The sequence below is a fragment of the Equus quagga genome, chromosome 19 (assembly GCF_021613505.1).
Source record: "Equus quagga isolate Etosha38 chromosome 19, UCLA_HA_Equagga_1.0, whole genome shotgun sequence".
NCBI classification, from domain to species: Eukaryota; Metazoa; Chordata; class Mammalia; order Perissodactyla; family Equidae; genus Equus; species Equus quagga.
The window spans coordinates 21,636,601-21,708,689 of NC_060285.1; the positions used below are offsets into that span (position 1 = coordinate 21,636,601).

General features: G+C 40.0%; 2 protein-coding genes across 5 annotated transcripts in view; both read right to left on the reverse strand.

Moving 5' to 3' along the window:
* Nucleotides 1-13,681: 13,681 nt before the first annotated feature.
* Nucleotides 13,682-53,199, reverse strand: SLC17A8 (solute carrier family 17 member 8). Its single transcript, XM_046646814.1, has 12 exons — nucleotides 53,099-53,199; nucleotides 41,482-41,734; nucleotides 34,255-34,373; nucleotides 32,312-32,426; nucleotides 30,600-30,687; nucleotides 26,661-26,747; nucleotides 26,165-26,304; nucleotides 25,883-26,032; nucleotides 24,627-24,759; nucleotides 20,262-20,372; nucleotides 15,414-15,541; nucleotides 13,682-14,026 (listed from the first exon to the last, which is right to left on the reverse strand). Exons 1-12 carry the CDS (start codon nucleotides 53,197-53,199, stop codon nucleotides 13,682-13,684), a joined length of 1,770 nt encoding a protein of 589 aa, XP_046502770.1.
* Nucleotides 53,200-68,010: 14,811 nt separating this feature from the next.
* SCYL2 (SCY1 like pseudokinase 2) overlaps nucleotides 68,011-72,089 on the reverse strand; it is a 67,444-nt gene continuing 63,365 nt past the window's right edge. For all 4 annotated transcript variants that reach the window (XM_046646324.1, XM_046646323.1, XM_046646322.1 and 1 more), the window contains one exon: nucleotides 68,011-71,494. In XM_046646324.1, the coding sequence (XP_046502280.1) occupies nucleotides 70,850-71,494 (645 nt within the window). In that variant the 3' untranslated portion in view covers nucleotides 68,011-70,849. The remainder of the gene's footprint in view (nucleotides 71,495-72,089) is intronic.

Below are 72,089 nucleotides of genomic sequence, written 5' to 3' on the forward strand. Positions count from 1 at the left end.
TGATGTTTGTTGCACAACCTTGTGAGTATAACAAAAGCCACTGAATTGTACACTTCAAAAGAGTGAACTTCATGGTATGTGAATTATATCTCAAAAAATAAAGCATTTAGCCTTTTGGAAACTGGTGCCAGGAAAATGGGTTTTTCTCTCTGCTCTCCGCCTTGTCACTCTCCTCCTCTCAGGTAATAGACAGCACTAAGTGACTGTTAATTTTCTGAAATTGATAAATATAAACACTTACCCAGAATAATTTAACCCAGGAGAGTAAGGCCACCCTTCTCTTCTAGCTCTGAGACTGCTGACTCATCATCATGGGTTGAGACGTGCATCTTCCCTCCAAATGCCTCTCACATCTTAACTTTATGCCCCCATCACCATGACCCTTATTCACTTCTCATGGATAAATGCACAAGCCTGACTGGGTACCTACAACTTTCTCTTTCTTGTCTCTAATCTCCAATCTGTTCTAACAGAACGATCATAAGATACCACTTTCATCACTCCTGTGCTCCACTTAAGAATCTAAAGTGGCGTGCTCAAGGCATTTGCCATATCAGAGAATATATTTTTTGAAGAAATAAAAAGATCTGCCAGGGGCCAGCCCCATGGTGGAGTGGTTAAGTTGGCGTACTCCATTTTGGAGGCCCAGGGTTCAGATCCTAGGCATGGACCTAGCACTGCTCATCAAGCCATGCTGGGGCAGCGTCCCACATGCCACAAATAGAAGGACCCACAACTGAAAAAAGTATACAACTATGTACTGGGGGGCTTTGGGGAGAATAAGGAAAAATAAAATCTTTAAAAAAAAAAAGGTCTGCCATTTAACTATGGTTTTTGTGTTGTTTCTGCTTTAGAAATGCAGTTTGAATCCCGAAATTTTAAAAGATGCTTTGTTTGTTTATGTGGAAAATAGAATAAAATATTTCAAATCAGAGCTAGCTTGGAAAATTCGTTGCACAACCTTGTGAGTATAATAAAAGCCACTGAATTGTACACTTCAAAAGAGTGAACTTCATGGTATGTGAATTATATCTCAAAAAATAAAGCCATAAATAAATACCAATTGCTATTGAGTCAGGTTTACGAGCTGATTCCTGGCATTGCTCATTCTGCAACGCCCATTTCCTTTCCTTTTCTCCTTTGTCCCTCCTATGTCCACTCTGACAGGGAGATCTCCTTTCCACCACTTCTCTAAATCTCGCCTTCTCTTTAAGACCCAGCCCTGTTCCAGCTCTTCTATGAAGTTTTCAGGCTAAGCCACCGGTCCTTAACTTTACCTGCTCTTTGGGATCCCTTGGCATGACCAGTTGTCTGGAGTGCAGCCTGGGCATTACCCCACACCCTCCAGGTGATTCTAAAGTGTAGCCTAGGGTGAGAATCCTTACAGAAAATATATTTTCCTCCCTGTGCATATGAAAATAAACAAGACAGACAAATCCTAGCTCTCATGGAACTTATATTCCAGCTGGAAAATAAATAATAAGCATATTTTTTAAAAAATAAGGTAACTTCAGAGAGTGATAAATAAAATAGATAAAAGCATATATAGTAATAAAATAAAGTACAGCTAAGAAAGTCAAAGAGGCAACTTTAAACATTCTGAGGATTCTCTCTTATACGCAGAATCTAAAATAGTCAAACTCATAGAAGCAGAGAGTATAATGGTGGTTACTAAGGGGTGGGAGGAAGGAGGAAATGAGCAGATGATGGTCAAAGGGACAAAGTTTCAGTCATGCAAGATAAACAAGTTCTGGAGATGTAGTAATACAGCACAGTGCCTAGTGTAGAGTTAGCAATATTGTGTTGTATACTTAAAATTTGCTAAGAGGGTAAATCTTATGTTAAGTGTTCTTATCATATATTACTACTAATAATAATAATAATAAGGTTGGGAGGTGAAGGACATTTCCATAGCCTTGATGATGGTGATGGTTTCACGGTTGTATACTTGTCCCCAAACTCATCAAGTTGTATACATTAAATATGTACAACTTTTTACATGTCAATAATACCTCAGGAAAGTGTTTTTAAAAAATTCTGAGGAAGTGACATTTAACTGAGCCCTGAGTGATGAGAAGGAGCCAAGATATGAGGAAGAAACACTTCAGACAGAAAGAACAACCGAGTGGGGGAGTTTGAGTGATAGAAAGAGGGTAACGAACAAAGAGAAGAGTGTAACAGTACAAGATTCAAAAGGAAGGCACATGATGTAGGGACTTGTAGCCCATGGTAAAAATTTGTTTTTTATTGTAATTGTAATGAGAAGCTATGTTAGATTATTTGCAAAGACGACCACTATTATTCTCATATCCCTATCTGGATGTCCCTAAGCAGTGTGACTTTGAGGCTCCATCAAGATGTGAAGTCTATTTTCCCTCTCCTTGAACTGGGGCTGGCCCTGGAACCAAAGAATGTGGAAGAAGTGAAATTTGAGGACACCTGAGACTTGGCCTCAAGAGACCCTGCAGCTTCCACTCTCCCTTCCTTATAATGCTTCCCTGAGTCCACCATGCATAGAAGCCCAGTCTAGCCAACTGGAGGATGAGAGGTCACATGGAACAGAACCAGGCCACCACAGTCAACAGCTAGTGCCAACTGCCACTGAGGCCATGTAGACCATCCAAACCCAGTTAAGCATAACGTGACTGCAGTCACAAGAGTGACTCCAGCAGAAGAACCACCTGGCTGGGCCCAACCCAAATTGCTGACCCATAGAATTATGAGCCAATAAATAGTTTTATGTTTTAAAAACATAAAAATTTAATGACGGTTTGTTATATAGTGATAGACAAGTAATACAGAAATCTTTGGAATTTTAAATAAGGAGTGGAATAACATTTTTACTTTTTAAAGACCAATTTCATCCCAAATACATGGATGAATCCATCCATAAAAACCATCGTCTTCGATCTTTCTAAAAAAGATAAAAATATGATGGCCTTCATCAGAGGGTGCAGCTCACAGGGCTACGTTGGACCACTAGGGCTTTAAACCCTTCTCTTCAAAATGAAATCTTATCCTCTAGCATATTAAAACCGTGTGAAACCGCAAACACTAGACAAAAAAGAGCCAAAAGTCATTTGACTCTTTACCCCATTTCAGCTAAAAATAGAATGAGAAAAATTCTGATGAAAACCAGGATCACGTTTTAGACCAGGACTCATTATGAAATGTGTTCCAAAAGAAGATTAAAAAGGAAGTGTCTGTGAACTCTAAACTGTGGAGTTTCAATTCTGCATTATGCTGAAATGATCAAAGAAGCTTACATCATTCTCAAAAATGTGAGAGATTGAAGGGATGATCTTTGAACATGCAGTGTCGGAAACAACTTGAAAACAATTTGCACTCTTAAAATATAAAAAGCTAATTTGTGAAAAAATTCTGTAATTAGTAAAAGCCAAGATGCATGCTCTTGCTGTGTATAATTATTTGATCTGCAGAGAAATGGGATTCACTTTGGTTATATAAATAGCATTTTTTTTAATGGTTCTTTCAGTGATAATATTTAACCAGGCTTTACGGCTATTTATTCACAGTATCTCATAGTATTTTCCATTAATTTCTCAAGGATGTTAACATTATCTTCCTGGGGTGTACATTATCATGCTTTATTACGTATTATGGTTAGATATTATATGCCTTGAAAGGAAACTATGCAAGTACTTTCAAAATGGGTTTATCTGTTTAATTCTAAGATCTTGTAGTCACTACCAGGAACAGTGGGAAAAGATAGTAGAGAAATAAATTGGAGAAGTTCTCGCCTGTCTAACTACCCCACCACTCCAAGCCAAGCTACCTCAGTCAGTCTATTACAACGGAGAAAGAAGAAGAAAGGAGGTATGGAAAAGAACAAGAAAGAAGAGAGTAGAATCCAGATGAAGAAAGGAGACAGAGGAAATAAGATAGAGAATAAACTAAGGAAGTTAGATAAGAAAACAAGGAGAAGAGGAGATGAGAAGGCCAGATGGTTGAACCAGAGAATCAGGCTTCCCCAAAGGGCATTTCAGGCAGTGACTCTGTAGCTACTGCATAATTATTCGGTTTTCTTCAATTTAGCACACAATCTGTAGCTCATTCTAGGCAAATCTTAGCCTCTTTTGGATCATGGACAACTTTGAGAATATGACAAAAGCAAAGCACAAGAGTATAGACAGAGCCTCTGTCCAGGCAAAAGTGACCACATACACTTATCATTTAGTTCACATTTTCTGGGGGTGTTCTATGGACCCCAAATTGAGAAGTCTGAAGGTCTCACCTCAAGGCACTTGGGTAGCTACTCCCACCTCAACATTATCCAGAACAACAGTGGCTTTACCCAGCTTCAGGATCTGACTATAATCGCTCCTCCTTCCCTGTGATATTCTCTCCGTATGAAGTTTGTGGCAAAGTTAGAGCTTCACCAAACAATCTCGGCCTCCTCACCCAGTTTTGATAAGGAAGGTTAGTTCTGCTCTGCCACAAGCCCTGGCTGAAGGGTGATTCCATCTACCGCCACTGGAGAAAGTCGCAGAGGAAATAAGTGGATCCACCTGGCAGCTACTCTCAATCCGGTCTGTCACGATTCTACAAATGCTGCCATACAAATGGCTGAAAGGGTCGAAGGTCTCTCAACTTAGTGGTATGTCTTAGTTATTTGACTTAACTCAAACTTTATTTTAGAATCCAGACTTTATGAGTGGATATGTCTATGTGGAGTGATACAGTTAATTCGTATATCAGGACCCACAAAATTGAGGCCACCCCAACCTAAGTCAGCCTGCACTTAGAGGAAACATTTGTCAAGGAAACCTAACATACACCCATCACAGTGCTCCAACTCAGCTTTAGCTAACTCCCGGCTACACTGATAAGGAAATCCCCGACCTTCTAGCCAGTCGTGCCCTGTTTCCACGTTGCCTCTTCTGATGTTCTACAAAACTCCCTCTTGCCCAAGTCCCTCGGGAAGAGAGCTCCTCTGCTGGTGAGGCACAGGACTCCCCCAATCCGTAGACTGTTTTCCCTTGAGTAAAGGCAGCAAACTTTTTACCAAATTGTTTTAGTTTTATCATTTGACAGGAGAGAGCGAGCGAAAGACAAGAGGAGAGGGGAGGGGAGAGAAAAGAGAGAGATACTATCACCTTGTGCTATTCCTGTGTTTGAAGTGCTTTCAAGCCCCGGGATTTTAGTCGTCTATCCACTTCAAATGTAACTGTTAAAGAAATGCATTTCAAAGCCATCTTGAAATTGTTTTTCAGACAGCCACAGTTTTGCATTGTCTGTAATTGTTGCTAATAAATTTAAATAACAAGTTACTTATTGAACGATAAACAATGCAGAAATGGAAAGTTGGGTTAATTTTCCCTTGAAAATATCTCTTACAGATGAAGTTAAGGATTCATAATCAAGAACTATTATTTATAATAGCGAAAATTTAGAAACTGCCTAAAACATCTAATAACTGGTCTAGGTATGTAATATGAAATTAAAGCATTCAGTCATTTAAAAAATCATGTTCTCATGGGTGAGAATGTGGAGCAATGGGAACTCATATTCCTAGATGGTGGGAAGGTAAAATGACACACCACTGTGGAAAAGGGTTTGGCAGCTTCTTACAAAGTTACACATCTACCTACCCTACGACCCAGCAATTCTACTTATAGAGAAATAAAAACACATGTCCACAAAAGGACAGGAATGTTTATTGCAGCTTTATTCTTAATAGCCCCTTCCCTAATCCAAAAAAGTTGGAAACAATCCAAATGGCCATCAATAGGAGAATGGATAAGCACATTTTGGTATGTTCACACAATGTAACATTATACACCAATAAAAAAGGAACTACTGACAAACACAATAACATAGATGAATTTTTAAAATAGTATACTGAGGGAAATAAGTAGGATTCAAAAGAGTTGATTCTGTATGATTCCATTTATATGAAGTTCAAGACAAGCAAAATTAAACAACAATAATAGAAATCAGAATAGTGGTTACGACTAGGGAGTTGTTATGAAGTGTATGTATGCATAGGTAAACATCAATTGATCTGTAAACCTGAGATATGTGCATTTTACTATATGTAAATTATCTCAGTTATTTTTTTAGAATCATGTTCTCAAAGAATAATTAAAGAGATGGGAATTTATTATATAAGATTAAGTGCAAAAAAGCAAGATATAATACTGTATGTATAGTATGATCCCAAATTGTTCAAAACTACATATGTGTAGAGAAAAGACTGGAGACGTGTGCCCGAATGTTAAGAGTAATTAAAGTTTCTCTAATATTGGGCTAATTTTTATTTCCTTCAATACGTTTTTCTACATTTTGAAACTTTTCTACAAGGAGCATATATTACATTTTTTAGAAAAAAAAAATTTTTGTTTAAGTTTTCTGTAACTACCCTCTCTTCCCCATTTCCATGCTTCAATTCTGACCTCAGCCCTCATTTCCAAATTATTATAATAGACTCCTAACTTACTTCCCAGACTCAAGATTCTCTCCATCTAGCCCAATCTGCTTCTCTGGATATTTATTCCTTTTCTAAAAATAGAATTCTATTTTAGTTATGTATGCAGTATCTTCTCTTATTTTTTAGATTAAAGTTTGTTCTATTCTCTGCATTTTCTGGTTTCCTCCAAGCACTTTCCTTCCTGTCTGTGTTGATCTCTGTCTTTCGTGTTGGAAACTCCTGAGCTCTCAGCAATCCTTGGCTGTCTATTCGTATGTAAGAGGAAGACAATAATAAGCCCACTCTTTATTGAACACACTCCATGCAGGGTTTTGTCATCACTACTACATTGAAACTGTTCTTGTCGAGGTCACCAGTGACCTTCATGTTGCCAAATCCAATGGTCCATTCTCAGTTGTCCTCTTACTTGACCTACAAGCAGCTTTGACATAACTGATAATGTCTCTTCTGCTGATTTCTTCTCATCTTCCTAATATCTTTATAGTAGAAAGCCCCCTGGGGCTCAATCATATTCAAATCTTGATGATCTCATCTAGTCCCATGGCTTTAACTACCGTCTGTGTGATGTGATGCTGACTCACCGATGTACAGCTTCAGCTCTGACCTCTGCCCGGAATCCCCGACTGTACTTCCACACCCACCTGATATTGTAGATTTCATTAGGCAAGTAAAACTCCAAAATTAAAAGTGTCCAAAACTTCTAATTCCTTCTCCTACATATCTTGATCTTTCCCAATCTTCTACCTCTCAGTAAATGTTCCATCTTCCTTTGAAATAGGTCCAGAACCTGACTGCTTTAAGGGACTTGGTGTTCTTTAAATATATCAAGGGTGTTCACACGCACAGCCTTTGTATTTGCTTTTTCCTATTCCTGGAATCCTTTACCTAAATATGCTCCTGACTTGCTCCGTCACTGCCTTCAGTTCTCTGCTCAAAGTTCACTTTATCCCTGAACACTCAACATAAAACTCCAGCCTCATACTCCCTATCCCCCTTACCCCGTTTTATGTTTTCTCGGCACTTATCACCCTCCAACATACTATGTACTGGGTTTACTCATCAACCTGCTTGTTTTTTGCATCACTTTCTGGAATGTAAGCTCCATGAGAGCAGAGACTTATTTTGTTCACTTATTTTCTATCCTAATGCCTAGACCTTTATAAGTCCTCAATAATTGAGTTGCTCATTATAGGTACTAAATAATTGTAGAGTGAATGAATAACAGAACTTCTATTCCCACAGGCAAGGCTTGGTAGGTGGCCTCCACAGGGAGTGACTGAGCAGGGATCCACTTATTTTGATGGAGAAACTACCAAATGTCAATAGCTGTAAACCTTTCTATTAGTAAGTAAGTTCCCACCTCTGACCCTGTGAATCCTCCAATATCTTGCCTAGGGGACATGAGACTGACTGCCAGCATTTTGGAAGCTCAGCCCATGAAGGCGACTGAAAGGTTTTAGTGTTCAGTATGCAAATTTTTAATTAATTTCCCTGTTTAGTAATGTTCATTCATTCATTCATTCATTCAACAAATATTTACCAAGGAGAAATTCAGTCCTCTGGCAAACCCCTCCACTCCCCAACACACACACACAGAGTAAGCATTGGGTTCAGCCTTCCTATCTTCCTATCTGTATAACAAGGGAAATAGGGAAACTACAGGGGCCCTGGTTCTTCTCACTCCAGTGCATCAGCTGGTGAGAAGAGGGATCTCACCAATCTGGTTTTTCAGCTGTCCTTGCGCTGGTGTCTGGACTAAACCACCAGGGCACATTCCATCAGTCTGCTGACACATTACTGAAATTACTGGGACATTCTCTTGACTCTGAGAATCACCATTGTCTGGAATTACTGCAGCCAAGAGAAGCAGTGGAGAACAGATTAAAAATTAAGAAATAAGATCAAGCTTTAATTAAGAATTAAAATTAAAATATGGCCATTAGAGTCTTGATTTTAAATTCTGCTCTGAAGCACCATTTATTTATTAATAAATACTTGAGACTAAATAGTTGAAACTTGCTCACTGGGTTGCCATGAGAATTAAGTGAAATCGTCTATGGAAAGGGCTTAGCATTAGGTATGGGATGCAGTAATACATGAAATCTAAAGAAAGGTTCAGCTCTCCTGGCCCTTCTAATTGGTCCGTGTGGTTATCAACTGAAGTCTGAATCAGGCCAGAATCTATGCTACTCTAATGAATTGATATCTTTGTGGTATCTCCTGGAGGGGACTCAAAGCTCCCTCCCATATGAGATTTGCTCCCTGTAACCTAGTTCAGATCCCCCAGAACGCCACATAGCACAGTCGTGTCATTTATGGCATGTGGAGTTAGGAGAGGATTTCAACATGTCAAGTAAGAGTTCATAAGACATTCAACCTAGGCTAGAGCTGAGTGGCAGACATAATTAGTGCTCACTCAGTAATCCACGCGCTCCCCTTTATTCCCCAGCCACCTCTGCAGTTAGGTTGGGGTTATATGGCTAGTGTAGGTCGATGGACTAGGAGCAAAAATGACAAATGTCATTTCCAAGTGAGGCAGTGAAAAGCCAATGTGCCTCCTCCCTCCTCCTTCCATGGTGATATCAAAGGTTATGTTTCAAATTGTGAGTGAAGAAAAAATAAATCCTGGACACCTGAGTGACTGTCAGGAACAAGCCTCCACTCTACTCAACTCAGTCCACACTTGACCAGTAACATAAGAGAGAAATAAGCATTTGTTGTACTAAGCCACTGAGATTTGGGGGTTACTTTATTACCACACTATTTCTAGAGAAATAAATCAGTTTTAGAGAACTTGTGAAGATAAAATTGAAAGGAATTTCAGCATCCTTTAATGGCAGACTAGGTAATTCAGACCAACCTTCATGCCAGAAAAGCCAAACAAATTTTTTTCTTTTAAATGTCTGCTCAAAAGCATTGAGAGCCAGCATGGCAGTGACAAATTACTTGGCTACCATCTGGCCATCTGGGAAAAGATGAAAATCCAGAGAAGTGAGACTGACATTTGAGGCCACTTTTCTCCTGGGAGTACTTGTTAATTATAACAAAGCCAGCGTTTGATAGCCGAGCAATTTGATGGCCTGGTATAGAGACAAAGGTTGGATGCTGGTAAAAACACAGTATTGTGGGTTGATACCAGGAAGTGCTGTACATAGGAATAAGGGGGAATTGAAAGCAAAAGAGCCTTCACACTGCCTGTAGCCCAGCTTCAAATCACCTGGGTGACCCAGAATATCTCAGACCTTACAATTGGGTTAAAGAGATCCCAGATTGCTTATGCCTTCAGGGTCCTGGAAGAAGCAAACAAAAATCCTCTCTGGAGAGAGAAAAATTCATTATTTTAAGCCTAAAACCATTTCAACAAACAATTTCTCAAATACAATTTGGGACACAATCAAAGAAAACCAAGCACAGACTGAGAAAAGATAATATGAACAAAAATCAGCAAAACCAACAGAAAATAGAAACAGAATTACATGGTCTTCAGATACTGGCACCGACTAGACATTAAAATAATTAGCTTACTATGTTCCAGGAAATAAAGTATAAGACTGAAAATTTCAGCAGAGAACTGGAAATATGTTTAAAAGACATAGCAGAATTGAAAAAAAAAACAAAAGTTCTAAAATACAATAACTGAAATTAAGAACACAATGGATGGATTTTCACCAGATTAGACCTTGCTGAAGAGAGAAATAAAGAACTTAAAAATAAATCAGAAGAAGATATCCAGAATGACACAGAAAGAGGTAAGGCTGGAAAATACAGAAGAGATGGTCCGAGATCTAGTCCAACATCCACTTAACTCGACTCCTAGCAAGAACATAGAGAAGGGGAGGAGCAAGAGCGATATTGTAGGAGATAATGGCTGAGAATTTTCCAAAACTGACATAAGACATTGAGCCACAGATTGAAAATAAAGTTAAATGGACTTGGCAGGGAAGAGAGAGAGGGCTACTGTTTTTAAAAGTAAAAGATGGCTCCAAGATTTCTAGCTCCAAATGAAAACCCAATGGCAAATACTTAAAAAAAAAAAAAAAAGATTTCTAGCTCCAGCAAAAGGGTGTGGTAATTAACAGAAATAAGAAACAGAGAAGGAAGAACAGGTTTGTTGGGGTTAGGAGGAGACGGTGTGAAATAGAAATAGTAGGTTCCAATTTTCACCTGTTAAATTTAACATCCAGGCAGGGATAATAAGTGTGTCATTATTTCTTGAGTAATTATTTTTTTTCTTGTCATATTCAGGAGTCTCCAAAACTTTCATTCCTTGGAAAGAACCAGTCAAACCTTTCTTGTCTCAAGAATCCAGCACCCTCAGGCCTCTTTCCCTTTCTGCTAGAATCCACAGTTTGCCTCCAAGAGTTGATCTTCAAATGGATATTTGCAGCAAAATGTACAATGACTTGCAAACTACATCTGCCTGGCGTTCAAATGTAATTATGTGTTCACTGGAACCTTCACAGAGCAAAACCTGTCACAACAAAATAAAGTGTTTTCTAGTTTTTAATACCATGATCCAGGGTTCTACTTTTTTTCTTTTCTTTTTTTGCAAGGAAGATTCGCTCTGAGGTAACATCCATTGCCAATCTTCCTCTCTTTTTCTTTTCTTTTTTTTTTTGCTTGAGGAAGATTAGCCCTGAGCTAACATTCATGCCAGTCTTCCTCTACTTTGTATGTGGGATGCCTCCACAGCATAGATGATGAGTGGAGTAGGTCCGCAACCAGGATCTGAACCCCCAAACCCAGGCTGCCAAAGCGGGGAGCACAGAACCTTAACCATTCAGCCACAGGCCAGGCCCCCTATTTTTTCTTTTTAATACTATAATGGCAATTTACAGACATCCTAAATGCTTTGATTTATCAAAATGTGGAGTTTCAGCATATGATTCTGACTTTAAACAATGGAGTAAATACAACTTTGCGCCACAATCTACAATATTACCTTAAGGATTATCATGAGTTTATTTTTTATAGTTATTTGACTTATTAACACAAGAAAAAATAAAATACTGGCTCCCATAAATTTCTCATTTTTTTTTTTTACTTAGAAAACAGCACAACTTTCACAATAATTGACTAATGCATGAAAATGACATAGCATGCTTTCTTTTCAACTGAAAAGTTCTCCAAAAGGTTGAAAGATGATAAAGGTTGAAAGATAATAAACATAGCTAATGTTTACTAAGCCCTTTCTACATGCCAGGAACTGTTCTAAGGGACTTATATGGATTCACTCATTAAGGAAATTTAAAGATATATGATAACATAAGTTATATAGCAATGACATAAAGAATATCATTTAATGGAGAGTCAGGCAATTCTTTTTTTCTCAAAATTCTTTTTATAAAATACACTACAGCTATGCTGGTACAATAAGGGACCATATATGTATATATGGGAGAAATTATTTTAAAAAACACTTTACAGTAATAAACTACAAGTAAATCTATAATTCCTTTCAGCAATATTATATTTTTCTTCTGAAAGTAGAAATAAAATTTTCAAAAACAATGAACAGGAAAATAATTTTACTTTCAAACAACCTTAGATTTTAAAATGCCAATATTTTAAACATGCCAACATTAAATTTTAAAATGTATCTAGAGAGTATCCATGTTATTGCCTTATGCAATCGAAGATGAATTTTTCAACACTATGGGTCTAGTTGTCCCAGATGTTTTCATTCTAGTATTTCTCTGTATAACTACTGCTATATTATTGTGGTTTCCCTGAATATCGTTCCAAATACAGTCATTAGGAATACTTCAATCATAATTTTGTATGATTTGTTCAAACTTCCTAACGTCACCAGCAGAAATGGCTAATACATACTCTTTATTAACAGAAGGCTCTTTCAGGAGAATTTTCCCTAATAAAACACATGAACTGATTTCTTAAATTACTAAGTGTCCTAAAGATTTATAAGTAATTTGAGACATTATCTAACCACATTCTTGACATTATTAAGGATTAACATTCAACAGCCAAGCCCTTGCTTACTTCTCAGCTATTTTGTCCATCAGATTCCTGGAAATTTGCTAGCTTGCTTAGCTTTCTCTTTCTGTCTTTCTCTTTTTTAAACTTATTTGAATCTCTTATACAGTCTGTGACCCTTATTATTATTATTTTTTTTTCTTGAGGAAGATTAGCCCTGAGCTAACTACTGCCAATCCTCCTCTTTTTGCTGAGGAAGACTGGCCCTGAGTTAACATCCCTGCCCATCTTCCTCTACTTTATACGTGGGACACCTACCACAGCATGGCTTTTGCCAAGAGGCGCCGTGTCCACACCCGGGATCCAAGCTGGCGAACGCCGGGCGGCGGCGAAGCGGAACTACAAACTTAACCGCTGCACCAGCAGGCCGGCCCCTGTGACCCTTATTATTTTAAAACTATGAATTCACAGAATCATTTGACTCTCAGATCATAGAGGCCCCTAAGGGTCTTTGAATCCAGCCCCTCATACAATGTTTGAATGCTCTCTGCCACTTCAACCCAAACGTTTCCCATCCCCCATGCCTGTCAAAATACGGTATTGTCCACAAGACAACCCACTCTACTTTCAATTTTCATTATTAAAAATGTCTTCCCTACCCTGAGGTAAAATAAAACCTTCTTCTCCAAAACCACAGCTTATTTTGGACCCCACCAGTCTTAGCACTGGCCCTGACAGGACGACCTCGGGCAAGTCAATCTCTTGTTGCTTTAGTTTCCTTAGTTGTAAAACGGGCATAAGAAATGGATGTCACAGGGGTGTGGAGATTAAATGAGAATGTTTATAAAGCACCTGTCACAACACAGGCCCTTCATGAGCAGTAGACTCTACTAGGAAGGAAACCCTCCTCTGCATGGCAGCTATTGTTTTCTCTCCTCCAGGACAAATATCTCCATTCCCTTCCATTTTTCTTTGAAAAGCTGGGTATTGTCTCTCTTATTCTTCTAGTCATTCCTTTTTGAATAAGTTCAGTTCTTTGAGAGAAGAATCAGCCGCCAATCAAAACAAAATTATATCTGTACCCATTTTGTCAAATTAGAGCAAGCTCCATACCCATAGGTATCACTGTAAGAAAATAGTTCTCTTTTCTCTATTGCTGATGAAATCTCTTCTTCCCCTTCCCCCACCTCTAGTTGTCCCCATATTTGACTCTCTAGCTAGCTTGGCTATGGGGAAGGCAATAGATATGGATACTTTCTGGTTCTAAGGTGAGAAGAAAGAAGTGCCCCTCAGACATTAGGATGTATCTGAGAAGTTTCCTTCTTCATTCTGGTAGGATATCACCTCTTCCTCATCAAGGGTCACTCCTCTCTGTCCCCTCCATTCCTTCTTCTGGACTTCACAATTGTGAGTAGTAGCTCCATAGGACATCTTCTTTTTGGGACTTGCAAAACTCTCGTGGTTGAGTTCTGTCTCTTCAGCTAATTCATCTTGGTCAATGATTCCACACTTCTCCTCAGAGAGGTTCTCAGGATCAGCCCACTCCTGTTTCTCCCCAGAAGCAAAGACCCCGTAGAAGATCACGCCACTGTAGTGCACTAGGGCAGCTATGAGGAACACATTCTGCCATTCCTCACGGGTCTGAACAAAGAAACACAGTACCAATTAATATTTTCACCAAAAACAAAGATTAACAGAATGTTCCGGAGGCCTCCACTGGGACAAAAGCAGCTGGTCACCCCAAAGGCAATGCTGTGTCTCTTGGAAAGACATGTGTCAGAAGCATGCCCAGGATCCAACGGGATCCAATTTGAGTGTTTAAAAACTGAAAGTTAAGACTACAATGAATATGCATTTTTTAATTTATAAAAATACCTTACAAAATAAACATGATGTAAAATATGTGCATCGCCACTTCACAGCTCTTCTAAATATACAAATGGGGTGTCCATTCACATAGCAGGTTAAATGAAAACTGCTTTAGGAACCCCCCATTTTAAATATCAGAGGTCTCCTTCTTGCTTGTGTTGGTTACATAACAATTTGAACCACAAAAAAGCTCACTCTTGACTGTCAATAGCTTATTTATAATCACATTTTCTGTGCAAAATACAGTATAAAAAATAATGGGGATTTATGTTTAAAGTTAGGGGAAGTAGTACCTGAGATTTAATATTCATGTTACCAATCCTACCATCTCATGAACAGAGAGGCAAAATGTGGATCTTCTGCCTATAAAATCCCCAAATCCCACCTTCCTTTTCTATCCAAAAATAAGAAAAATTACCCTATACTTTCTTCTCCAAGATGCTGGAAGAATTTCTGAAGTCATATTTGTAATAGGCAATCCAACTAAAAAAAATAGTTGGGTAAAAAACCCGTAATACCAAAAAATTCTTATTTGCAGAAAGCAGCATTCTGAAAACTTTTCAGTGACAGAGATTAAGAAATCACATGGTCTGTGGTGGAACTCTGGATGGTTGGGATCCTCCTCCACCACCCAGCCTCGTCTAAACACACAAAGGTTCAGTAACGACCGAGTGCCACAGCCTTGTAGGTTCTCAGGAAGGGTCATTAATGTCTTGTTTATTTTCTTCATAATAAGGAAGTGTAACAGCACTAATATTTTTATACTGGAACATGCTAAGCAATGGATGGAAAAGGACTATAAAGTTTAATTATTTAGAATTATAAAACAATCTTGGGTAATCTATTTATCCTGAGTTGATAGCCTCAGTTTCTTCTCTGTGTCTCTAAACAGTCTTTATGGTGTTGGTTCCCCAACACACACATCTTTTATTTTCCAATTGAATAAACATGGAAGGAAACATCAATCAGCCCCCTTGCCATCAATTAACAATTATTTTTTTAAAAGAAGAAGAAAGAAAATAAAAAAATAAGTTCAAATGACTCAACCAAGGTTAAGGACATACACGTTTACAGGCTGAGGCAGGGCCTTGAGATCTCAAGTGTGTGCAGGACTTCAGTCCCCTGATACCATGACCCACAGACACAAGGAGACCATTACCTTGTGCTTTGTCATTGCACCAACAATGAGGGGACAGACCATTCCAGAGAGGGTTCCCACTCCGTTTGAAATGCCCATGAGAATGCTGGCATAGCGGGGGGCAATGTCCAGGTGGTTGACGTTAAAACCTACAGTGAAGCCAAAATCTTAAAATCAGAGTCAAAAACAGACTTCCAAACACATTAAGGAAAATACTTGGCTTCCCCCAACTCTCCTCCATCTGTGCCGTTTCTTCTTGCATCTGATTAATGGATACCTCTACCATGAGGGCTGGATTGAGAATTGTCAGGCTATACCTGCACAGAGCAGAAAAACATGCTTTGATTGATTAGCAATGTCTGAGATGGGCTTTCCATGGGGAGAATTATGGCATCTGTGCCTTATAGGTTCAGACCTCCAAAATAAATGGTGTTTTGGGCAATACTGGAAAGCAGAAAGCTTGGATCACTTTTATTCAGAGCAAACAATCACACAATCACATATAGTGTGATTAGAACCAAACCCCGCCTCATAATACCCTCCTTCCTAGCCCTTGACTCACTCCCAAAAAAACACCATAGGTAAGCCAGATTTAGTGGCCACATGGAATAATGGAAAGGGTGATTTTCTGACAATAAACATTTGCACAGACATTGGCAGTATCCTCTGTAATTTACAAAACACTTTCACATACGTGATTCATTTGAAGTCTGTAAATCTGGATTCACATCTTATTTCCACCACTTAAGTAATTTTTAGGACTTTGTTCTCTCATCTCTAATATGGGGGTAATATTACTACTCAACTTATAAAGATGCTGTGAGACGAGACTCAGGGGAAAAATGTACGCGAGAGCCCTTAGCAAGCAGCTAAACTCTGCTATCTCTTCTCCCACCACGAATATGCTTCTGCTGCTGCCCCTGCGGCTAGGCATGTCCCTCTCTTTGAGGTCTTCCATAAAAGATAATGCTGCTGGGAGTGAAAAAATAATAAGTTGTCAACACCTTACTATTAATCTGTTTATCAGGAAAAAAAGAGTAAGTGGAATGAAGGGGGTGGAGTGATGTCAGGCAAAGAACAAGACTACGAAAGAGGAGGCTTCAGGCACTGGGAATCAACTCTACCCATATTGCCCAATTTAGAGTCAGACAGGCCTGCCCCTGGCAGCTTAATTAAGATGCAAATTTTCTGAACCTCTGCTTTTTTCTTCTAGAAACTGGGATAATCATTCTTATAAAATTGTTGTAAGAATTAAGTTAAATACTGTATGTTAATTACACAGCACATAGAGGTGAAAACTAACATGTATGTTCTTTACTGGTGTTAGCCATCTGTCCTCTTTACCACCACCTTCCCTGAATTGGCAAAGTGTCCGGCACATAGTAGGCACCCGAAGAATAATTGTTTAGTTAATCACTAATTTGAGCTATGAAATTACAGCAGGGGGTTGTAGACTTTGTTAATTGATATTTTTGTTTTCCTTTGCCTTGCTTTTTAATTCTCTATTCTGTGCAAAGAACCTAAAAATAGGATTAAAAAATTATTATTTTTTTAACCTGGCACATTGGCTGGTTGTTTTTCCTACCTCCATTCAAAGAGAATTTTGAGAAAACCGTTTTGTAATAAGCATACCTTCTCTTTCAGATCAAAGTGGCAGGCAATCAGAATATAAAACAGCTGGAAGATTAATTAATTTTACTGATGATTTGAATGTGATAAACACTTTATTAGAAAAGAACCCAGAGATAAGAAGCAATTAATATGATTGCCAAGTATTATATTCTGATACAAAACCTAGGCATCTGTGTTCAGCTAAAGCCAATGTGAGAAAAGCCATGTAGGTTTCTAGCTGCACAATCTTAATGTTCAGGGGGAAAAATCATTGAGAAACTGAGATATTAATAGTTTTTTTGGTAGCAGACACACACAAAAAAAAGTTGTATACAAGCTGGGAGAGTCTGTCTTCTCTCCACAGGACAGTTCTCAAAACTGGCATCACCCATCACTTGTATGTTTCTAATCACACCTGTCTTGGCTCTCTTTCTGTAATCAGTTCCTAAATCGTGCCAGCCTTCCCTGGAACAATAGGAAGTTATCTCTATGAACTCCTTGCAAAACTGGCAGATAGTAGATCCTGAGGAATTATCACCCCCATGGTCACAGTCCCTCCCACAGTGTCACTGTTGGGTTAGACAAAGCTTTATTCCAACCCCAGCCTCTTAACTTACCTGGGTAAGTTTAGTCACCTTCCAAACCTCAGTTTCCTCACTGGCAAAATGGACATAACAATACCCTTCTCATAGGGTTGCTACAGGGATTAAATGAGATCATGTCTTAAAAATGGCTACCATGAAGTAAGAGCTAAAAAAATAATGGCAGCTGCTGTGATTTGGGGTGTTGGGTTTCTCCTCTTCTGATTGCAGTGTAATTGGCAATCTGGAGGCAATATGAACCTGAACATTTCATATCTCTGGGGACAGGATATGAATCTCTTTTGCGTCACAGAGCAATCAAAGGGAGGTATTCTTCAACATCCTAATGGAAGCAGGTAGTGATTGCTCTATCCTTGCTACTCAAGATGTGGACAACTGAGCAGCAGCAGCAGCATCACTGGGAAGCTTGTTGGAAATGCAGAGTGTCAGGCCCCACTCTGGACCTGCTCAATCGGTATCAGCATTTTGCAAGATCCTGGGGTGATTTGTGTACACATTAAAATTTGAAAAGCACTGGTCCAGAGTGAATAATTGAACAATAAAAGTGAATACTTATTAATTTTGTTATGCATCTGGCACTGGGCTAAGGGCTTCAAATGCTTTATTTCCACTAGAATGTAAACTTTATAAGGACAGAATCTTTGATTTTTTTCACTGTAGTGTCTCTTGTGCCAAGAACAGTGCATGGCTCATGGGAAGTGTGAGTGAATGTATGAATTATCTCAGTTCATTGAGCTCTTCCAACAGTCCTACAAGGCTACCATCCCATCTCTCCAATCTCTAGTTGAGGAAACTGAGGCTTGAGGATTTATAACTAAGCGAATTTTTTCTTTTATGAATAGTAGGTAGTAAAAAGAGGGGTCTCAAAGCCAGGTTTATGCACCTCCAAACGCAAGTTCTTACCTCCAAGCTACTTTTAAAGTAGACATATTTTTCCTAATTTAATGATTCATCAGTCTGATTGATTTTGATAAGATCAAGTCCCTGTTTGCTGGTAGTTTAGACCAGAGTTTCCACATTTTTCTGCTCTGGGACGTTACCACTCTGATCTTTAAGACAGCCTGGAACGGTGGAAGAAGTGCACGCTTGGAGCCAGCAGAGCTGCACTTTAGTTCTGCCTTTGCCACCAATTGTGTGACATTAAGAAAGCACCCAGGGGCCGGCTCCGTGGCCAAGTGGTTAAGTTTGCACGCTCCGCTGCGGCAGCCCAGGGTTTGGATCCTGGGCACGGACATGGCACCGCTTGTCAGGCCACGTTGAGGCGGCGTCCCATATCCCACAACTGGAAGGACCTGCAACTAAGATATACAACTATGTACGGGGGAGGTGGGGGTGGGGAGATAAAGCAGAAAAAAAAAAAAGATTGGCAACCGTTGTTAGCCCAGGTGCCAATCTTTAGAAAAAAAAAAAGAAAGAAAGTGCCCAATTTTTCTGAGTTTTTAGATTCTTAATCAGTAAAATAATGGCATTACTACTTGCTTCACAATGTCATGAGATAGATGCAATATATGTCAAATGTTCTGTAAGTGATCGTTTTTAGCATCACATTATGCTTTAAAAGTAGAAAAACAATAGAAGTTTACTTTTTCATCCAGATTTGCATAAGGAGCTTCTGAAGTTTATAAGACATGATATGGTAGCACTCCGGCCTTTCACACACAGCAGACTGGTTTCTGCTCCTGTCAAATGGGAGACTGATACCACTGATTCCCTCGAGGGTCGCTGTGAGAATTACCCGGGTTATACACATAGAGGGCTCTGAATAGTCCCTGGCACAGAGTCTGGGCTTCATCAACATTAGCTCTCACCATAATCATTTTTTTTTTCTTGAGGATGATCAGCCCTGAGCTAACATCTGCTACCAATCCTCCTCCTCCTCTTTTTGCTGAGGAAGACTGGCCCTGAGCTAACATCTGTGCCCATCTTCCTCTACTTTATATGTGGGATGCTTACCACAGTACGGCTTGATGAGCGGTGCCATGTCCACACCTGGGATCCGAACTGGTGGACCCTGGGCTGCCAAAGCGGAATGTGCACACTTAACCGCTGCATCACCGGGCCGACCCCACCATCGTCATTATTATTCTTACTTCTTGCTCTACCCTATTCAGAAAGCCACATTCCCTTTCTGGACCTGCATGTCCTTGTTTGGAAAATGAAAGCCATGGAGGAGACAAAATCTAAAGAAGTTTTCCACTCTAAAAACTTTGGATTCTATGACTTTCTATCAAATGACCACATCATTTGACTTTTGAGCTAATACTAGCAGTTCTGTACAGGAGGTGAGGATCGAGAATGTCAAGAGCTTCTGTTAGGTAGGGTGACCTGGTGCTGAAGTATGAAAGTGCCACTTCACCCAGGACACAGGCTTGGATCTCTGCCCATGCCTTGGGGTGGGGGGTGGGGGGTCACCTGCACCTTGTGTCTTTTCCAAGATGGATAAGTAGGGACAATCCCAGCTTCACTGGGCTCCTAAGCCCAGTGCTCAATAATCTTAACAAAGTTATGGCCACTCAATGAAAGTCTCTAGCTAATGGCTCTGCTTCTTGGGAATGGCCTGGCTACTAAAGGAAGGTGCTACTATAGCCTGTCCTTCCTTCCTCCCAAGACTTGCTGAATCTATTGAAAAGATTTGGAAAACCAAAGGACACTTTACCTGAAATAGCAAAGCCACTAAAACCTACAGCAAGCACCAGAAAGGAGATAGCCACCCCTTTGGTATGGGAAAAGCCAACCACCAGGAGTAAGGTTGCCTCCATGCCAAAACCTGTGAATGGAAACAGCAGGAAAAAAAGGTCATTTTCATGTCGGTCAGCTCAAGTTTGTGAATTTATCAAATAAGAATCTATTTCTATTTCCACAGACCTAAGTTTTTAGTACATACATCCTGGTATAGTGTTTACATTACCTGAGTGTTTCTTGACTACATGACCATGCTAATGTTACCTGGGTGTTCTGTGAGCCTTCCAGCATTATCCTGGTGCATCTTGAACCCTGAATGTTCCCAGCAGGTCCCAATGATGCCTCTGGGATGAAGGATATCTATTATCCACTATTTCATGGGTAGTTCCCACCGCCATTTCTAAATACTAAAACTGTCAATTATTCTCCTTTGACTACGTAAGTTCTCTCTCACAGAAAAATAAAATGACAGCATTCTAATATTTATTTGCCAAAAGTGACCAGAAAGCTGTAGTGAATACCTGAAACAAAAAGCAGAGCCTTACTGCTTATAAAACATAAGGTAAAATCCTTTCCTTTCAGCAGTTCACCAAGCTCTCAGGCCTCTTTATAAAAGCCAAGAGATATTTGCAAAGAAAACACATCAGGACAAAAGTACTTTCTGTTCATAACAAATGAATCTAGCACAATAAAAAAGGATGAGGAAATTATGAAGATGTTCTTTCTCATCAAAACACACACACAAGTTTGGCCAACAGCAGAAATAAAGATGATATAAATACGATTTCCAGGTATATAATGTACCCTGGGAGGCAGAAGACAATGAAATGATGCTTCATACTGGAAATGTCTGCTGATTTCAGACATCTCCACACGATTGTCCTAAAGTTACCTCAAAGACAACACGCCCAAATCAAGTCTCTATTTCCCTATTTTTTTACTGCTAAACAAACAAAGCAAACAACTGCCACATCACCACCACCATGCTCTGTCGTCTTCTCTAAATGAATCTTCTATTCACCTGTGCTTAGAACCTAGACTTTAGAGTCAGATAGGCCTGGGTCCAGATTCCACCTCAAAAATCACTAATTGTGTGACCTTGCACAAGTAACTTCACCTCTTAGATTCCTCATGCCCAAAAATGGAGCTAATAATATAACCTCATAGCACCGCAAGATTAAATGAAATTAGGTATATAAGGTGTTGAGCACAATCACCAGCACATGGACACAGCTCAACAAATGGAACCAAAAGTTCAACACAGAAATCTCGGGATCATCTTGGACTTCTGCCTCTTCCTCAGTTTTCACATAAGAATCTGTGGGTTAGACCTCAGAAACACCTGTCAAATCCGACCTCTGCTTTCCCCTCCTCTGCCACTGTCTTGGTCCTGGGCCCCATGACCTCTCACTTGGGCAACTTCAATAGCTTCTTTATTGGTCTTCCCATCTCTTCTTCCTCTGATCCATTCTTCACATGACTATCTTTCTAAACCACTAATCTGATCAGTTGCTCCTTTGCTTAAATCTTCTGTCAAGGGTTCCACATTATTAGTACATAGTTATTTAGTAAGTCTCTCCTGCTGTTCCAGCTTCATCTTCTGCCAGCCCTCGCCGCCCTGCTCACTGCCCCTAGCCCATAGAAAGCCCTCTGTTGCGATCACACAAATCTATTAGCTATTTCCCAATCACAACACTGTTTCATGGCCTTAATGTATGTTCACAAGCTGCTCTTTCACCTGGGATGCTCGTCTCCCACCACTTATTTCTCCTTTTCTGGAGAAATCTTACTATCCTTTAAAATCCTTTAAATTCCAATTCAAATGTCAGTTCCTCTAGGAAGCTTCGCAACAACCCTGCCCCTCACCTACGAGTGAAGCTGACATCTCCTCCCGCTTCTTCTTCATTTTATAAAACTTTTCAATATTGCCTTATAATTTTTCATTTGTGTTTCTGCTTCCCCCACAAAACTGTGGTGTTATCCAAGAAGGTACCGTGTAGTAGCACAGAGCCTGGCTAGCATGTAGTGAGCACTCAATAAACAATGTTTAACAAATTAATGCAAAAGAAAGAAAATGGGACACAGAATCAAGATAATTAGGTTGAAATACAAACTAAAGCACTTTTTGTAGACCATGGTAAATTACTTACCTTTCTGAGTCCAATTCCTCAAAATTATCATAGAAACAGGGCAAGGATCAATAACTTTTTTAGATGGTTATCTAAAAAGGATCAAATGAAAGTATGGAAGTAGTGGTGCCCTTTAAATTGTGGGCTTTCTCCCATGGCTACTTGTTAATTTTGTTTCAACATTGTAAATTATACATAGGACAAAGTTGCTAGTGTTTTATGTACTAACTCTATGTGTTTCACAGTGGACTATCTGAAACACCAAGGCATCTGGCTGAAACTTCTTTTACCGTAACACACTCAACAAAGGTTGTACCAGAATATTAATTCCTCTAAAGAATTAGAATGAAGACATTGGGTGAAGAATAAGACTTACAAATGATACAGCAGCTCATCTGCTGGAAAAAAAAAAATCATTGCAAATATTCAGTAGATTTCCAAAGTAAGAAAAAGCAATTGAGAGCCTAAATGCTTCCTATCCACAATGAAAATGCAAGAGATATGACTGTATGTTTCAAGAACTGAAGGATAAAATTTGAACTTCAGGGTGATCAAGAGATCCTTGAAAGTGAACCTGTTCAGAGCTGACAAGAGAAACAGAATTAGCATTTAAAGACCTGAGAAAAATTTTCATTTCATGTTAAAACAATCTGAAGTTCACATAGGCAACCAATTCAGCCAGACTAGAATTTTTCATTCAGTCACACTTTATGTGTATTGTAGAAGGAGGTACAAGGATTTGACATCTGCCTTTGAAGACCTTGGAAATGTGCCCTGATTCAGAATGAACTAGAATAGAACATCACATCTTAAGACGATCAGTTTGCTTTGCATGATTCTAGCAGCAATGTCTCTTGTCTATGGAAAGAAAAGGAGGTGACAGACTCCACGAAATGTGTGATCTTTCTCAGATGAGAAATGTCCTCTATATTTCTTCTTAGAAAACATGAACCCAACTAAAATCCTCTGGAAGATCATGCAAGTGCTTCATTATATCCATATCAATCTGACTTATTCAGTGATGGCACCAAACCCTGTCTTCACGTATTTATCTCTAGCCTAGCATCTCTGTATATAAGCAAAATGTTGCTGTGTTGTTGTTGTTTTTTAATTTTCTACGTAGAGCTCACTGGTCCTGCTATGTCAAAATATAAACTGACATGAAAAGGCATATGAAGAGGGTTTTTTAAATTACTATTAAAGATGGGAGAGGGGCCAGCCCGGTGGCGCAGCGGTTAGGTGTGCATGTTCCACTTCGGCAGCCCGGGGTTCACTGGTTCTGATCCCGGGTGTGGACATCGCACCGTTTGGCATGCCATGCTGAGGTAGGCGTCTCACATATAAAGTGGAGGAAGATGGGCATGGATGTTAGCTCAGGGCCAGCCTTCCTCAGCAAAAAGATACCCCAGTCTCCTCACCGTAAAGTGAGTTTAATAATAGAACTTGCTCCACAATGTGGTTATGAGGGTTAAATAAGATAATGTGTGTAAAGATCTTAGCTTAGTGTCTGGCACAGAAGGCATTCAGTAAATGCTAATTCTAAAAGTAAAACAAAACAAATATGGAGAAAGTGAAGGGTTTGAAAAAGGTGAGCAGTCATGAACGCTGTGGGGGTTCACAATTACTTTCATCTACCTCTTCTGGAAAATTACCAAACTTCCACTTTGTCTTTGCAAAACCAAAATATAAAGCAGGAACTAAATAAAGCAGAAAAGAAGATGGTGTGTGTGTGTGTGTGTTCACTCCATGCACAAGCATATCTTGGGAGGAAAGAAAACTATTCAAAGAAAATACTTTTCTGTTTCTTACCAAAACATGTGTATATGTAGAAAGGGAGGAAGGAGATAAGAGAATAAACTACACAAGCAAAAGATTATGTGTGTGGAAGGAGGCATGGGAAGGAGAGACAGTAAACATATACAGAGCAGGAAATCAATCAGGTGCTTTGCCTTAAGAGAAAATGAAAGAAGGATTTCTGCAGTTGCGGGTGTGTATCGACTGATGAACTATGTCGTATCTCAGGTTACACAAGCACAGGTGGATGACCACTTGGCAGGGGTGTGATGGACACTCAGTATCTGCCAGGGGATGGACTTTGGGGCCTTTAAGACCCCTTCCAGTGATTAGAAATAACCCCCAAACTATGCTCTGAAGTTCAATTTCATCTCATTTTATACAAGCCGTTTAGCCGTCCATGAAGTCCACAGTACCTCCACAGTTCATGATTTTTCTGACAGCAGTTGTGGTCAGAATTTTTCTGCTTCTTAAATAATCAGCCAATTGTCCTCCAATAGGAACAACGATGGTCATAACCATGTGTGGGACTGCTGACAAGAGGCCCACCTAGAATGGAAAGAAAGAAGGGGATATTTTTAGCTACTTCTGAGAGAGGTACATCCCTAATTCCCTGCCCCCACCACCTCTACCACCCCCCCCACCACCAAATTTAATAACCTAATTATGTAGGACCCAGGTAGGCCTGAATTTTGTAATAAGTGAAAAATGAATGAGTGAATGATTTTAAGTAGTGACCTGTCTCCTCCACCAGATTGGAAACTCCTTGAGGACAGAGATGACTTTTACTCATCACAGAGGCCCCTGCGCCAGCACAGTGCCTGGCGCGTGGTGGTTACACTGGCCACAGAGTGAGTGTTCATTGATGGCGGCCACTGTTACTCACCCCTACTAGCTCGTCCATGGTGACTTCCGACAGGACCTGTGCGAACATCCACCTCTACTAGGCTGCTGTCCTTTCCCTTGTAGGAAGGAGGCCTAACTATTTCATGATTGGACAGGCAAACTCCCAGTGTACCTTAAAACAGGGCTTCCACAAGAGAAATGTCACCAGGATGCCCTTTAACTTCATCTAGGTACCGTGCGGAGATTAGACAAGTTTGCTCAGGCGCAGTAATTTGGAATTACACAAGAGAACGGAATAAAAAAATGAGAACCATCCACACCCTTTCTCCCCGAAGCACAGACAACCTAATGACAATGGCTGGGGAAACTGAAAAAAGTTCTTTCTCGACCATACGAAGCAATGGTCGTTATTAGTACAACCGCCATTACGGAGAGAAGGGTCATCTGTAAAATGAGCTTTAAGGTTCTAACTGAAACTCACTATGTCATTTATAAGAGGGAAAAAAGTCTCACCATCAAATCTTGTTATCTTTTTATCCTTGCCTAACGTGCAGCCCTTGGGTTAGCTTCAAAAACACTTTGCCATCAGGTAGAACATAAATCTTTAAAAGCAGCTTAATACAGCGCTGATCTTTTCTAAGAAGAAACTAAATAGCTATGTATACTATGCACAGACTGTGTAAATTGTCTGATCTCCAGGGTATTAGATGTCACAGAACTGTTACGAATTAGGATCAGCAATTTAATTACTGTATCATGCAAAGATTTTCTCAGTAGAAGCAAGAGATTTAAAGTTCAAGAACATTTGAAGCATCTACGTATTTACCTTACTTATTGCAAATCCAAAGACCTCTTCAAAATAAGCAGGCTGACTTATTAACAGCAAATAAAAGGTCCAGCTTCTGCAAAAATTTGCCACAATGATTGCATAAACCGGCAATGATGTGAAAAATCTTTTCCACGGTGTATTAAATTTCTAGAGAGTAAAAATACCATGAGATTTTTAGTGAATATATTGATATATTATTTTTCTTAAGAGGACAACACAATCACTGAGAGAAATTCTCGCAAGGAAGAGGCAAGTCTTCATCTATCCGTCTATACTTACACTCAGACTAACCAAGTTGGCGCCTTCTCCTATACTTGTCTCTATGTAGGTCCTCTCCTCATGGGATATTGTTGGGTGAGCTCCAGGACACTCATAGGCCTGCAACAGCCAAAACACGTACCAAATAATCCCAAACATACCTGCAGTTAAAAAACAAAAGACTTGATGATATGGTCTCCTTTTCTCCCATCTCTAAATTTTTCAGTTTTCAAAATATTCTCAAACGGCACTATGTTCAGCTAAGAGAAAAGTGTTTTGTTCATTTCCTTGTTGTTACTAACCGGTATTTAAAGAAAGCTAATGTTCTGCTCATTAAGAAACTCTACTTTAATATAAACGTTAAATGAATCCTAGGTAGACAAGTATTCCATTTATATGATAAACTTGTCTTATTAATATCTATTTTCATATGGTAAACTCTTAGCCAACCCCATTATACAGTAAAATACCATCTCTGCGAGTCAACCATGGGAACTCAGAAAGTCAAATCACTCACCATAAATGTAGAAGACAGAGGCCCATCCAATGTACTGTACTAACACCCCAGCCAGGGGCATGGCAATCACTGCTCCCGCATAGGAACCTAGAACAAGAAAAGGTTGAGGGAAACTTACCAAAGGTCATAAGGCCTTTCCTCCCATTTAGAGTTCATGCAGCTGAGGATGAATCAAACTGAGCAGGAGTCAGAATGCTTCTGTGCAGAATGGACAGGCAAACACCCAGTATTCCTTAACACAGGGCTTCCAGAAGAGAAAGGTCACCAGGATGTCCTTTAACTTCATCCAGGTGCCATGGGAGGATTAGATAAAGATCGCTCAGGCACAGCAATTTGGAATTACATGAGAGGATAGAATAAAAACATGAGAAAAATCTAAGAGAAATCTGAAAAATTCAACCAGGCACAATATTGGGTGCTAAAGACAGCAAGTGAATTCTTTCAGAGCTCACGGTTCAGAAGGAGTATCACCCAGGTCTTTAAGTGAGGGGCTTCAAACTAGTAAAAGGATCATGCTTTTTTAGTCTTGATTTTTTTCTTTAATCAGGTAATAGTTTAATTCCAGGATGGCAGGATGACCAGGATGGCTTCTGTCTCCACCAACCTCCTGAATGGGTACATTCTGAAGCTTATTTCTTACTTTGTAAATACTTAACCTTGTAAATACTCACCTACCTGTGGATGTTTATCTTGTCTAGACAAGATAATGAGGGCTAGAGGCAGTGACCCGGCCTCCACTATCTGCTACAGCTCCATGAAATCTGCTGGAGAAACACAAGCCCTGCGAACTCCCAACAAATATTAACCGAATCAAAACATGACTATCTGAAATTCCCTCTGGGTTGTGAATGAAAAAACCCTTGCTTCAGAAAAAGTGAGCAGCAAAGGAAATTCTGTATCCCAGAATCCAATGCTGAGGAAGACCTTCAGGAAATGAGAGCTTGGGGATCTTCCAGAGAAGGAGATTAACCCCATCTTTTCAAGCTGGGCCTGACTGGCTAGGAAAGGCCCAACCTGGAATCCCAAATCTGAACATCCCGACGCCTGAGGAAGCCTCTCAATCTCTCTGAATCATCCTCCTCAGAGAGAGGAAGGGAATAAATCTCTATCTCCCAGAGTTGTTTTGAGGAGCAAATAAACTCTGCATGTGAAGATACTGTGTAAGCTCTAATTAGTGCCATACAAATGCCAACTGTTCCCACTACTGTCACATGCAGAATGACAGCACAATTTTTTTTTCTTACCTCAGAATTCCTCAAACCTATAAGGCAGGCATTCTGGCGCATATCCTTTAGAAAGAGCTATAGGCCTGACTCCACTGTGGGTGTAGAGTAGGTGGTCTTTGTCCAGGGCCAAATACCCTGGGAGTGAGGTGTGGGTGGCTCCACGTTAGGAGATAAAAAAATGCCCAGGACAGGGAGGGTCAGGGACTAACCAGCAACAACCAAGATGCATTGAGTGCTTCCCATGCGCCGAATACCATGCTGAATATTCTGGACCCGTGATCTCATTTAACTTTCTTTACAACCCGATGACTTCGGTACCAATATCATCCCCATTTCAGAAGGAGGAAACCAAGGCTGGGGTAGGGGAGGTAAATTGCCTGAGGCCACACAGATCTGAGTGACACGAACCCAGGTCTGTAAGAATCCAAAGGCTTTATCTTTAAATATTTAATAACTCAGTCCTGCCTCCTCCCCTCAGCAGTGCCCAATAATTCCTCGCAGTAAGAAGCATTCTTTTGTTGAGGAAACTTCACATCTTGACCTAAACCACTCTTCTTCCCTGTCTATGAGACAAAGTCTCCCTCATCCTGCCAGACATGGCTGGAACACAATCTCCCATCACACTCACAGCTCCTGAGTGCACCCCAATGGGTGTCGCCCCGGGGAACAGACTGCGCCCTGACCCCTGTGTGCTTACCATGAGGGCAGAGGAAGCCCTCCAATGTTTGTTAAACGGCCTGGAGCGGGTGAATAGCTGAATTGGGGGTGGCAAAGAGTCCCCAGTTCTGTCCTCACTAGCTGTGAGAAATTATATCTTTTTTTCCTCCCTGAGCCTCCATTTTCACCACTATAAAACAATGGATGTGACTAGATGTTTTCTAAAGTCTCTTCCGACTCCAAAACGTTTTGAGTGCAAGCACTGATAATACCCAAGCCTGGCAATTCTTCTAATGACATTTTCTCTTTGCTGATCTTTGAAACCAAGGCCACACTTTAGCAGGGAAATGTAATAAACCCTGTGACCTTGATCAGGTAACTTTCCTTGAGAGTCAAACCATTTCTTAAATCAGCCCTTTTCGGGCTATAAAGATACTAAGAATGGGGAGTGGCTGCTAGTCATTCTTGTTTTGCTGGCAAATCAAAATGAAAGGGCTTATAAATAAACCATCCAAAGAAAATAAGGTCAAGGATCTGACAATTCACAAGGTCAGCTGGGGCAGAATCTTACATTCTTCTAGAGTTGGTATAAGGTCAGTACTAGGGTGGAGATGATCTTGAACTGCAAACAAGAGGACAGAAACGGTTTCTGAGGACAAGAAAAACTAAAGATGTACAGACATCTCAGCTGAACATCCAATTCCAAACTAGGCACAAAATAGACGCACTGGTGAATATTTCACACCAAATTCCCAGGGATTCGTTTTCATTATTATTGTTACTAGTAGTAGCAGTAGTACTTAAAGAAGGTGAAGAGAAAGAGAGAGGAAGAAATAAATAAAAATATTCACAGAAATAAAGAGGAAGCCAATAAGGAGTACAGGTGAGCTTCTCTTAGGAAAGGCGTGCCAGCTTGAAAAATCAGACAGACCTAAGTGCTGATGCTAACTCTGTCTGGGCCCCACTGTGACTTTTGTGGCCTAAGGCACTTTAGTCTTCCTAGGCTCCATCCCCCATAAAAAAATATTTGAAGATAGATTTTACAACTGTGCTGACAGCAGCAGCACACGTGTCCGTTCTATTGTTGACTGTTACCTAGGTAGACTCTTCAGAATGCTGATGACTCCCAGAGATACAGAGAGCGGGCAGTCCCATAAGAATAGCTTGGAGTGAGGCAAACTTAGCAAGGTGACGTTTGGAGACCCAGGAATTAAAGTCACATCACTACTTAGGCACCGCTAGCTCACTTTCAGTTAAGATGGATGGTCTCCATCTTGTTTTTATCTGGAATATAATGGCAAAAATTAATTAAAAGTCTCTATGACAATGTGTACATGGTAGTGTGTAGAGAGGAAAATTTGAACCAAGAATTAGGTGGTCTAGCTTCAGCCCCATGACTTAGTAGTTTTGATCTTGAGCAAGTCATTGGACTTTAGTTTCATTTCAGTGAAACTAAACATTAAACTTTAGTTTCAGTTTCCCCATCTGTAAAAAAGAGTGGGGGACTTGATGATTCTATCTCTTCCACTTTTGACCTTGGCAAATATCATTTGTTGGCTGATCCAACAAGCACTTCCAATCCTTTCTTTCCTACCTTTCTCTACTAAAGATGCTGGAAACCCTAGGCACTTGCTTTCCTAGCCTCTTCTGCACTTAGGAAAGCATATGACACAATTAGGGCCAAAGAAACATAAGTGGAAGGCTGCTAGAGGGTTTTGGGAAAGCTTTTGCTTTCCTGATGAAAAGAACAGATGTGGGTAGGATACCTATCCCCACTTCTTTCTGCCTTGAATGTGGACTTGATGACTGGAGCTATGACAGCCATCTTGTGAACATGAGGAAAAAGCAAGAGAGTAAAAAGCTATCACTCTAAGGACAGCAGAGTATGAAGTCAGAACATGTGTAGACCCTGGGTGGATCATTGAGCAGCAGAACCAACTCCAGCAAGCACTCATCTTTGAACTTCTGTTACGGGGGAAAAATTGAGTCTATTTAGTAGGATTTTCAGTTACTTGAATCGAAAAGCATTCCTAACTGAAGCTTCTAGTACACTTACCACAAAAAGAGGTTGTGGCCAGTCGACTTCTCTCCAAAGGTGGTGCCCACTTACTCCACATTCCATGGCAGGCTGGGTAGGTCACACCCTGGTAAAGGGTTGAAAATAGATTATCTGATTTGATTTTAGTTTCTGTTTGTGTTTAAAACATGGATCCTGCTGGGGCCCGTTCTGTGGCCAAATTGTCAAAGTTCCATGTGCTCCACTATGGTGGCCCAAGTTCATGGGTTTGGATCCCGGGTGTGGACCTACTCCACTCATCAGCCATGCTGTGGAGGCATTGCACATACATAACAGAGGAAGACTGGCACAGATGTTAGCTCAGGGCAAATCTTCCACACCAAAAAAAAAAAAAAAAAATCCTGCTTCTTTAAGACAGGCTACAATACAAAAGCTCAAATCATAATACTAAATAGCATGTGTCAGCAGTTTTGACTTGCAGCACAGATGCTGAGATTCAAATATCAGTTCCAATGTAAGCATGGTAGGGAATAGGGAAGAGGGTCTTTATATTTCATATTATTGTAGAATATCAATGTAGAAAGGGACTTCCACAATCAGCTGATCTAGCCTCTCATTTCAAGATACAGAACCTCAGCCTCAGAGCCATTGAGTGACTAGACCGTAGTCCGCATGGCTGCTAATAGCATGTTCTTTCTATCACATCAGTATTTTTCCGAAGTGTGATATATGTCCCTCTAGTGGGATTAGAGTTGGATTTGAGGTGCTACAACAACATAGCTTTTTAATTTTAATTGTTACATATGTATTCTAATATGCTTTAGAAAAAATGTAGCTAGCACATCAAACCCATGATTTCAAAGATATTGCTTAGGGTGAAGTTTTTTTGTTTTTTGCTTTTAAGTGAGTTGATCTGGGGAAAAGCCATAGGTAAATAATAGTAAAAATTGTACCCGGATATGAGAAAAGTGCTGAAGGTTAGAGGTGAATGACTGAGTTTGGGAAACATGGCTCTACACCAGGGGTTGGCAAACTATGGCCTGATTTGGCCCACCATCTATTTTTGTACAGCCCTTAAGCTAAGAACGATTTTTATATTTTTAAGTGAGGAAAAAATTTTCAAAGAAGAAGAATATTTCTTGGAATGTAAAAGTCACATAAAATTCAAATTTCAGTGTTCAAAATGTTTTACGGGAGCACAGCCACATCCATTTGTTTACATACTGTCTCTGACTGCCTTCCCACTACAACGGCAGAGTTGAGTAGTTGCAACAGAGGCCATATGGCCAGCAAAGTCCAAAATATTTACCTTCTGAGTCTATATCATGCTGCCCCCTTCAATGAGTTAAATCTCTGTGTAAGAATACACCTAGGAAATTTACAGATATACTAATACATCCATTTACATTGTTTTAGCAGAAAGAGCCCTTGCTATGTGAACTATAGGTTTGGGGCTTCAGTTTCATCATTTTTTAAATGAAAGGTGTCAGATTAGATTATGTCTAAGATCATTCTTGGCTCATCTGAAATTCTGTGCTTATACGAAATGATCCTTTATTGTGTGTAAATTTGGAATCACACAAGCATTTTAATTAAGGTATTCATAATTGTAGCATAACCAGAGCTGAGATAGAAGGACAAGATGGAAGATAGGAAAACTGAGTGAAGGGGGTTTTCTTCAGAAGTCGAATTTTCTAAAAAACCGTGTTGTCTCCAGCAATATCGAAAACCGTAAGAAAAGTATCTCCTACCTCCACTAGACCTTGCAAAATTCTGACGCACATGACACAGCCGTAATGCACTCTGGCTGCAGAAGGAATGAACATGTTCAAAGTCGATGTTAAGAAGATGGCGGCTCCAAAGACCCTGAGGGACCAAAACACTGTGTTATTGGGCAGGCATGCTGACGGATGTGATATCTCAGCTCATTTCATCAGAAATGAACCTAACAGTTCATGGAAGATCACTGTGGAAATTAATAGAAATAAATTCAGAGAAACAGATGCTATGTTAGTGTCTGGTGTGTCCCAAGCTAGACCGTTGGGATGCTTTGATTCCTGAGCTCCAGTCCATGGACCAATTGTGGGCAGGTGTTTGGAAGTACAGGGATGTCCTGCCTGCCTATGAGGTCCTGAAGCTGGAGATTGACTAACATGAGGTGAGCTTGCTGGAGACCCACCCTTCTGCTTGTTTCCACCCAACTGACCAATTCTATTATCTCATGACTTCTGCACATTGGGGTTGTATCTCCTCCTTCCCAACTCTGCTCTCACTTTACCAGAAAGGGATACTGTCTATCTGAGAAGCACGCTGTGTCCTGGGACCAGCCAAGCATCAGACAAGCTGTGGACCTGTCTTAGCCCCCAACTCTCTGCCCAGTGCCACTGGCCTTCTCCTGCCTGCTTGGACCAGAGTGTCCTGGGAAAAGAGAGCAGGCAGCATTTTCTTCCTTTCTCATACATGTTGATGATGCTTCAGCCCTTTTACATGCTAGAAAATCATATTATGTGTAATTTCTTTTTAGGGCAGAGGTGTAAGCAGTACCCTGGAGACCATATGAGCCAATATTTTATCATCTGTGTAAAAAGAATACAATAGGTAAGTAACAATAAATAAAGGACACAAATTAGACAAGGATATAAGTAAATATAGTCATGCTTATACATATTTAGATTTTATGGTAATTGCTTTCAAACTTTTTTGACCTTGACCCATAGAACACAATATATTTTATAGTGCAATCCAATACATTCTTATACACACAAGTGTAATCAAACCAATATTTACCCTTAAATGTGCTATGAACTAAGATATTTTCTATTCTATTTGATTCTATTTGATTCTCTTCTATTCCTCTCTCTCTTTCTTTAGAAAATGCTCATTAGTAAATCATTATATTGATTTCACAAGAATCTAATGAGTTGTAGTTTAGAGTTTGAAAAACACTGCTTTATAAAATGTACACTTCACAAATTCCATATATGCAAAGGAACACAGGATATAGAATTGGAAGAGACCTGGAGCTATTTGGACACTCCTTTTCTGGTACATTTACACTCTACATCTCCTCTACGTGGCCATCCTTTTCTGGTTGAATACCTCTAGTGACAGAGAACTCACTGCTTCTTGAGGCAGCTCCTTCTGTTCTTGACACTTTTAATTGCTCAAACACCTACTATAGAATCTCAAGGGCATCAAAGACATCTTCAATCTAGAAGGAAGTCCCTACCACTCACATGACAAAACCTGTATGGTACTGGGTGATATTAACACAACACATAGGATCACAGAAAGTCACCGGCCAAAGGGAACTCAGCACAATCTAACCCAATGCTTCATTTCACAAATAAGGAAACTGAGGCCCAGAGAGGGCAGGAAAGTGACTCAGTCGAGGTCGTCCAGTGAGTTACTTAGGGTCCAGGAACCGTTTCTCCCGACTCAGAGTCAGTTGCTCTTTTTACTACACAATCCCTTAAAGAGTTACAAGTTAAATTAGATTGGACGAAAAAGTAAATAAAAGGAGAATCTTAAGAACAGGATCGTTTGGGATCAATATCTGTGAATCACATCTGTCAGAATGGCTCCTGTCTTTCATCCCACACTCCTAAATTGGATGCCAACTACGCAGATTTGGTAAAAGTACAAAGCCATGTGATGATCCGGGCAGCACTCATGCTGTATCAGTTTATCTTACCTGTTAGCAGCAAACTTGTTTGAAATGAATCCACCTGGGATTTGTGTCACAATATAACCCCAGAAGAAAGATCCGTGGATAAGGCCCACCGTCTCTGGATCCCAGTTAAACTGTGCTGTCTGGAAATGAGAAATCAGATACAGTCATGTTTGTAAGAAAACACCTGACTGCCGTTTTTCACTGATGATCCTACATAATAACCCCACGAGGTCCTTCGTCTCTTCCTTTATTCAACAAGTATTTAAGGAGGGCCTTTTGTGTGCTTGGGATCTAGCAGTGAACAGGACAAGGTCTCTGCTCTCGTGGAGCTCGCCTTCTAGTGAGAGAAAGAAGAGATTATGCATAAATTAAAAAATATATATATATATATACACAACAAATAAAATATACATATAAAAATATGTATATAACCGAATATATATATATATGGTATATACGTGTGTGTGTGTGTAGTGGTCAGTGCTAAGAAGAAAATAAAACAACTTGTGAAGAAAACAGAAAATAAGTTATAGCTTTACTAGGTTATTTAACATGTTAGTTTATTCAGAAACCACTCAGTGTGAGCACAAAGGGAATAAGTCTTCACTCTCTCATTTCTTAATGAGGATAATAAATCTATTTTACCTACCCATAGGATGTGTGGGGAAAAATGGCGTGAATATTTCTGGAAGGTGATTCCTCCGCTTAGGGATTTTGCGTTTAACACGTTAGGATAGCGCCCGGAACATAGTGTAGACTCGATAAACGTTAGCAGCCATTGGTGGTGTTAAGATGATGACAATGGCAACAAAATACCGATCCATAACTCAGGCCATTGAAAATACGATTCTCTAGGGCTGGAGTCCCTTTCCTCAGTTTCTTCTCCAGGCAAAGAAAATCACAACTCCTGGCAAATGTCCCTTCCTCTGAGGAAGCTCCCCAGCTCCCCCAAATTGAAGTGACACTTTTTCCTGCACTTGTCCCACAGACCTCTGTTCTTACAGCCCTGGCACCCACACTGTGCTGCTCTCAAACTAGCCGTTCACGTGTCCATTTCCAACCCGGGACAGCGAGCGACTCTAAGTTAGCAGCCATGACCCATGTGACTTTATAGACTCAGTACCTAAAATCAATGCCTAGCACATGGAAAGGACAAGTAAATATTTGCCCAAGAAATGGCTTTGTAAAGCATTGATATAAAATGCAAGGCTTTCCTATTATGGAGTAAAGTCTCTGTCAACATGCTATATCTTATAAACTGTCAACATGGTTTATTTTCCAGTCACAAACTGTTACATGTTTATTTGCTCATTTATTCAACATTCACCTGGTTCCTCCTGCATGCCACATCAGGTGCTAGGTGGTGTAAATACGAATTCAGACCTTCCAGTGGATCATGGTCCAGGGAACGTTGGCCTGTACTCTGTACTGTAGTTCTCATGTTGCAGGTTAGGAAACTGAAGCTCATGAGTAAACAGGAGCTAACAGTCATTAACTCAAATCAGCTCACCAAATTTTAATTTTGTGCCTATTATGTGCCATGTACTATTATGTGCTATTATGTGCTAGGCACTGGGGATACAGCAGTGAACAACGACAGTAATTCCTGTCTTCATGAAGATGCCAGAAGGGACAACAGATGATACACAAACACATACTGTGTTAGAGGGTGGTCAGTGATGAGGAGAAAAAGGAAAGCAGAGAATGGGACAGGAAATATTGCGTAGGATGAGGTGGGGCCCAATTTTAGATAGAATGGTCAGGACAGGCTTCACTGAGGAGATGATTTTAGAGTAAAGCCCTAAAGGAAGGACGGGAGTGAGTCATGTCATCATCTAAGAGGAGAGCTTTCCAGGCAGAAAAATAGTAAGTGCAAAGGCCCTGAGGTAGGGATGTATCTTGCGTGTTAGAGGAACAGCAGGATGCCAGTATAGCTGGAGGGTAATGAGTGAGGGAGAGCAGAATAGAAGTTAAAGTGAGTGGTTCAAACGGTGAAGGGCCCTTTAAGTCATCCTAAGGACCTTGGCTTTTACTCTAAGAGAGATGGAAACCATTGGAAGCTTTGAGCAGAAGAGGAACATGATTTCATTAAGGCCCTTTCCATATATTTCCTCCTTTAATCCTTACAACATCTAGAGGTAATTATTATTAGCTTTTTTTTTGTACATGAGGAAATTGAGGCTTAGAGAGATTAACTTTCTTTCTCAAGGTCATACAACGAGTTGCAAGAAGAGCTGAGATCAAGACTTCTCATCCGCCTGACCCAAAACACAATATTCTTTCCACTGCCTATAGAGACTTGGCTTTCTCACCAAGAAGCAGAGATTAGACTTTTTTGCCTTAAGTCACAGAATGACCCACAGAATCAAGGATCCAGGGCAGAGGGGTCCACTTCATCCAGTGGCTAATTGTCAGTCACGTGGTCCCTTCTTCATGCCTTTCTCTCTGAGGGGATGGTGCTTTTGCCCCTTCTCTGAAGGAAATGATCCATGAAGAAGAGCACTTGGGCCTACTGAGAACTGACTCTCGTCATCACTTGAGTCCCATTAGCATCATAGTGGCCCCATGAATGAACCATTAACATAAGCCAAGCACTGTGTCAGGTACTGCGTTAGGCTGAAAAATGGCCCCCCAAAAGATATACACCCTAAATCCCTGGAGCCTATCAATGCTGCCTTATTTGGGATAAAGGTCTTTTCTGATGTGATGAAGTCAAAGATCTTGAGACGAGTCATCCTGGATTATCCATCTGGGCCCTAAATCCAATGACAAGTGTCCTTCGAAAAGCAGAGGGAGATTTGAGACAGAAGAGGAGAAAACCACAGAGAGGAGAAGGCCAAGTGAAGATGGAGGCTGAGGTTGGAGTTATGCAGCCACAAGCCAAGCAATGCCTGGCGACACCAGAAGCTGGAAGAGGCAAGGAAGGATTCTCCGAGGACTGTGGCCCTGCTAACACCTTGATTTCAGACTTCTTCTGGTCTCCACAACCGTGTGAGAATAAATTTCTGTTTTTTTAAACTACCTCGTTTGTGGTAATTTGTTATGGCAACTCTAAGAAACTAATATAGTTACTTTATTAGTACCAAATTACCTCATTTGACCTGCAAAGCAGTCCTTTCAGTCTCATTTCATAATAAGGGCAATAAGGGTTAGCAAAGAATCGCTGGGAATGCCAGTTCCTGCCTCCCTACTCACATTTCCTTCTAAGAGCATTTCCCCACCCGTGTCCCAGCGCCATGGGACTCTCCGCTGGTGACTATCGCGGCTGACTGGACACCTGAATAGGGAGAGTCAAGCCATAGGCTCGCTCTGTCTCTCTGTCTTCGTCTCTGTCCGTCTCTGTCTCTCTCTCTGCAATCTGAACCCAGAGATTCTAGTTGGATGGTACTGGGCACTTGAAGTGAAACAAGTCCCACTGGAGTCAAGGCCGAGTGAGTCAGCTCCCTGGCAAGGCAAAGGCTCCAGGAACTGCAGCTTTGGAAGGCAGTGAGGAGCCATGGAAAAGGAAAGAAACCAGTCCGTGGAGAGACCCGGGAAAATGGAGCAGACTCAGAGAGAAGCAGGTCAGAGACCCTGCAGAGCAAGCAAGCTGGAGACCTTCGCTAAGAATTTCCTAGTTCCCATGAGGTCCAGCTCCGATCGGTGCTTCCTGACAGGGCCTCTGTTCACGCCTTGGAAAGAATTACATAGAGACTCTTTTCCTCCCCACGGTGGAGTCCAGCCTGGATCTCAGTCCCACCTCAGGCTGGGCCGCCCTGTCTGGGGCACAGGCTGCACAAACATACACAGCGGAGCTGCTTTCTGCCCTTCACTATCATGAGATCCCTTACCGCCCTACTATAATTCCCTTTTTAACTGGAGCTGGTTTCACTGCGTTTCTATTCTTTGCAGCCAGCAAACCCTGACCAGGACACAAGGGCAACTTGCTCAAGGACCCAGAGCTAATAAACAACAGAGTAGAGTTTGAAACTAGGTCTGGCCAATTCCCAGTCCCATCCTACTAGCCCTACAGAGTTCATGATTCATGAGAAGGAGTTGGGACTTTTCCTGAGGGTCATGGGAAATAATCACAAAGTTTCTCAAACTTCAGTCATTTATTGCTCACCATAGCCAGACACTGTTCTAAGTGCTTCACATGTTTTAATACTCACAAGTATTAAAAGAAAAATGATTATTTACACATCAGCTAAAACTACCCTTCATAGTAGTTTACTGGAAGAATATATGCCCCATAGTTGCAAGACCTACCTATGCATACTGCTTACTTCTCTCCCTCGTTTGACAATGAGGATTTAAAAATATTGCAGTGCATGGGGCCAGCCTGGTGGTGTAGCAGTTAAGTTTGTGGGCTCTGCTTCGGCAGCCAAGCGCTCACCAGGTCAGATCCTGGGTGCAGACCTACATACCACTTATCAAGCCGTGTTGGAGCAGGTGTCCCACATATAAAGTAGAGGAACATGGGCACAGATGTTAGCTCAAGGCCAATCTTCCTCAGCAAAAAGATGAGGATTGGTGGTGGATGTTAGCTCAGGGCTAATCTTCTTCTTCTTCAAAAAATCTCAGTGCAAAATATCTAGTTTTTATCCCATTAGACAAAAAATCAAACAAACAAAAATACCAGCCATTCAGAGCCTTTCTTAATACAATTAGTGGAATCTTTGTCATCAGGTTGAACACGTCCAGTGTATATCTCAGATTTGTTCTATTTGGATGAGAAATGGCCTGCTGTAAATTGGAATTGTGCTAGAGCTTCTGAAATGCTACTAAACTCCTACTTTTGAGGCCAGAGAAAATGATGTAAAGTGTATTTTAGATCTTAATCAGTTTCTCTAAGATGCCAGAGGGCAAAACCATAGAAACTAGAGCGCGTACACCGCATTGTTCCTTAGGTTTATCAAAATGTCTTTTCCATATGCCTCAAAGCAGACTTTATTGACCTAGGCCTGTCTTTTCAGGCAACAAACAAATGCAAACCAGCATCTCATTTTGCTCTGGGCCTCAGCAGACAAATTTTAATTAGCTGGCCTTGCTCACAAAAGGCTGGGAGAATACATGTGATACCCATCTGAAACCTCGCTAATATACATCATTCTTTATTTAAAAAATGTATGACATGCCCCACACACACCTCTCCGGCCCTTCCTCCTCCTCCCAAAAATAAACAACCAGAATATCTTTTTAGAGCAGATTCAGCTTGGCATCAAAAAGAGATTAGTTAGAAGAATCTCCATGGTGCTCTTCTCCTTGGCAGAATCATCTCTAGCTAAAAAAGAAATGCCTGCAGGCCAACTAAAACCTTCTTTTAAATGGATTGAAATCAAATTTTCCCAAACCAGTGCTTGGCAGGAAGTGTCCCAGGTAATGGTGTGAAAGGAAGTGCTCTGCAATCAAGTCCAGGAAATACTGCATACCACAGCCCCGTCTTTGGGGTTCTTATAGGACCCAGCACAGGAAAGGCTCCCACTTTACACAATACCTTCTTCATAGCTCAGCCTACAGAACAGTGACTTGCCAGGCACCAGTTTGGGGAACTCTGATCTAAATCTTTCTTCAGGTATGGGTAGGGATCAGAAAACTATTAGATGCCTCTCTACAAATGGATAGATTTCCAGAGTCATCTCAGTGTATGTGTTCAATTCAATGAAACATGTATTTATTGGCTATCCATAGGGCATACACTTTTGTTTCTTCCCTCATAACCTCAATACTTCTCTAGGCCTACCATTTAAGAAACAAACCAGATTTTGTCTTTCCAATGATTCACAGAAATAGTATTATTTAAGTCACATGGGCGTATGTTTGCTTATGATGACAACAGCCCTTGAACTGGGCCTCCTGCTTCCTCTCACTTCAATCCCAATCCATTGGGCGATCACTCGCTGGACAGTGATAGTTCTGGAGCACAGATTTGATCACACAGCCTCTCTGCTTAAAGCCCATCCTTGACTCCCCACACGGCTTACCAGGCTTTCCCCGACCTGACCTTTACATTGCTGCCTCCTTCTTCTTTTTTTTTTAAAGATTTTGTTTTTCCTTTTTCTCCCCAAAGCCCGTCCGTACACAGTTGTATATTTTTAGTTGTGGGTCCTTCTAGTTGTGGCATGTGGGATGCCGCCTCAGCATGGCTTGACGAGTGGCGTCATGTCTGCACCCAGGATCCAAACTGGCAAAACCCTGGGCCACCGAAGCGGTGCGCGTGAACTCAACCACTCGGCCCCAGGGCCGGCCCCAACTGCTGCCTCCTTCTTCTAATGCTCACCCTCGCGCTCTACCCTCTTACCAGGGGTTCTCAACCTGGGGTCTGTCCATGGAATTCTCTGGGTCTGTGAGCTTTGCTGGAAAAAATCAGCATCTTTATTTTCACTAACTGCTAACTGAAATTTAGCATTTTCCGTAATTCTGAATGTAGGAAACAAACCACAGTAATATTACCAGTACCTGTGACTCTATCACTAGCAGAAATGATAAATATGGTCATATCATATGACAGTTGTTGCTACTATCTCAAGCTATGGTGTATACTTCAAACTTCAAAATTACAGTAATTTTTAGACCCATGGCTAGATTTTGTCAACTAATGTGTTCATAAAGAAGCCCATATGTTTCTACATGTAATCAAATCCTATAAAAATTTGGTTTTTAAATATTTTTATATGTGTATTTTAATGTAATTGATTTCCTTTATAATTCTATGTATCTTATTTTAAAAATTTAAAACATTATTTTGACAGAAGGTTTGTAATTCACCAGGCTGCCAAAGGGGTCCATGACACAGAAAAGATGAAGAACTCAATTCTAAACACACCATGCTCTCTCCCTCTTTCTCACTCTCTGTCTCCCTTTTTCTTCAAACACTCTTCTTTCCACCCCACCAAAACCCGCTTTGTTTATCAGATTCCTCCTCATTCTTCAGGTCCAGCCATCACTTTCTCTGGGAATTCTTTCATGATATCAAAGTCCGGGCTAGGCCCCCTCCTCTATGACCCCAAGCATTCTGACATACATGGCACCCCAACATAGCACCTGCAACCCTGAATTGTAATTGCTTGCTTGTACATCTCTGTGAAAACAAAGGCCCAGCCCATATTGTGCACCCTTCTAGTCCCATCACCTTGCACAGCACCTGGCATGTGGTAGCCACTCTACATTTTTGTCGCATTAATGAACGAGGCACAGTGCTTTGTTTCACATAACAAAGTATTTGCACAGCTATGGCCAAAAGACTTCCCACCCTAGACTGACAGTGACCTGAATTTCCGGTTTTCCATCAACATATACAGTGCTGTTGTTGACCATTTCCACTATGGCGACTCCAAGATTGCAGCGAATCCCAAAGGAAATGCAGAATCCCAGCCCACTCATGATGGCAATGATGTAACGCTTGGGGACACCACAGCAGTGGCAGTCACAGAGTGGAGGGCTCTGCCTGGACGTCTGCACTGGCCTTCCTTCTTCATTCAGCTCAATATTATCTGCTTCCTCATTGGTCCCATCAATTTTTCTACAGGAGAAAAAGAATGGGCAGAGAAGAAAGGCAAGGATTAGAGAGACAAAAAAAAGCATACTAGGCAAAAAGAAAAAGTGTGGCAAGAAAGAAAGAGGGAAAGTAGGATGCAGCCTGGATTTTTTAAAGTTGTGATTATCATCATCATCCTTATTAAAATAAATTGTAACGGCTAAAATTACTGATATTCTGGATATTGTTTTGTACTTTTATAGGCATTAAGTTATTTCAATCTCATAACAACCCCATGAGGTAGGTAGTGTTATCTTGCCATTTTCTGTGTCCAATCCAGAAGACAGGTGACTTAGTTTGAATGTTTAGGCTTCCACTTACTTAACTGTGTGACTTTGGCCTAGTTACTTAACCTCTCTGGGCTTCAGTTTCTTCATCTATAACCTAGAAATTATAATAAGAGTTTCTTCTTCCTGGGGTTGTTCTTAGGATTGTAATATTGAATTACTACATTCAGCTCATTTAGAATAGAATGTGACACATGTAAAAACTCAATATATGCCAGCTATTTCTATTACATTAAGCTTTGCAAACATTTAATGAGTCCACTCCATTAGACTGAGCATTGATGCCATTTATTGCCATTTATATGGATGCCTAAGAGTTATTTGGACCATAGGACTATTTAAAATCTGCAGACCCAGCAGTCTCCATGAATTTCTGACATCAGAACACATATAATTTGAATACCATGGAAAACTGATGCTTTAATAGTGACACATTATTATAACAGCATTATTAGTATTAGCTAAAACAGGGATGATATATAACAACTACACCAATATTTGTATGAAGTAAATTCAGTTTCTTCCCTCTGCCCCTCCCTCTCCCCACATTTGCATACAACGATCTTATTCGATGGTTAGAACAGCTCAGTGAGACATAGGAAATCTAACGCTTCCATTTGACACAGAATATAACTGTAGTTCAGAAAGCAAGAGCAGATTGGCCAAGGTCACACAGCCAGTCGAGGGGAGGGGCAAGATGTGAAGCCTTTCTCTTGGCTCTCCAGGTCTCCTGGTTCACTTTCATGTGTGTTTCCTGGCAGCCAGGCTGTGTTCTGTCTCAACATGTCCTGAGTTACTTTGTCTTCTGTATCTGTTTCTTTGAAGCCCTTGCCCAGCCACCATGGGACCACTCGATAGAGGAGAATCAGAGAATGGGCTCTGGAGCGAGAGAAAGCTGATGCTGTTTCCCCCATGTGTTAGCTTCATCACTTTGGCTAAGTTACTTGACCACTCTAAGCCACAATATCCTGGTCCTAGTTTGCTGGGGCTGCCATAACAAAACACACAGACTGGGTGGCTTAAACAGCAGAAACTTATTTTCTCACAGTTCTGGAGGCCAGAAGTCCAATGGTGTGGGGAAGGTTGGTTTCTTCCGAGGCTTCTTTCCTGGGCTTTGTAGATGATAGTCTTCTCCCCGTGTCTTCACAGCATCTTCCATCTGTGCATCTCAGTGTGCAAATTTCCTCTCCTTGTGAAGACACCAGTCATTTGGATTCGGGCACACCCTAATCACCTTATTTTAACTTAATTACCTCTTTAAAGATCCTGTCTCCAAATAGCCATATTCTGAGGTACTGGGGATTATGACTTGAACAGGTGAACTTGGAGAGAACACAATTCAGTCCATAACAATTGCCATCTCTAAAAAGGGCTAATGATAATGATATCGACCCTGATATCAGTTTCCCCACATTAAACCCAGCATACATGAGTTTAAAACCAAAACACTCATTCCCTGCTTAGCCTCTGGCTTCCTGGCTCCAGAATCCACTATCCTCCATGGAGACAGACACGTCAAGGACAAGCACCTGGATTATCTCCTCCCCACAAAGAGATACAGACTGGTGGGAAAGCTGCTGACCAGCAAGGTCACAGGCTTCCTCCTCTCTGTAAGTGTCTCAAGGCCAAAGACAGGCTGGTGGGAAAGCTCTGACCAGCAATGCCATATGTTCCCCCTCCCCTACCTAAAACCCCAAATAAAAACCCTTCCTTTTAGCTTTTCGGGGAGTTTGGGATTTCAGCATTAGCTGCCCTCTCTCCTTGCTCAGTGCTGTGCAAAAATAAAATTCCTACTTTCTTCCACCACACCCGGTGTCAGAAATTGGCTTGCTGCGCAAAGGGTGAGCGAACTCACTTCAGGTTCGGTAACAATAATAGTTATCTCATAGGGTTGATTAATGATTAAACGATATGATGCATGTAGCGGTATGATATAATATGTTCTCTGCTGCCTTTTTCTTGGAGGTAGAGCATCCAGATCTGGTCCTCCTAAGCTGTCTGGGCTTCCTAACATGCTTTACTAAATTTCGTTGCACTTTAGCTAGAGTGGCCTCTGTTGTTGCAACTAAGAACTTTGAATGATACAGTGTATTTCTTTGTGGAAGTAGAGACTGTTGCTGTGTGTTAACACACAAAGTGTGCCTTTGTCAAAAAATACAATGTGGTCTGATTCATTCTGTAAGTATTGAGTTCATGGCCCTGGCATAAGTTTTGAGAAGCAAATAGAGGATTTGGTTACTGTAAAAATATTTGGGGAAAGTTGGAGAAAGAGAGAAAATAAACCCTGGATAAGAAAACATACTGCCAGACTAGGAAAAGATAAGAGATGGTGAGAAGAGAGAAGGCTAAGGGTCTAAAAGCTGAGGAGTCCTGTGCCCTGCTCCTTGGGTGGAACCCCTGAGGTGGGGAGTCCTTAAAAGATATTAGTTCTAGGAAGCAGAGCCTAAGAAGGAGATCTTGGAATTTGATTTCTCACTAGTTAGCTTGCAATGAGGACTCCAACACTGATGGTGGGTGGAGTGTTGATAGTTCCTGGCACCCGGTGCAAAAGCTAAGACTTTCCCCTGTGGTGAACTGGACCAGGATACAGGTAGAAGGGGCTGCGCTGGTTCATGCAACATCTCTGGTATTTGGGAAGTATGGGAGAGAGAGCAATTTCTCCACGGAGTTGAGTGGCTGTTATTAAACGCCATTGATGCTCTGAAGAGAGAAAATGATAGGATTCAGGTAATCAATTACCAATTTAAAGAAAAGTGCAAGAGTCATCTTCCTTGTCACCACTGCAAGAGATCCTCATCTCCCACAGTTGGAGGGCAGATAGAACTGAAGATCAGGCACAAGATGTCACTGTAAAAATGGCAGAATCCCCTTGGAGTGTGGGCTGGACTTAGTGACTTGCTTCCAAAGAACAGAATATGTAAATTATGGAAACCTGGCAAACACTTCCTAAGCAAGCAGTCAAGGTTAGCATCACGAGTAATAAGTCACGTTGATAGCGTTGTACCCCCTGATGTGATGTGATGAGAAAAGCAGTTTGCCTCCGTGGTATTCGTCCTAAAAACTCACAACCCTAAACGAATAATGAGAAAAATATCAGACAAACCCAAACTGAGGAAAATTCTACAAAATTTGTTGGTGTTAGTGCCATCGAGTCGATTCCAATCCTAGTGACCCTGTGTACAGCAGAGGAGAACCCTGCCTGGTCTTTTCACACCATCCTCTCACCTTCCGGGACTATATAACGCAAGGCACTGCTGCTACTTATAGGGTTTGCATGGCCAATTTTTTTGGAAGTGGGTGGTTAGGGCCTTCTTTCTTGTTGGTCTTATTGTGTAAGCTTCACTGAAACCTGTCCACCACAAGTGACCCTGCTGGTATTTGAAATACCAGTGGCAGAGCTTTCAGCATCACAGCAACATGCAGTCACCACAGTATGGGTGGTGTGGTTCAATGACTGGAAAACGAACCCAGGCCATGGTGGTGAGAGCACTGAATCTTAATCACTGGACCACCAGGGCTGGCCTTCTACAAAATACCCAACCAGTATTCCTCAAAACTGTCCAAGTCATGAAAAACAAGAAAAGGCTGAGAAACTGTCATGTATCAGAGGTGACTAAAGAGTCTTGATGAGTAGGTGCAATGTAGTGTCCTGGATTGGATCCTGGAACAGGAAAAATGACATTAGTGGAAAAACTAATGAAATTTTAATAGAGTGTGGAGTTTAATTAGTAATATACCAATGTTGACATCTTAGTTCTGACAAGTGTACCATGGTAATGTAAGATGTTAACATTAGAGGAAACTGAGTATGGAGTATATGGAAAGTCTCTGTACTATCTTTGCAACTTTTCTGTAAGTCTAAAATTATTCCAAAACAAAAGCTTTGGATTAAAGAATAGCAGAACTCCAGAGAAAGTGGAATTCTGAGCCTAAGCAGGTCTCATACATCAAAGCTGAGATCCTGATAAGAAATGGGACCCTGAGAACTTGGGATGAGAGGAAATCTGAGACTTGGATGAACCCTCTGGACCTGCAAAGTGGCACTCCCCTTGTTGGAAGATAGATGCCCCTTCTCCCCTTACTTGAAAACAATACAAAAGCCTCAAATGGAGCAGGTGACTTGCAAGAAAATGCTGGCACTCTTCAGGATCTGCTCCTACCTCCCTTTCTGGCCACCAGACCAATAATCAGAACCAAATACCAGATTGGGCATACACTAGGCCTCCCGATGGAAGAGAGAGGTTACAACCAGAGGAGCAGCACCTGACCAATATTTACCAGCAGGAAGCAGGAAAGTATGCCTGGGAATGGATCTTGAATGTGCTGGATCTGAGGGAAGTGGAGGGGTAATAAAGTTGAATAAGGAAGAGTTTGTCAACATGAAGATTGTAGGTTGAATTGTGTCCCCTAAAAAGAAATGTTCAAATCCTAACCACCAATACCTGTGAATATGATCTTGTTTGGAAATGGGATCTTTGCAGATGTAACCAAGTTTAGATGAGTTCATACTGGATTAGAGTGGACTCTAATCCAATGACTGGTGTACCTATAAGAAGAGTGGAAATTGAACACAGACACAGAAACTCAGGGGAGAAGACCAAGTGGCAACAGAGGCAGAGACCAGAGTGATGTGTCTACAAGCCAAGGAATGCCAAGAGTTACCTGCAACCACCAGAAGTGAGGAATAGGCGAAGATGAATCCTCCTTCAGAGCCTTCAGAGAGAGCATGGCTCTGCCAACACCTTGCTTTTGGACTTCTGGTCTCCAGAATTGTGAGAGAATAAATAAATTCAAGCCACTCAGTTTGTGGTACCTTGTTACAGCAGCCCTAGGAAACTAACACAGGGGCATTCTCCCATGACACAGGATATAACATCCTGAAAAAGGCCAATAAAATGGTTCTATTGGGCTGCTAGAGTGGCTTTCAAAGGCTTAGACAAAGCAGAGATGCCAAGATGAGGCTGATGACCTTTTAGGTTCTTTTTAAAATAATTGTGTACTGGGGGCTGGCCCGGTGGTGCAGCAGTTAAGAGCACACATTCTGCTTCTTGGCTTTCTTGGGTTCACTGGTTCAGATCCCGGGTGCGGACATGGCACCGTTTGGCAGGCCAAGCTGTGGTAGGCATCCCACGTATAAAGTAGAGGAAGATGGGCATGGATGTTAGCTCAGGGCCAGGCTTCCTCAGCAAAAAGAGGATGATTGGCAGGAGTTAGCTCAGGGCTAATCTTCCTCAAAAAATAAATAAATAAATAAATAAATAAATAAATAAATAAATAATTGTATACTAATTTCTAATTATTACTGCATAGTTGTCAGAGATTATGGCCACTATGACTTTTTTTTAATAACTTGAGAGTTTCTTGTGGTTCAGTAATTGAGCAGAGCACATCTTTGAAGTGGATTGGACTATCGGTTACTTCTACCTTTCCATCTGACCATGTTTGAATTCTCCTTTAAATAAGAACCCGAAGATGGGGACCTGGTGAAGTCAGGTCATGGTTTAATAAGTGTGTGCAACATCATTCCTCTTGCCATTCATATTCATTTTGAAGAGAGAATATCCAAGGCCACAGGAGTACTCTTCCTTGAGTCCAGAGGTCCACTCCCTCCCCTTTCCTTCAATGTTCAATAAACCTAAATTATAAGCTTATTTCATTTTTTAATGTCTGTTATAATGACTACTGAATTTATTGGACCATATAGATGAACTAGTGAGAAGTAGATTGACTTTTTTCCTTTAGGTAGAATTTTCATTTCTGTTATTTGGAATATAAAAGTTCATGATGTATTTTCAATGTTGATCGTACTCTTCAATAAGTAAGTCTCTTTTTAACTGTTTTTGTTTTTTAAGAGAGACGCCAGAACTATCATGGCAGATTATAGAGAAAGAGATTAAAGGTCCAAAGAAGTGGACATGCTACAATGGGTTTACTATATATGACCAGCAAACCCACAGGCTAACTATAATTCCTCAGGAGGCCTGCGGGATACTCCCTTTACGAAGACAATGAGGAATGCAGTGGTGACGGGGCCACCAGCACCATTGAGCAGGTCAGATCTGACAGTGGGAGGCACTGTTCCAGAACTAGGCTCCCTAGCAGCAATCGGAATGATAGAATCCTGGAGAAGCAGAGGCCAGTGGCAGCACTTAAAGATCAGAGACAAGGGCAGTAAAGTCAGAATGGCAGTTGAGGGACCTGACTCGCAGGAACTGACGTACATGCGGATGAACCTACGAAAGCGGACACAAAGTGTAAGACCTTTAGGTTGCACATGAGCACACATCAGAGAGCCTCCACTTGGAAGAGGCATTAAACAGCCAATGGGCAGGTGGACTTGGCTGGTTGATGTTAACCACTTGTCTGAGAAACAAGGAGTAGAAGTAGGAGTGGCCTCACTCACCATCATTCCCAGTAACCCATTTGAGGAACATGTCATCTTTTCCACTTAGGCTCTGTCAGTCTAGAAGTCCTGATTCCCAAGGAAGAATTCTTCTACTTGGGAATACAATGGAAATCCTATTAAAATACAGCTATAACTGCTGCTCAGTAATTTTTGGGTCTTCATATCAAGACCAAAAGGCAATGCCAGGGGTCACCATAGTGGAAAGATCAATTGGTCCTGATCCTCAGGACAGGTTAGTACATTTGCTTCATCATGGGAGCAGGAAGACATATGTTTGGCATGCAGGTGATCCACTGGAACATCTCCTCATAATGCCTTGTCTAATTTAACTCAAATACAGGAACCATAACAGGGTAAGGTATGTTAACCAGGGGATGAAGGTCTGGATCAGTCCAGGCAACCCAACAGATGTGAGGGGGATTGAGAGTAGGGGGAGAGGAGGGACCCGCTGGAGCAGTGGAAGCTAGAGTGCATCCCATCAACTCTTCTCCTGAAGGTTCCTCAAGAATTATGACCCCAGAATCTTGGAGAATCTGTACCTGGATGGAATAAACTTAACGTGAGAGCAAGTAGATTTGAGTGGTGCAATGAGTGGACTGCTATAGACACTATAATGCACTCCCCAGATCCTTTTTCTCAGGCCAGCACATTTCTGGAGCTGTTCACAGCTTGTAACTGCTCGCCTCTTAGGAGAACTGACCACTGCTAAGTGGCCTCCATTATAAGCCTCCATCCCTGCTGGAGCAGCCCACGGTCAATGACTGACTGATGCAGAGACATGGAAGGCTGGCCCCTTTGCTCAAAGGAATAACTCAGTGCTGCTTATACCCCCAAACCTCCCCGCTGTGACGTGGCCCCTGTGCATTACCTGAGATCACATCCTTGCTTGATTTTCTCCTTTCCTAACCTGGTTTACTCCTTCCCTTCCAATTTTTTCAGGAAGAGCTCCCCTTCAATAAATCACATCCTAGGCTTATCCAAATCCCTATCTTAGCCACTACCTTTAGGGAACCCTACCCAAGATAGAGGTGGAGCAAAATAAATCAGGGAAGGACAGGCAGTAGGTGAGAGGAGGAGGAAAGGTGAGATTTATCTCTAAACAGCCTGGTCAGAAAAGTCCTCCCTGGGAAGGTCACCTTTGAGAAGGGACTTGAAGAAAGTGAAGGAATGAGCCATCAGGCGATTTGGGAGAAAAGCTTTCAGGGCACAAGAGCTGGCATAGGAGTGGATCTGGAAAGTTCCAGTAAGAGTGCAGAGTGTGGCTGGAACAGGAAGAGGCAGGAAAAGAACGTCAGAAAAGAAGTCAGAGAGACCTTCCAAGGTCCTACAGATCGTGTAGGGCCTTGAAGGCCATTGAAAGGACACTGGCTTTAACTCTGAGTGACATGGGAAACCATGGGGAGGTTCTGAGCAGGGGAGAGACGTGATCTGACTTTGTTTTAACAGAATCACCTGGCTGCAAGGGCGGGAGCCAAGTTGCCTGAGGTTGTGCAAGCAGAAAGCAAATGATGTGGCAATTGGAACCAGGCTTAGAGCCGGCTCTTACACACCTGCCTTTGTTGAGGGAGCAGACAGAGCACATCTGGTACATACATTCAATAAACCACTGCTGAATGCTGAGGATGGACGCAACAGAGGGATTGACTCCACCTCTTTAAAGGGAAGATACAAATACCCATAAGGAGATCAGACTCCTGCTCAGTTTCTCCTGGGGAAGTCTTCAATACTACAACTGTTTAGGAGAAAAGACCATACTTGCCATCAGGTCCAGAGGCTGCTGGTTACACTGCAGCCCAAGTAACTCTCTACACTTACGTGAGTCGGTAAATTTCAAGAGGAAAACATTTAGAGAGGTAGCACAGTGTAATGACTAAGAATGGTGGGCATAGAACATCTGGTCTGAAACCCAGCTCTGCCTCTTATAGCTATGTGACCTTGGGCAACTTACTTAACCTCTCTGTGCCTCAGCTTCCTCATCTGTAAAATTGTGATTATAATAGTCTCCACCCCACAGGTTGTTTATAGAATTAAATGAGTTTACAGTGCCTGGAACATACTGTTTGCCATTATTATTTTATTATACATAAGCAATTAGAGGACACTCATTGTCATTTAAGTTGAATAAATCTGCATGTCAATTTCTGGACATTAATTTCCAAATTTAATGCTTTCTATGTCATCTGTTCCGATGTTGGACTATAAGTGAATGCATCTTTCTTCCTACACTTCTAAAACACTATTGCACCTTTAGCTGATTAAATTGTTCAGGTTGTTTTTTTTTTTTTATCAGTGACTGTTCTCCAGGAAGGCTCATAATGCCTGACTGTAATCAGCCCCACGTGTGAATTTAAAATGCTTCCCTGTGCATTTGTCACTCCCCTGACCATGAGGAACACTCCATAAATAAAATACACTTCAAGAATTCCATTTAGATGATGGCCTTTGTTTCCAAACGTTATTAGATACCTATGATTTACACTGCTTGTTAGAACGTCGAGGTTTCTAACTTCCCAGCGTTCTTGTCCCTTACAAAACAGAAAATAGGTCTTTGTGATTTTACTATATTTTTTTACACTGGATTCTGTCAACTGGTTTTATGTGAAAAACAAACAAGGGGAGGGAATGTCCATTATATGTCTGGCTTTTAGCAAAGCATTTTATAGATAATTATCTTACAGACTTGAGGATCACACCAAGTGTGTGGTAGAGCTGGTCTCACTGGAGGAGCCCTAATTCTGCAGCTCTGCTCAAAGACCACGAGAGCTGAGGATCATCTTGGAACACTGGTCAATTAATGCCTTTTTTCCTTCCTTTGCCAATAATTTCTCTCTAGGGACCACTGAAAGAAGGGGTTTGAATTTGGCTTTATTTTTTCTAAAGCCATTCTACAATTATGATGACAATGATAACATCTAGCATGTATTTATGGCATTCTCTATCTCCAGCACTGTGCTGGCTGTTTTTCTATTGTTCTGTGATGCAATTCTGAGGAAACTGTTCAGATTCCTAAACACATAGCTCAATTTTGGGTTGAGGCCACACAACTTGGAAATTATTAATTTTATTGTAGCCCTAAGCAAACCAATCTGACAAATAAAAGGGTCCTCAAGTGGATCATCCAATCACACACAGCAAAAAGAACTCCTAGGATAAGACTCCTATTGAAAAAAATCAAATTTCAAAAAAGCAGTTAAACTTAAAGTTGGAAAAGAAAATTCCTAAGTACGCTTTTGTCAAGTATTTTAAAACGAAGGCACAGAGTTAAGTGATTATAATGGTGACTATAGTCCGAAGTCATGGTTTTTATTTCTGACTTTGTCAGATTCCTTTGTCATCATTTGCATATGCCAATTAAACCATTGTGCCTTCCTTTTGCATTTTTAATCAAATGACACTACCATAATAAGATGTTACCTGGGGAGTGCTCACGAGAAGGATAAAACACTCTTAAAAGAAAAGGTTATTATAATCATTTCCTGTTTGGCTGGTTTATCCTACTGTCACTGAGCTAGGTTTTCATCTATACATGATAACTCAGTGTAGGTCTGTTTGAAACCTTTTTGTTTTTGATTACTACATTAATAAGGTGCCAAACCCAGTTCTCTTATTTTGCAAGCTCATCAAGAGTGACACAATGGAAATTTTAACACTAACAGGAGCCCCCGTGTTATAAAGCACAAGAAAGAAATAGAATGACTCTCCGTGTGCCTAGAAATAGTCCTTTAACAGCTAAAGCTCTTAAATTTAAAAGATAATATAGAAAAGTTAAAAGAAGATGCCAGGTGGTATTTTCATTCATCAGGATTAGAAATAATCATTCAAACACACAAAAATATTATCAAGGGTATTTTTCACATTTATGTACATCAGAGAGATTAAAGGACTCATTTTACCTTGCACATAAGGACCGCTCATTAACTCACCTATATAATATGCCTATAAAAAATCACAGATTAAAATGTCACATTAATTCATTCACTTAGGCAAATTCTCCTTCCAATAATAATATATTTTACTTTTTAAAAAAAAGATCTTTTGGTTTGGACAAAAACGTTCAATTCAAAGATAGTATGTAACATTTTCCCACTGTAACCATGTAAGATTTTCTGCTTAAAGAATACTAATTTTTTCAGTTACCTTCTTCAAACTGTTGTGTAACTATCCTTCTCTTTGAAAACTACACAATAAGGAACCACTTTATATAGTTTATATAACAAGGTAAACAATTTACAACTGTCTCATTTTTATCTATAGTGAAAAATTCTTAAAAATTATTTTAGCTCAAAGCATTACCATATAAAGTGGTTCCTGATTTTGTCACTACTATTGAATTAACATGAAATATTATCTCCTTAAATCTCTTCTAATTCAATGCCAAACACACAATATGCAATACCACCATCTCCAGTAAGCGCTAATCCTGCTGTATAAGCAGAATGCTTGTCTTGGTATTTTCCTAATTCAACCTTATACTTCTGATGCATCTTTTTTTCCCTCCAGGCACAGTCTGTTGGAGCTGGAAGGGGCTCCAGAAACCATCTAATCTGACCTACCTGCTCCTTTTTAAAATGTGGCTTTAAAAACAGCAAAGTCTCTCAAACATTGGCAACGTGAAGCTACTCAGAAATAAACCTAAAGTCTGCATTCAAACTTTACCTTCGCAAAATTCCCAACGAATCTCCCACAGCGTTCTTCACTCCTTCCTTTCCAGGTTTCACAAATTTTTCTTTGAAAGTATCAAATGCTTTAAAAGGCATTTTGAATGGGGGCCACCTCCGAGCCATTAACAATCAGTCTTAGAAACTGTCATCCTTTCTCATTTCCAGCGTGGGGACCACTCTGTTTTCCTTGATGAACAGCTTAAAGTCAGTCCTCATGGAGGTAACTACTTAAAATCAAAAAGGAGATGAAACCCAGCCCAGATCTTCCAAGATGAGACCACTCCCCTCTCCCGGCCAAAAAAGAGGCCAAGAGGTATCTGGCTGGGAATTCAGCCCCTTGAAAAGCTACAAGCTCAGCAGCAGCCTGTGGTGCTGTCTCAGGCAGTCACTCTCAGTCTGAGCGCAGCCTCGCTCCCTCCCTGGGGCTGCAGCTGGAGAAGCTGAAGTGGGCTCCAGCCCACGAGGTGTCCGGAGACCAGCGACAGCATCTGCGGCCTATCTCCAGCCCCTCCTGCCGCTTCTGACCACATCCCCCTCCTGCCTCATTCTGCTCCGCTATGGCTTTCACTGAGTGATCTTTTCCAAGGTGATGGTGCTATAGTAACCGGCACAATACCTGCCCCTCAGCTGCTGGGGCTTATTAATGGGCTCTCAGCCAGAGCAGGCTCCCACAGTAAACTGTATGAAACATTTACAAGTCTTCTGCTTTTCTGAGGTCTGGCACTGCAGACAGGCTCTCAGCCACCACATTATGCCTCCTATGCCCCTCGTGGGAGCCATGAAACAATTTTTTTCAGCCAGACACTAGCATGGGTGTGGTCCTGGAAGAACACTTGCACTAGAGAAAGCTAAATGCAAAACCCAGACCACAAACTTCTAGGAGGGCATTTATTTGCTCCTCATCAACAGAGCAGGATCTCTCAAGGTGTGGTGCGTGGGTGCCACTGGGACCATCTAACTGAAGACACCTGAGGTGGTCCTAGAACCTGCTTAGAACTCTTCACTGGTCCTCACTGTCCTCAGGATAAATCCAACTTCTTTATCACGGCACACAAGGCCCTCCACGGGACCCCAGCCTTGTTTCTTGTCACTCTGCTCTTCATATCAGCACTTTACTCAACTCAGCAAGCTCCCTAGCATCTATGGGCTTTACTCAAGCTATACTCTCTGCCTGGGTAACTCTCCTCATCCTCCCTTTGGGTAACTTCAGGGGATTCTTAAGTCTCACTGAGACATCACTTCCTCTAGAAACCCTCATAGACAAGGTTAGGTGTCCCTCCTCCCAATCACTGGTCCTCTGTCCCAGTAGGACCTGGAACGTAGTGCTGTAACATAAATCGTTGTTGGAGTGGGATTGAAATATCACATGTTGTTCCCACATTTATGGGCAGTAGGATGACACCTCCATAAATGATGCTGCCATGAAGAAACCTCCTTCATCTGCAAGGCTCCAGTGCTCCAGTCCCCCAGGCTGCACAACCAAATCAGGTGCTTTAGGCTCTCGGGTTCCCCAGGAGTCATTTCCACAGGACCAATCACTGCCCTCTGCAAGCCGTAGTCCAAACCCTTCTCCAAGATTTTAATTAAGTTGATCTAAATCAGACGTGGATCCTTGCTTGGCTAAATACTACTGCCAATAATAACTATTATTATTATGGCTAATATTTATTGAGCTCTCTCTATGGTTCAAACTTTGTGTTAAGTACTCTTTATGTATTATCACAATCTTCTCAACACTGCTTTGTGACTAGTAACTTACTATTTTCCCCAACTTTACTGACAGGAAACTGAAGCAAAGAAAGGTTAGACTTGCCAGGTTTCAAATCCAAACAGTCTGGCTCCAGCCAGCCCTGTTTTCATTCCTTCTCTCTCTCTCTCTCCCCCCACCATGCCCGACTCCCACTACCTCCTCAGACTTTACTGAGGTATAATTTGCATATCATATAGGTCACTTATTTAAACTGGCCAATCAATGATTTTTAGTAAATTTACCAAGTTGTGCAAGAATCCCATAAATCACAAAGCAGATAGAACATTTCTATCACCCCAATAAGATTCCTTATATTCACTCTTAATCCCCATCTCCCACCTCCCACACTGCTCCAGACAACCACCAATCTACTTTCTGTCTTTATAGATTTGCCTTTTCTAGACATTTTATATAAATAGAATCATACAAAATATGGTCTTGTCTCTGGCTTCTTTCACTTAGTATAATGATTTTGAGGTTTTTCCATGTCACAGCTTGTATCAGTAGTTTGTTTCTCTTTTTTTTCTTTTCTGTGGAAGATTTCATTGTATGGACATACCATATTATGTCTTTCCATTGATCGGTTGATGGGCATTTAGGTTGTTTCCTATTCCTGGCTATTATAAATAAAACTGTCCAGAACATTTGTGTGCAAATCTTTGTGTGGACATATCTTTTCATTTCTCTTGGGTAAACACCTAGGAGTGGAATTCCTGGATCATGTGGTAAGTGTATGTTTAACTTTTTAAGAAACTTTCAAATTATTTTCCATTTCATCCCATTATTTTCCATTCCCACTAGCATGCATGAGGGCTCCCATTTCTGCACATCCTCACCAATATTTGTTGTCTTTTTTAGGATAACCATTCTAGTGGGTATGAAATGGTATCTCATTGTGGTTTTAATTTGCATGTCCCTGATGACTTATGACGTTAACCATATTTTCATGTTCTTATTAGTCATTTGCATATCTTTTTTTGGAGAAATTTCTATTCAAATATTTTGCCCATTTTTTAAATGGTTTTTGTGTGTGTGTGTTATTATTGAGGTGTATGAGTATATATTCTCAATATAAATCCTTTATCAGATATGTGATTTGCAAATATTTCCTTCCAGTCTGCTGCTTGTCTTTTCATTTTATCCATGCTGTATTTTGAAATGCAAAGATATTTAATTTTGATGAGGTCCAATTTACCAGTTTTTTTTTCCTTTATACACTGTGGTTTTGCTCATCTAAGAAATCTCTGCCTAACCTGAGATCTTGAAGATTTTCTCCTGCTTTTTCTTCTCAAAGTTTTATTGTTCCAGCTCTTATATTTAAGCCTATGATCCATTTTGAGTTCATTTTTATGTATGGTGTGAGGTAAATATCTAAGTTCATCTTTTTCCACGTGGATATCCAGTTGTCCCAGCACCATTTGTCGGAAAGGCTATCCTTTCTCCAATGACTTGCCTTGGCACCTTTGTCAAAAATAAATTGAACATAAAGATTTATCTGGACTCTCAATTCTGTTCTATTGATCTTTACATCTATCTTTATGCCAGTATCACATTGTCTTGACTGTAGTTGCAAAGAAATTTTTGAAACTAGGAAATAAATGTCCTCCAACTTTGTTCTTTTATTAAGATTGTTTTGCCTATTCTAAATCTTTTGTATTTCCATCTAAATTTTAGGAACAGCTTGTTAGTTTCTGCAAAATATTCTGTCTGGTCCTGTACTCTTAAAAGGATCGTTTCTGGCCACCAATCTTACCACCCACAACTCCTCAATACTGAGAAGGCCAAGACCCCAGGAAATCACACACCTAATCACTCCACCAACAAGTCTCTACCTGTTCAAAAATCTTGCTCATTTGTCAAAAGCAAATACAATCTAAATATGATAAACACACTCTCTTGCTACAGAAAGCATCCACTGGTGGAGCTTCTAACCCATTCCTCAATGCCCAGATACTCTTATGTTACTAGTCTCTCAGAGCACATAATGTAAGCACTACTACGCAAAGACCACATAAATCTCTCTTAAGGGTCAATGACTGCCAAGAGCACCAATCATTCCTGCAGAATGTGTTGCTCATGAAACATAGCTGCATCTACAAAAGTTTTTGGCGGTGGTTCAGATGGTTGATGATAATAATCACTAACATTTATGGAGCACTTTTTGGTGTCAGACTTTAAGCACTTAACTCATTCAATCTCCACAATGACCCTCTGAGGTAGGTACAATCATTATACCATCTACAAATGAGGAAACTGAGGCACGGAGAGTTTAAGTAAATTTGCTCAAGTTCAGAGAGATTGGAAATTAAGGAGAGATGGGATATGGACCCAGGAAGTCTGGCCTCAAAGCCTCTACTCTTAACTTCTACACTAGAGCTGTTGATAACAAAGACAGGAAAATATAAGTCAGACTTTCCAGAACTGAGGCTCATTTTATTCATTTATTCATTCGTTCCTTTTCTTGAGGGCCTACTATGTGGCAGGCCTTTTTGAGGCACTTGTGATATAGGTTGAACTATGATATTCCCCTTGAAGGAATAAGCCAGAAAATGAATGAGTCCATCGCAGTGTAGTGAGTGCCACATATGGGGTTATGGGAGCACAGGCAAGGATACCTAATTTAGCTTGTGGAAGGAAGTGGGAAGGGGCTTCCTAGATGAGGGGATGGTAATGGAAGCTTTCAGGAAAGAGAAAGAGTGAGAGAAACAAAAGAAAAATTGTGGGAGCAAAGACTTGCATGAGAAAGCATGGCACCTGAGAGAGCTTTGCATAGTTTCAGAGAGCTGGGTGAGTTTGCCATGTGGTGGAAAACAAGGCAGAGAGGCGATCTTGAGCATTATATAATTCAGTTGTTACAGAAGAGCATTAAAACAGGTGCTCCCCCAGAAGGAGGGAAATAATGAAAATTAGAGCAGAAATAAATGAAATTGAAACCAAAAAAACAGTAGAAAGGATCAACAAAACTAAGAGCTAGTTCTTTGAGAAGATAAACAAAATTGACAAACCTGTAGGCAGAATCACTAAGAAAAAAGAGAGAAGGCTCAAATAAATAAAATTAGAAATGAAAGAGGAGGAATTACAACAGATACCACAGAAATACAAAGGATTATAAGAGAATACTATCAAAAACTACAGGAAAACAAACGGGACAATCTAAAAGAAATGGATAAACTCTCAGACTCATACAACCTCCTAAAACTGAACCAAGAAGAAAAAGAGAATCTGAATAGACCAATTACAAGTAAAGAGATTGAAACAGTAATCAAAAATCTCCCAAAAAATAAAAGTCCAGGACCAGGTGGCTTCTCTGAAGAATTCTATGAAACATTCAAAGAGCATTTAGTACCTATCCTCCTCAAACTATTCCAAAAAGTTGAAGAAGACAGAACACTTCCTAACACATTTTATGAGGCCAACATCACCCTGACCCCAAAGCCAGATAAGGACAACACAAAGAAGGAAAACTACAGGCCAATATTGCTGATGAACTTAGATGCAAAAATCCTTAACAAAATATTTGCAAACCAAATACAGCAATACATTAAAAAGATCATACATCATGATCAAGTGGGATTTATACCAGGGACACAGGGATGGTTCAACATCTGCAAATCAATCAGTGTAATAAACTCCATTAACAAAATTTGGAATAAAAACCACATGATCATCTCAATTGACACTGAGAAAGCATTTCACAAGATCCAACATCCATTTATGATAAAAAACTCTCAATAAAGTGGGTATAGAAGGAAAGCACCTCAACATAATAGAGGCCATATATGACAAACTCATAGCCAACATCATACTCAACAGGGAAAAACTGAACACCATTCCTCTGAGAACAGGAACAAGACAAGGGTGCCCACTCTCACCACTCTTATTCAACATAGTAGTGGAGGTTTTGGCCAGAGCAATTAGGCAACAAAAAGAAATAAAAGGTATCCAAACTGGCAAAGAGTAAGTGAAGCTCTCGCTGTTTGCAGACAATATGATTTTCTATATAGAAAACCCTAAAGAATCCATGGGAAAACTATTAGAAATAATCAACAACTACAGTACAGTTGCAGGTACAAAATCAACTTACAAAAGTCGGTTGCATTTCTATAATAACGAACTAACAGAAAGAGAACTCAAGAATACAATCCCATCCGCAATTGCAACAAAAAGAATAAAATATCTAAGAGCCGGCCTGGTGGCGCAGCGATTAAGTTCGCACATTCTGCTTCGGTGGCCTGGAGTTCGCTGGTTCAGATCCCGGGTGCAGACGTGGCACCGCTTGGCAAACCATGCTGTGGTAAGCGTCCCACCTATAAAGTAGAGGAAGACAGGCATGGATGTTAGCTCAGGGCCTGTCTTCCTCAGCAAAAAGAGGAGGATTGGCAGCAGATGTTAGCTCAGGGCTAATCTTCCTCAAAGAAAAAAGAATAAAATATCTAGGAATAAATTTAACCAAGCAGGTTATACAATGAAAATTGGAAGACAATATTGAAAGAAATTGATGTTGACATAAAGAAATGGAAAGATATTCCAAGCACATGGATTGGAAGAATAAACATAGTTAAAATGTCCATACTACCTAAAGCAATCTAGATTCAACGCAATCCCAATGGCATTCTTCATGGAAACAGAAGAAAAAAATCCTAAAATTCATATGGGGCAACAAAAGACCCCAAATAGCTAAAGCAAACCTGAGGAAAAAAACAAAGCTGGAGGCATCACAATCCCTGACTTCAAAATATACTACAAAGCTATAGAAATCAAAACAGCACGGTACTGGTACAAAAACAGACACACAGATCAATGGAACAGAATTGAAAGCCCAGAAATAAAACCACACATGTACAGGCAGCCGATCTTCCACAAAGAAACTAACTTCAATAACTGGTATTGGCAAAACTGGACAGCCACACGCAAAAGAATCAAGGTAGACAATTATCTTCCGCCATACACAAAAATTAACTCAAAATGGGTTAAAGACTTGAAGGGAAGACGTGACACCATAAAACTCCTAGAAGAAAATATAGGCAGTACACTCTTTGACATTAGTCTTAGAAGGATCTTTTGGAATACCATATCTACCCAGGCAAGGGAAACAAAAGAAAAAATAAACAAATGGGACTTGCTCAGACTAAAGAGCTTCTGCAAGGCAAAGAAAATCAGGAACAAAATGAAAAGACAACCCACCAACTGGAAGAAAATATTTGCAAATCACATATCTGACAAGGGGTTAATCTCCAAAACATATAAAGAACTCATACAACTCAACAACAACAACAAAAAACCCTGATCAAAAACTGGGCAGAGGATACAAACAGACATTTTTCCGAAGAAGATATAAGGATGGCCAACAGGCACATGAAAAGATGTTCAACATCACTAATCATTAGGGAAATGCAAATCAAAACTACAATGAGATATCACCTTACACCTGTTAGAATGGCTATAATTACCAAGATGAAAAACAGCAAATATTGGATAGGATGTGGAGAAAAGGGACACCTCATACACTGCTGATGGGAATGCAAACCCGTACAGCCACTATGGAAAACAGTATGCAGATTTCTCAAAAAATTAAAAATCGAAATACCATACGACTCAGCTATTCCACTACTGGGTATTTATCCGAAGAACACAAAATCAACAATACAAAGAGATTTATGAACCCCTATGTTCACTGCAGCATTGTTCACAATAGCCAAGACGTGGCAGCGACTCAAGTGCCCATCAACTGATGACTGGATAAAGAAGATGTGGTATATAGATACAATGCACTACTACTTATCCATAAAAAAAGACCAAATCGTCCGATTTGCAACAACATGGATGGATCTTGAGGGTATTATATTAAGTGAGATAAGCCAGACAGAGAAAGACAAACACTGTATGATTTCACTCATATGTGGAAGATAAACAAATACATGGACAAAGAGAACAAATTAGTGATTACCAGAGGGGAAGGCAGTTGGGAGGTGAGCATAAGGGGTAAAGGGGCACATATATAATGATGACTGACAAATAATAATGTACAACTGAAATTTTACAATGTTATAAACTATTATGACATCAATAAAAAATAAATATTAAAAAGAAATGTGCTCCCCATCTTAAAATATCAAATACAGCAAGGACAGAGGAAATTATGTGTAGAGCAGAACCCCCTCAGGCTGTGAGACAAAAGCTTTGGTCTATGCTGGGCATAAGTAGACCAAATATACATTAGAAAAAATTCCAGCTATTGAGATATATTTGATGACTTCCATCATTCTCTACAAATGCCTCTTCCCTTAGAGAAAAATAATATTAACTGAGACATCTTTAGGGATGCTTGCCTAGATCAAAGCAATTCCTCATTCTCAGGGAACTTCTAGTGTCTCCCGCTACCCTCCCCTTTTATGGTGACAGGCCTCCAAAAGTCCTGTGTATACTATAATGTTTCCCATCTCTTCTGACCATTTTTGCATGGACCAGGGGTGGGCACCTACACCAGGCTGAGCCAGTCAGATGCCAGATTCTCCTGGTAATTTAACTTTGAAATTGAAAGGCAGCTAGTTAATTTTTCAGGACCCTGGAACTATAACTGTGGCGTGGCTACATTCACGTTATTGACTGGAGATGCAGAGAATACTTGTCTGTCAAAATGCGAGAGGAATGAAACATGATGGTGTCTGTGTTTCTGATGGCCTGCCAGTTCCTGTCTTGTCTAGACCCAGCTGTCCTTCCACCTTTGGGTTTCATGCAGTACCCACATCCTTATAACAAATTGCCCTCTTTTAGTTTATTCTAGCTAAGATAGTTTCTGCTCCTCACAGATAAAGAATCTTAACTTTTGCACTGATTTAAAACCCAAATCCTGTAATGCCAAGACTGCCTCTATTTACCATCACGTGGGCCAGCCTGGCCAGTTCAATGATAGATAGCATTCCAGTCTCCAACAGTGAAGAAAGTGGAGCTCATAGGCTGTCCTGTGCCAAGTCATTCCAATCTGCTATCTAGACAAAAAACAAAAAATAAAACATCCCAAACAACCTGAAGATAATATTTATTCCAGAAAATTATTTCATCAAATCCAATCAAAGTGTTAGGTGGAGAGTTTTAACAAGGCTCAGAGTTAATGACCAAGTTATTAATCTTTTTGGATAAGAAACTTCACAAGGAAACAAACGTAACAAAGAGAACTAATCATCTTATGGTTCCTTCTCTCCTGAATTCTGTGGCACCTCTTCCAGCCAACCCCTTTCTCCACCTTAAATCCATACTCCTCCCACCCAACTCCCATAACATATTGAGACCAAAATAAAAATTGCTATTTTACCCAGGATTCTTCTCATCCTTTAAAATTTGTATATCATTAATAACTATCATCATCACTAATCAGAATGTATATAAAACTTGATTTTTCATTGTATTTCTCCTATGTTTGACACTCATTCTTTTATTAATAATCAAACGTTTACAGAGCACCTTCAAACATCTCATTTGATTCTCACAAGAACTCTGTGGAACAAATAAGCAGATATCAAGACTCATTTTTGCCCAAGGTAATCTGGCCAGTAAAATATGGAGATCTGGGACTACGTCCCTAAGCCCATTTCCTGAGCTTATATCACCATGGTACCCAGTAGCTTGTGATCCGATAATCCTACTGTGGCTATTAAAGACTGCCTTTAACAAAACTCAGGAAAGATGTACTTAGAATCCTTGTGCCCTTAAAAATGTCATTGAGCACTTAACTACAGGTAAGTTTTTGCTAGCTACTGCGGAAATTTCAGAAATAAATAAAACAGGATACTGATTTTTAAGATTACACACTAATCTACTTGCTTTCACTGAAGTTCCACGAAAAAGTAGGACAAACCAATAGTAAAATGAAGACAAAATTAACGTAAAACACTGATGTACTTGCCCCTTGATTAAGATTGCCACCATTCACTCAAGTCTGACAAGACACTCCTTCTAAGGGGAGACTAATGGGAACATTTGTCCCATTCATAGGGGACATATAGTAATTGCTTCCGTATCTGTTTTTCTGACTTGAGTTTCTGATCTCATTTCATTATCACAAAGTAGAATGAAAAATTAGATATGACAAAGTAGAATGACTGAGTAGATATTATCTCCATTTTACAAACGAGGAAACTGAGGCTCAAACTCAAGAACTTGTCCAAAGTTACCTCGTTTTTGGTGGAGCCAGGATTTAAACCCATCTGATTACAAATGCTCACTTTATTATACCACATTACCTCCTGTCCACAATAAAGCATTGTTAGTCCCATTGTATTTCAGCTCACTATGAATTGGGTACTGGAATTCTATTAATTTGGCTTTATGTTCCTAAATTATAGGAATACAGTTTTATACCATTATTAAATAAATAGAATACGTCTCTATAAAACTTTGCAAACATAAGGTTGCATACATGGACAACCTAGAAACACACCAAGTTCTATTTTCAGTAACTGCCTAAATATTGTGTCATTAATTTTTTCCCAATTAATGAAAATTTAAAAGAAAGTCAATCAAAATACAGAAATGTAGGATGCTTTTACACAACATGGAATAATATCTAAGTATTCTGCATTTTTCATAGAATTTAGTTAGAACATGAATTCCTTATATTTATGAAGTACTTTTAAGTTCATTCTTCACTGCTCCTTTGAGGTTATAACTACCTAGAGAACTAGGTTGGGCAGACTACTCCACTTGACTGTTGAAGCCAATGGCATGGAGAAGACCAATGACATACTTAGTTCTTTTGAGGTGTTGGGCAGAGCTGGACTAGAAATCATACCCATGCACTTATCCTCTGGCTGTCACTGGCTGCCTTTAACGAATTATCATTTCACCTTGGAGAATCCCATTCCCACATCCCCAACATAAGAAACTCGATTATAAATTTTTGAGTCTGTTTCCTGGCTGCAAAGATGAGAGAATTTTTTTTAACATGTTTTACTGCCTGAAGATTATGAGTATATATCGGATCAGACTTAGTCTGAAGTCCCTATTTGTGAGTAATTGGAGAAATACTGGTTCATTTCATCCAGTAATATTACAGTGTGGAAACACTTTCCAATTTTGCTTTACATACCATGAATGGTGACTTGAAAAAAAGATAAGTATATCTTAAGATGTGTCCAAGGCCAAAATATCTTAGAAAATCTGATAATTTAGTAAACGTGGTCGCATCATAATAATGCAGCCTGAAAATGTGGGAGGGAGTCAAGATCTGAGAGGATATTTTGGAGAATTTTTCATCCCCTTCATTTTTCTTGAAAGTGCAAATGTAACCTGGAGCATCCAGACAATTTCCATATATGGAGCAGTGAACAGGGTTCACATTTAGGGCATCAAGAATCAAGATGGAACAAACCTACACACCTTGGAAAAGTACTTTTTGTGAGGTCCTATCCTTCTCAGAAACTCAACACTAGAAGCCAAGAATTCTTATCATTTGTGACAGCCTGTCAGTGTTCAAAAAACATACCTGCAAAAGGGCTAATGTGATGGACCATTACTTGGGAGACAGTGACATCTTCTGGTAGTTTATAGATTAAACACATTTACCCCAGACTTTTTTCCCCCAGAAATCAGCCAGTTTTAAAGGAATAGATTTATCTATCTATTCAGTATACCTTTATTAAGTCCATAAGTGTGGATTCCTAAATTCCTGAAATAAAGCATAAATTAGCTTAAAAACATCAGAGCTCACTTAATTTTGCTCCTCGTTTCGCTGTCCCCCGGTTTAGTCTAACAGGAAAGGTTTTAAACAGCCACCATTAATTCCATTTTTCGTGGTAATCAAAAGTCACTTGACCAGACTTTCCTTAATTCGAGCAGTTTTCATATAATCTCAGAATTCAAAAGAAAACCTTGGAAGTTACCTGCTCTAATTCCCCTTCCCAGTGTGTCCAGCTTAACTTGGGAAAATGTGATTCCTAAGTAATCATTTGATAGCATTGAAAACAATGTTAAAAAGGCTCCACATGAGGCTGAGCTTATGCCCCATCTCCTCTGAAGATGCCTTCCCCACTCCCCTAGTCCAGGTTGGGCATCCCCCTATTGAGCACTTACCATGTGCCAGGAGCCTTGCCAGGTGCTTCACACACTTTTACTTCATTTAATCCTAATAAGTCTTAAGGCGTGATCCTCATTTTATACTTCGGAAAACTTACTCTGGTCAGTTAGTGAGAGACTAGATTTAAACTCATTCACTCCATATACTTATACTCTACCTTATTCCAAAATAAGACTTTCTAAGAACATGACACAAAACTTTAAAAAATATGGGGGAGTGGGGGAACAAAAGGAAATCAGAGCCAAGGAGAAATAAGAATTTAAGAAATCAGACATAGCCAGAAGGCAAGTACTGAACAATGCACACTATTAACGTCCTAAACATTTGCTACAGGCGAAACTGAAATTTGGCTGAACCTCTTAGCTGTAATATGTGATTTGTTACTTTATTCAGAGACTTTAAAAGATAAGAGCAAACCAGTTGCTTAGAAGCACCTTTACTCCTGAACTGAAAACTGAAATTTCTCCTGGGGGGTCCTCAAAGAAGCGACCACAAGTTAGAGTGACCCAGCATCATCCCCATCATGAATATAAGCTTCACAATACATCCAAAGCTAAGTGTGGGAAGGAACTTGATGTGTGGCCAAAACAAGGCAACCCAGGCACAAAGGTCTCCACAGTGGGCTAATTTCATTCAGAATTCCTAGGGAAATGGATGGATTACTCAATTTTTGGCCTCTATAAACATTTCTCAAAAGTTAGACTTTGAATGTTGGGCAATAGAGAGCTAAGGGTTGTTCTCTGACAAGTATCTGGGGTACAGGTATTATTGCTGATTAAGGGCAGGTCCATACAATCACTGGAGGCGGGGAGAGAGACGGCACCCCCTTCTGAAACTGAAGCAGTCTAATGAGGATACCGCCTCGGTTAAAGGTCTTTCCATCTCCCCACAAAAGTGATCTTACGAGTACCCACTCTTAAGACAGGATTTTCTTAAAAACAATTTTGAATCTGTTCCAACACATGAACAACTGTGTAAAAAATCCTGCCCCACCTCTATAGAGCATGAATGCTATAATTTTAGCCAAAAATTTTTTAAAACATACAAAAAACTCCCAACTTTATCTGGATCCAAAGTCTTTGCACCCTGTATGCTTTCAGTGTGCCTGTGCAAACGCCCCATATTTGACTTTCATCTGATCATGTGTTTAGAAACACTGGCAGGCTTAAGCACACAGACTTGGAAGAGACCTGCATGAATGTTGATTCCTACGTTCAAATTCTAGACATTAAAGTCTCGATTTCATTTACTTTTTTATAAGAAAGTCAAACACTGGCTTCCCTACTAACCTAGGCCACCACACAAAGCAAAAACATACCCAAAAAGTAGAAAGAAAAAAAGGGTAAAAGTTGGAACTGCATCAAATAAGTATAAAGTAGCTAAACCAAATTTCCACTACAGGCACATTTCAAAAGAACTTTTAAGAAAGGAAAGTTTTTATTATAGGCTAGATAAATATAATTCCATATGGCTTTTGTTAGCAGCATCAAGATACATCATTTGGCCCCATTTTAAAAAGGCTTAGTAGATTCAGGAGTGTATCACTGAGGGTGAGGTCAGGGGACCAGATATTTGAACACGGAAATTTTAATACAATAATTGTTAACTACTAAAAGGTGGTTAACTATTTAAAGGAATAAAAGAGGGCTCGAAGGAGTATAGAAGTAGCAGTTGCAAAAAGAAAAACCAAGCAGCTACTACCTCTAGGCTAAGAGAAAGTGAAAAAAAATTAAGGAACTAAAGACTAGGAGAGCCTCTCTCCTTCCCCCACCCCCCAGGCTGAGATTTCTCTGGAGAGGGCATGGTTTCCACAGGAACGTGCAGCCTGCCAGTGGTGAAGAAACTTGTCAGAAGGCACAGTCCACAGGGTGGGAGACAGTTGCCTGAGGGAATGGCTGAGCTGCTCCAAAGTGGCAGCACCCAAGTTGGGACAGTGACCTAAGGCACAGCTGGAGCTCCTCTGCTGGGGTTGCTGGGCTCCTATGGTGAATAAAGATGGAGAACTAGAACCCAGAAGTGAAATGTGTTCTTGCTATTGCTTTGCAATGCCACGTCAAGGGCCCTCTATCGATGAAGCCTAACATTCTGCCAAGCTGGTGAAAGAGGCAAGTTTATCTCATAGCTCCAGTATTACAAAGCAGGGCAGAGAAGATGGATTTGGAGCTGGAAGACAGTAACTTGATAATTGCCATAGTTCAGTACACTATCTAATAGTTACTAGCCACACATTGCTACTGAGTACCTGAAATGTGAATAACCTGAATTGACATGTGCTAAGTGTAAATACAGACTGGATCTCTAAGACTAGGTATAAAAAAAAGAATGTAAAATATCTCGTTAAATTTTATACCAATTCTATGTTGAAACATTTTGGCTCTATTCATTCAGTTAAATAAAATATATTAAAACTAATTTCAACTATTTTTATTTTTTAATGTGGTTACTAGAAAATTTTAAATTACATATGTGGCTTGCAGCCCAGGTAGTGGCTGGAGCAATCCGGCTGCTTTGGACAGAAATAGTTTCTAACCTCCAACAAGCTTGATTTTGGTGAAACGGCTTTTCCCAGTGCACCCCCACTCTCCGAGGTTACATGCTTTTTCTGCTACAGTCTGGATACTGCAAACACTGCCAACCTGGCTCCCCCAGCCCTCCTAACTCACAATTCAGAGAAGCAGCCCAGAGGCTGATTCTGACTATAAACATTTCTGTTCTGTCATCTCCCTCTCCCTCTTCAGTGGCAATTTTTCTAATATATTTATGTTATCCAATTAATACTGAACACATACTTGCTGTATAAAAGTCTCAACAAAAGCAAATCTAGAAGAATTCATACAATAAAAGATATAAAGGATGCAACACAGTAAACAGAGCATTGGATTGCAGATTAGGAAAAAATCTAGCTTCTATTCCTGGCTCTGACTTCCTTGGGTTAGCATGTAAGTCTCTGGCCCTCTTTCTACATCGGCCTGGAGAAAGACAAGGCTGAATTATTTCAGTTTTATTCAAACTACATGATGAAATCCTTTTAGCAATTGTAACCAGCCCTTTTTTTCCCCCAATAAATAGGATAGACTAAAAAAAATACGAGAATATACAACATGTATTAAAGACAATTTCTAAAACTTTTGTTTCTGGTATATATTTTATATACCGGTTTGCAGCATAAGATATATTTCTTACTGTCACAATTACAGCTTGAAAGCCACTGATGTAAATAATCTCTTAATATCCTATATAGTTTGAATTCTTACAGATTCATTTTGTTCTAAAATTATTTCAAGACCAATAAATCACAAAGCATGAAATCACAACTTAATATGGAAAGTTTTATCAAAGCTAAAATTTATTTGGTGCATACTCTGTGCTTGCTATCAGGTACTTCCACATATACTCTTTCCTTTAATATGTAAAAGCAATTGTGAGGTATTTTACAGCTTAAAAAAAATATTAACAAAAACCTACTTTCTTAACTTATTCAGGTGAAAAGAAGGATTATAAGCATTCCAAAATAAAAACAAAAACAAACAAAACCCAGTCAAGTACATGGTCTATTTTCATTTCCTTTTATACATCCTCTACATATATCACACACTTTAGCATTAGGAGAATAAAGAACCAATTGAAATAAAAGGGAATCTTTCTGAAATTTTTGTCTACAGGTGCTACCAATTTTCCACTCTAAGCACAAGAGACTTAAATGATGTTAATATCTGAAATAATTTTAACGTGATCTAGTACTTTGAAAGTTTTGTTCAAGGTGAAGTACAAGGCTAAAAATAGAACTATTTTTCAGAGGAAATTTCTCAACAGAAAAAGGCAATGGTAACAGTCCAATTGATGGAAAAGATTTAAATAAAATATCTTCAAGAAAGTAGAAAAAAAGCGTAGGAAAAATTTCCAAAAATGTAGCACCATTATCTCAATGAATGAGCAAATTTCAAGATGTGAAAATTACCTAAGCATTATATAGTATATTTTTTCAAATAATCTACTTTTATATTTGGTAGTTCGAATCGTATGTTGTTATTAAGCTTTCCTTCTAATTAGGAGTTCAACACTGACATCAAGTTATTTTACAAAACAAAAAAGAATTTCCTAATAAAGAGGGACTACTGAATTGTTACAAAGAAAAATTCTTCAACATTAACCAGTTTTATTCCATACGTAAACTTTTCTCAAGAGAAATATTAATATTGTGTTACAAACAAGACAGATAATCTGGTCAAGGTGTGAATGTATTTGACAAAAATATTTGCTCTTCCTAGTGCTTTTCATTTCTCAGATAAATTTCTTCAGCATTCCTATAAGTCCTTTTCTAAAACCTTGTAACAAAGTACAGATCATATAGAAACCAGATGTAAAGCCGACTTTTTATTTTTTAAAGTACCCTCTTACTGAATGCTGCCAGCAATATTATCAAATTACATTTTATAATCAAGTACTGTATATTCAATGTATATATTTAGTGTATGTATACATATCTATTTCAATGAATAAACTTAGTATCAACACACTAAACTTCATAAGATTTACTTTAAATGATTGCTGGTTTCAGATAATTAAAAACCACAAACTCTATGGCAGCAACTATAATACATATATAATTCTCTGAGAGATCATTTAAAAATTATTACATAATGATAGAATATAATTTAACAAAATACAAATGACATTTATAGCATAAGGCTCCATGGTTGAATAATCAGCAAATCAAAGAAAAATATGAGAAAGGCTTTGAAAAATAAAGCACGTTTCTTGTTAAAATAATTTATTTTTTCCGTCCTAAAGATGGCTAATTATGAAAATGAAAATGTTCGAACAAAAGGTTCCTGAAATTCCAAGAATTAAATTTCAGTCGCAGTAATCGATGAGGTCAGACTTTATCATGGTAAGCAGAAAATTAATCTGTTGGTAGCCAGAAGATACAACTGCTCATTTTTAGAGAAGTAAAGTTTATTACATTTAAAACAATACAACAGGAATCTCAAAAGATTACTCATTAAATATAGTTTGATTCTTACAAATTTCCTTTTGAAAATGCAATTCATATATGTTGTACCCTCAGAAGTTTTAATTCAAAACGAAATATGAAGGCAGTAGTCAGGGAAATCACATCAGAGGGCTTTGTTGAATACCCATACAAATCAGTACATACCTCTTCGGTCTGTGATACAGTAGGAAAAAAATGATTCTAAACATATCCAAGTAAATGCAGAAAAATACATTACTATTTGAGGCAGACCATGCTACAACATAATTTATAATGATTAGTTTGCATTTAAGATGGTTAATAATGCCTTTACTTCAACCAATGAAATCAACATTAAGTTAAATTTTGCAGTATTTGCTCAGTCTTTTGTACTAAATATTAGTTCATCTGAGAAGCGAGTAAGATTGAAAAAAGCAAGTGATCTGATCCTTTTCATTATCATTTTCTCCGTCATACTAAATGCAAACAAATCAATACAGCATCAAGATTTTTCACATATCAAAATGAAGACTAATGACTTGAGAAGGCAGATTTTGTACCATGTAGTATTTAACAGATGAAACTTGCAATTACCATCAACTCAATTTTTTAAATAACACCAAGATATACAAGCCAAAATAAACATTTGATTAAAAAATTCTGCTATTCAAGATACTCAGGTGTCTTGTTTCTCTTTGAGATTGGTAAAGGTTGGGTCTTTTAAAAACCTGAAGAGGAGTTTGGAAGAGGAAAAAAATCCTCAATGCTTTAAAAAACTCAACTGTTAGGAGTCTGTACAACTACTATGCTGGCATGGAAACAGGTGTTTTCTGTCAAAGAACCATTCAGTCTCCCATAGAAGTAGTTCCTCCAAGCCAACTATATAAAGATGTAAATCAGCTCACCCATGATTAAAACTGAAGTAATCCTTCAAAAATAGGAGCAAGACACCTCACCCAAAAAGATCTTTTAAATCATTGCTAGCTGAACTGCTATTGGCCATAGTAGTTGGTGGCTGTGCAAAGTTCTGTGGGTTAAAGAACGGATTAGCCTGCATACCAAAGGCAGATTGTCCTATCATGTTCATCTGTGTTCCCATTACTGAACTGCCCATACCTGGAGACCCCTGAGGAGGTACAAACTGATTAAGCCACTGATTTGGTTTCTGTTGTGATAACTGGTTCATGCTAACTTTGGGTTTCTGAGGGCCAAAGAGATTATTAAGAGCAGACATATCTGTGGGTCTTTGCTGAGTCTGCTTCGCACCAGCAGGAGGAACGCTCACAGCACTGAAGTTTGGCAAAGCGGAAGGTGTTCCCAGTGTCATCTTGGTCACTCCAGATGTGCCTGGACTACTGAAGAAGTTTTGGTTTGTATTAACTGGCATGTTGAATCCTGAAGTCTGAAAGCCCATGTTAGCATTTAGGCCGTTTGTCATATTTCTCTTTGTATTATCAACTGGTGTAGAAAACATCATGTCAAGGTCCATGGATGGAACAGAAGTGAAGGTACTTAAAGCAGAAACCTTAGGGGTACTAACAGAAAGGCTGGTCAAAGACGACATATTATCCATCAACGTGTCCGTCAAGTCCTTAGTCTGAAAAATATGAGAGAATTACTTTACCTCCAAAAATTCCAAATTACTTTATAATTAGTAAATACTTGATAGATTATACTATAAAGGTCAAGTTAAAATTAAGCTCAACAGTCTACACCAAGTCAGCAAACCATAGCCCATACGCCAATCCAGCCTGCCACATATTTTTGTATGGTTTTTACAGATGAACATGTATAATCAATTTGATGATAGCAAACACTAACTTTAAATTCCAATGAAATAAAATGTTGTCGGGCAGGCCCCATGGCCCAGTGGTTAAGTTCACACGCTCCGCTTCAGTGGCCCAGGGTATTGCCGGTTCAGATCCTGGGCGCAGACATGCACCACTCATCAGGCCATGCTGAGGTGGCATCCCACATAGCACAACCAGAAGGACCTACAGCTAGAATATACAACTATGTACTGGGGGGTTTTGGGGAGGAGAAGAAGAAGGAAAAAAAAAATAAAATGTTGTCTCCCCCATCCCCCTAAAAAACAGAATTGCATTCTTCTCATTAGTAGATAATCTGTATTACAAAAAAGGATACTCTATGATTTTTATATTTTGAATCTCATCAAAATTTTGTGAAAAATT

Coding starts and splice junctions, on each gene's coding strand:
- SLC17A8 (XM_046646814.1), bottom strand. CDS start 53,199: ATGCCTTTTAAAGCATTTGATACTTTCAAAGAAAAATTTGTGAAACCT. Junction 34,374..41,481: donor ATGGAAAACCGGAAATTCAG/GTCACTGTCAGT, acceptor TCTCATTTCCAG/ACAGCACAGTTTAACTGGGA. Junction 26,305..26,660: donor CTCTGTCTTCTACATTTATG/GTGAGTGATTTG, acceptor TTTTAACTGCAG/GTATGTTTGGGATTATTTGG.